Below are 62,909 nucleotides of genomic sequence, written 5' to 3' on the forward strand. Positions count from 1 at the left end.
AGATTTGGGGCAAGTCACATTGGACAAGTCAAATGGCCTCTCTCAGCCTTAGTTCCCACATCTGTAAAACGGGACCAGGAATATCTACCTCCCCAGGGACATTGTAAAGATGAAATGGCATTATATAGGAAAGCACAGTGGCTGTGCCCAGGCCAGGGAGGGGCCAGGAGGGAGGGTCAGGCCATGAGCCGAAGCCCAGGGGCAGGATGAGAGCCAGAGGCCCAGCTCTGTGGTGCACAGTCCTGAGCGCTGGGGCCAAAGACGGCTCAGCTCCGGCTCACCTTTTTCACCTTCTTGCCACCTCACTTGTCTGTGTCCATCAGCGTCAGAGGAATCACAAAGGAGGCTGTGACGTGGGCTTAACAAGTTCTCTCTCAGTGGCACGTGAGTGGTACTCACAAAGGATTCAGAAAAGGGGAGCACTTTGGAATGGATCCGAAGGTGTCGTGGAGGAAGGCACGTTTGTACCAGTCCGTGACAGGCAGACAGGGACGGGCTGGTGGGGCAGGAATCCAGGCAGGTTTGTGGGCTTGGTGCACCTTCTAGGAAGGCTCCCAAAGGCCAGGCTGAGCTTCACACCTTATCATTGAGGCACTGGGGAGCTTTGGGGAGTTCTGGAGCAGGAGAGGGATTACCCAAAAACACTCTGCAGCTTTGTTAAACAATTGGTGATTTGACTACACACACACACACACAAAAGGTGGGGGTTAGTAGTTCAACATTAATGCCAAGAGAAGAAAAGGGAAAGAAAATAGCCAGACATGTAAGGGCACCAGGCCCCCAGGCAAGTCACCTCACTGTGCCAACAGGCCCCAGCTCCTCCTCTGTTTATGGGGCGGCTGGGAGAGGACCGGGTGTGGAGATGCCAGGAAGGCCCCAGCACAGGCCCCACTTGGCAGCAGGAGCGAGCAAGCCTGAGTTGGGTTTTGTGTGTTTGGGTTCAATGGAGAAAGAGCGGGAAACCTAGTGAAATAAATGGTCTTGAAAGGGGGAGACACGGGAGGCCTGCAGCACCTTGACATTCTGGAAGCCAGATGTGGTGTCACCAGTGTGCCCTCAGGGGGACATGCTCTGTGATGTGTCCTGTCAGCCGCTGGCTCTGGGTAGGAGGCTGCTATTCTTTGCCCTCCGGCTTCTCCAAAGGCCCAAGCAGCCGACTGGCTGAAAGGCTGGGGCGGGCTTCTTTCAGCTGGGGACAGGCTGGTGGTTGGAGACTCCGGCTTCCTCTGGGCAAGGGCTGCCCGAATCCCATCTGAGTGAGGGGTTCCTGGAGATGCCTACCCCTCACGACCATTGTGACATCAGGGTCACAAAGTCATTCTTTCTCCCTGAGCAGGCAGGGAGGCGGGACTGAGGACGCAGCCCCGGTGCGGTGGCTGGGATCTGGGGTTGATGACGTAACACATTAGGATGGAATCCTCCGTCCAGAAGGCACACTCTGCAGCCAGCAGCCACTGTCCTCGGCAGCTCTCCAATGTCCCCAGTGTCCACAGCACCAGCTACCTTCCTGCTTAAACAGCCTGGGCCTTTGCAGATCAGAGTGAGGGCTACAAGCCCAGAGTCCACCTGTCCAACCTCAACTCGGCAGGAGGTGCGAAGTCAACAGGTCCAGGCAAGGTTTGCTTAATAAACGCAGTGAGGGAAAAAGTCTAACTCATCACTCGTGGTTTCTCACTGACCCCCTGCAGTGGTCCCTTAGCTGCCATTCCCTCCACCTCCGGACTCAATTTAACCCTATTTCCCTTTCCAGATGCAACTCTGGTCAAGTTGTCTGCTATAACTAAAAAGCACCTGCACACTCCTCACCCTTGCATTCAAGGCCTCCCTGCGTCACGGCCAATCTCAAATGCTGCCTCCTCCAGGAAGCCTCTCCTGGTTTATTTTTTTTATTTCTTTCTTTTTTATTTTTAAATATGTTTTTATTGATTTCAGAGAGAGGAAGGGAAAGCGAGAGAGATAAAAAACATCAATAATGAGAGAGTCATTGATCGGCTGACTCCTGCACGTCCCTTGCTGGGAATCGAGCCCGAAACCCAGGCATGTGCCCTGACCAGGAATCAAACTGCAACCTCCTGGATCCTAGGTCGATGCTCAACCGCTGAGCCATGCTGGCCAGACATGAACTATGTGTGACTGCTCCCTTCACAACCCCCATCAGTCTTTACTGATAGCAGAGCCCACCCCAAGGCCCAGGGTGCGAAACACAGAGCCGAGGAAGAGAAGACTCAAGGAAGAGAAAAGGCAGTCCACCCCAAGGGAAGGCGGATGGCTTCCCAAGGAGCCCACAGCCACGCTGCCATCTGTCACATAAAGAGCAGAATCACAGGGAGAGTTACCCACCAGACCTGAGGCCAGGGGACCAAGTGCTGGGCAGCTGGCCTGGCTGGTGCGTTGGGGGGAGCAGCCCAGGGGCTGAGCATGTCTCGGGTTGACAAATTTAAATCAAATTATAGTGTTTGAACTAAAAGAACACTCTCGTCCAACCCTTTACACACAGGGAGGCTAGAAGAGAGAGTACGGGCTTGATTTCAGTTAGAGATCATGAGTCATTATTTCATTCATCTCATCCAACCAGTTGATCATTTGTTCTTTCAATTATTCAACAACCTCACTAAGCCCCTGTAGATTCCAGACCTTGTGCCAGACTTTGGGCACAGAGAGCTGAAGAAGGAATGACTCAGCCCCCACAAGGCCAAGAGTGTGTGGGGAGTGACAGGTACCAGGCTGGGGGTCAGCCTGAGGTGAGTAGAAGCAGGAGAGGGAGTAGAGGCCCCGTTGGGTCTGATGAGATAGGTGGACAAGAAGTAATCCTGGAAGGCTTCCCAGAGGAAGTGATGTCTGGTGTGGTTGTATAGGAATATATAGGAGTTTTATGGAGAGTCCAAGCAGAGTTAGCAGTGGGATCTCTGCTTGTGGACTTCCTGCCCAGTGCCCTGTCCTACCCTACTCTACAGGATTTTAATATCTCAGTGCTGCCTGAAGGTAATTGGAAGAAATGAGCCCTCTGTCACCCTGGCTTGGACCAGCAACCACAGAGACATAAGCCAGAGGCCGTATAAAGCACTGCAATGCTTATGTGATTGGAAAGGCCCAGTGTGACCTGGGGAAAGGCTGTCCTAGGAAGAGAGGCTTACAGCTACTCTGGGACTGACCTTGTGTTAAACGATCAGCTTCACATGGCAGTGGTGACTCTCGGAGTGGAAAAGATGCTAGGGCTCACTGGGTCATTTTACAGATGAGGAAACTGAGAGCCTCCTGCGGCAGGCTGCCCAACAAGTCAGTGGGAGATCTGGGACTTAAAATGGGCTTTTCAACTCCCAGGCCTGTGTGCAACCCTGGGGCTAGTCAAAGAAAACAGAGTTCATTCCCTATGGAAGCCAGAGGTTATCATAATAAGGTATAAAAACGTTTTCATAAAACACATAGAAACAAACAAAAAAGAGTGAGAGGCTGATTAAAAAAAATAATGTAATTAAGAAGAAGGAGAGGTTAGAAGCTGAGCCAAGACAGTGTGTGAAGATCTGCTCTTCAGCATGTACTGCATGGGGTTGGGTTGAACCCCCTCCTCCAGGATGCCTCCTCTGACTGCTCTCCGTTGCACTGGCTGCTTCCACCAGCAACCCTGGTACTGTGTATGGTGTAATCTCATCCATACTTGAGTTTAGTAGATCTCTTCAGGGCTATAAGCTCCTTGAAGGCAAGGGTGGCATCTCACTTATTGCTGTGTCCCAATTAGCCAGCATATAATAGATGCTCAGTAAACATTTGTTGAGTGAATGACCTCAGGCACAAAAGAGTGGTGCTTCTTCCTGGAGACCAGGCCAAAGGAAAAGAAAGCATGGCGTCCTTTGTGAACTGAACCCCCGTCTGTGCATGCATCCATCACCCTTCCACCCATCATCTCTTCATCTCTCCCTCCTCCCTCCGTCTTCCCCTCCCTTTCTCACTCACCTGTCTCTGCACCACCACAGTGGCCCCTGACTTAAACAGTGGGGGATGGAGCTTGGTCCCCAAAATGAAAATCTCTCTGTTGGCAGGAGCCTTCGCGAAAAACCATCATCGATGTTTTGGAAAAGACAGAGAGTAATTTAGAGATGTGACTTCATCAATATTTCCTGGTCCCTGAAATCCATCTCTGTTAAGTGACCAACAAAAGACTGAGGCCAGGGAAGCACCGCCGACAAGCTGGAGGGGAGAGAACTCAGTGAGCCTTGTGATGGGACTAGAGGCACCTGCTGGGGCGACGGCCGAAGCCACCAGGAGCCTTGCTGATCTTGGTAATCGCTGCACTGGGGCTCCTGACAATGAACACAGTGTCCCCGCTCCTGAGGCTCTGCTGCAAGCAGTGACGACAGGTCTAGGATAATGGCATGACAAATGCTCCTGGCGGGAAGCCTTCGTTCCGGCCTGACTCCAGCCGGCTGCCACGTGGGCCACTCCTGCTGAAGACCCTCCGCCTCGGAGGACCTGACTGAGGGCGGCAGATACTTCCCAGCAGGACAGGCCTTCAGGGTTTCTCCTCTGAGCCCACTGAATATCCTGGGAGAGAAGTAATATCATTCTTCCCCTTTCCCAGATGAGAAGACAGAGGCTCAGGAGGGAGAACCGACTCGGCGGGGTGATAACATTTGCAACTGTCAGCGGGAAGACAAACCCAGTCCTGAGACTGACTGATCCCCTAACGAGGCCTTTGGGGGGCGTGACTCAGTGTCAGGACATAATTAAAATCCTAAGTGGCATCTTCCAGCTTATACGCAGAGTACAAACAGTCCAGCGCCGGCCTGGACGGTAGGAACGGTGTTAGGACTTAGAATGAAGGCCCAGCATGGGGTTCGGGGACTCCAGCTGAGGATGGAGGCGGATGTTCCCCGAGCCGGGCCTGCCTTCCACAGGCTAACAGAGGCCGTTGGTCAGGGCTCCGTACCACCCATTTCAAAGCAAGAAGGATTGCTTGAGGGCTGCCGGCTGTCATTTCTGTAAGGAAATTCGCATTCAAAGCCCGAGGCCGTGCTAATGACAAAATAAAGCAAAGTCAGGCTCAGGCTCAGGCAAGAGAAATGCCAGGAAACGTCCCTTGGGGGCGGAGCTCTGGGAGTCGTGGCTGAGGTGCCCACACTTGTGCCCACACACACACACGTGTACTCACACATGCCACGGGCGCCCGGGAAACCGGGGTATCCACGGGAGCTATCCAACCTGCAACAGACACTTGGAGGGCATTTGAGAACTGTAAATACTTTAAGGGATTGTTGTGTAGGAAAGAAATTCGAATGAATCTGAACAAAAGTTGCTGCTCTTTGAGCACCTACTATGTGCCAAGCCCTGCACTAGAGGTTTTCCTCTCCTTCTTCAATCCCCACAGCGAACTCAGGGAGTCCTACTGATAGCCACGTTAGAGGTGACACAGGGGGGCTCTGACGAGATGCCCTTTGCTTGATGTCTGAGTGCTGATAAGGAAGGGAGCTAGGATTTAAAGGTGTATCTGTCCTAATCTTATCTCTCCACCTCCCTACAGTTAAAAAAATAAAGATAAAATAAAACAAAAGGCCGGTGGCTCCCCAGGGCAGAACTGAATCTGATGGGGAGATGTCACAGAGGGGAAGCCTCTGTCTCATTCCAAGAAAGAACTAAAAGCCAGGACTGGCCCCAAGTGGAACAAGTAGGGAGACTCCTGTCCCAGGAGGTATGCAAGAAGCAGCAGAAACCACTCAGTGGGGACGACCCCAAGGCCAGTTTTCTCCTGTGTCTGAAGCTGAAAGAGTTGTTTTTCAGACCCCCCCAGAGCACACACCAAACCAACGCTGACAAGTCCGCTGCGATGACAGTTCCGTGAGCTCCCAGGAGGAGGCCTCGCCCACAGTCAGGATCCACAGCATTCAGGAAGCAGCCATGTGACAACCCCGCCCCCAAAGACACCCCAACTGGTGGATGGACAGGCCCCCAGGGAGCTCCCACGCAGGACCAAAGTGGCTGAGTCAGGAGCTGCCTGGCTGTCCCCTCAGCCCCACCCATGGCAGGCGCTGCGGGGCGGGGAACTGACACCCGGCCTCTGTGTCACAGTGCCACCGTCACACACTCTGCCACAGGGCTGCCTTTGCCCCCACAATGCTGGCTGGAGCTCCTGCTGCGCACTGGACAGTGGTCAAGAGGCCGGCCTTGGAGCCCGACAGAGCGTTTCCAGCCTGGCTGCCAGCACCGCCCCACGCCACAGTTCCCCCATCAGCGAGACCGAGTGGTCACAGCCATGTCACTGGCTGACGGGAGCACTAGAAGAGCTAGTCATAAAGGTCACAGAAGGGTGACCGGCACACACTGCAACCGTTATGGTTACGACAGCCTCACTCAGGCCCCAACAGCCCAGAGGGATGGCCAAAGTGACCTTGCTTTAATAATTAAGGACACTGAAGCTCAGAGAGGCCGAACCACTCAGTCACGATGGCACAGCTGGCGAGGGGCAGAGCCTGGACTGCAACCGGAGAGGTTCTGACACCAAGTTCAGGCCCCTTATCATCTCTCCTCCCCCTGGGGGGACCAGACTCTGCTCAACCTACTCCCAGACTCGGTCCAGTGAGGGGCCCTTCCTCTGCCCAGGGGCAGGTCATGGTTTTTCTGCTCCCAGTGAATGATTCTAATATTTGTTGAGCACCTACTATGTGCGAGGTTCTCACCAGCTGCCGCATTGCTGCTCTGAGGCTATGAAGATGGGGGAGGCGGGACTCCAGCCTCAGGAGGTGTCTCTGGAGAGCTCAACACGTAAATAGCTCAACACACACCGTGAGCTGCTGCGTGAAAGAGAAGCTCGTGCAGAGCCAGGAACCTGCCGAGGGGGGAAGCCCGTTCTGGCTGCAGGGAGCATGGAAGTGGGGAAGGCGGGGGTCAGGGAAGAAGGCTGGCAGCAGGCTTTGGGGGGTAGGATTTGAGCCACGAGATGGCGAGGGGTTCTCAGTGTGGCGAGCACAGCCTCAGCCAAGGTGTGGCAGCTGGGAGGGCTGACGGAGCCCCAGGAGGGCAGAGGCCGGCCGTCTGTCCTTCTAAGACAAGCCGAGGGATGCCGTGGATGCTGCCCAGGCTGCATGGCCCGTACCCGGGGCCTGGCCTGCACGGGACACGGCACAGAGGTCCGTGGAGTGAGTATGTGTGGCTCCTCTGAGCTTCTTCGGGCTGTTTTCTGTGATACAGCTCAGTGGTTTCGTTTCTGAAAAACTGCTCCAGTCACAGTTCTAGTGATCATCAACTGCTTTGAAAAGTTCCCTACACTCACCACTAACAGTGAAAGTGAGCATTTATGGAGCCCAGTGATGTCAGGGGCTTCCAGGGTTATTAAGTCTTTGTAACAACTATTTAAAGTCAAGGCTATTGTGTGGTTTAATTTACAGATGAAGAGACTGAGGCCCAGAGAAGCTAAGTAATTTAGCCAAGGTCACACAGCTGGTAAGGGCGGAAAGGGACTTGAGCAGGACCACCTGAGAAGTAGGAAGGGCGGAGAGAAGGCGAATCACGGGACCAGCTGTGGCACTTGGTGACCCTTGGCAAAGCGCCGGCGCCAGTGCTTGGTTGGAGCAAGTTGGGGGAAAGGAGGGACTATAAGTGCCAAAGATGGTGAATCTAGACTTTGTAAAAGCTCAGCTGAGCATTTCAAACATTTTTCCCATGAAGAGTGGAAGAAACATGGGGTGGCCCTGGGGTCCGGGCAGGACATTTTAAAGCTTGGGGATACTAGAATATATTTGCGTGCTGCTGAGAATGGCCCAGTGGAGAGGGAGGGATCACCGATTGGAGAGTCGCAAAATCCCTGAGAGGTGAGAGGGAGGGGGACCCAGCAGGAGACAGGGACCCTTTCCTTGTTGTACAGGAGGGAAGGCAGAGTTTGGGCATAGCCTGTCCCCGCTGGCTGTCCTGAGGGTAACACTGAGAGGAATCCCTGTCCACTTGACTCCTGGCAGAGGGAGAGTGTGACACGGTAACTTAGAGAGCAAAGAGGAGTGCGGGGGCTCAGGGACAGGGTTAGGCAGCCAGGGGCTCGGCCTGCGGGCAGCCTGCCGATCCCAGGCCTCGGTGTGGCCAGGGCGCCCCTCTCATAAACAACACTGCGGTGAACATCTTTGCTTATCAAGCCGCCCCGATTTGTGTCCTGCTTTCTCAGAACTGAGTCCTCGAGGTGGATCTGGATTAAGGCCAATGGCCATTTTAAGCACCCGTGGCAGACGTCAGCACTCCGCCGTCGGGTTGCTTTCCCGGTCCCCCCCACCCCCCGCAGCCCCTCAGGACCGTGTCATGGTCTGACTTTAGAAAGTCCTCCTAGTTTGATAGCAAAGAGGAGCGTTTCCTTGTCCTTTGATCCACGCTGGAGAGACACACTTTTTCACGCGCTTATTAGCCGTGTTTTCCCTTATTGCAGACCAGCCCTCCGGGGCATGAAGTGTCCCAGGTAAACCTCAGGGTGACGGCCACACGGCCCACGGCGAGCAAAGCGGAGAGCGAGCCTGCAGAGAGGGGTTTGCGGCTATTTATCTTTCTGACAGTTGCACCGGCATGAAGAAACAAAGCCAGTAAACTGAGTCAGGGCCATGAGCAGCGTATTTCAAAGTTAATTTAAAACACAAGGCTTCGTTTAAACTGCCTCCTCTCTCTCTCCGCCTTCCATGCACACAGACATGCACGGACACACGCCAACGGCAGTAGGGAATTATTTACAGAGCTTATCTCAGCTGAGCTTTTTGTGATGACTTTTATTAATTATTGAATAATTTGATAAATAATTCATGATGCTCCTGAGGGTGAAGGCATCATCAAAAAACTCGGGAGAACAAGTCAAGCCATCCCACGGTTTTCCTGAAGCTGGAACAAACCCTGATCGTATGTCCACATACATGTGGTTGTGCGTGTGTGTATGTGTACATGCTCGTGGGTGTTTGTGTGTGTGCCTGAGTGTGTGCCAGTGAACGTGGAAATCTGTGTTTGAACAAGTATGCAAGGGGTTTTACCACAAGTGTATGTGGAGCAGCTTGTGTGGGCATGTGAGGGGAGGTATATATATATTTGGGTAAGAGTGAGTGGAAAGACCTGGCCAGTGTTGCTCAGTGGTTGAGCATCAACCCAGGAACCAAGAGGTCCCTGGTTCGATTCCCAGTCAGGGCACATGCCCAGGTTTCGGGCTCAGTCCTCAGTAGGGGGTGAGCAGGAGGCAGGTGATCAAAGTTTCTCTCTCATCAATGTTCCTGTCTTTCTATCCCTCTCTCTTCCTCTCTCTAAAGTCAATAAAAACATATTTTAATTTTTAAAAAATAGATGAACAGAAAAGGATTTCTCTGGTGACCTTATATTCTGCATGTTATCATTTCTTTGGTCTCTGGTGGTGGGAGCAAAAGTTCTTTCTTCATTATCACTTTTAATAAAAAGCACCCAGATTTTAGAAAGAGGACATTGAAATGAAGAATATGTGTGTATTGGGGAGCAGTGAGGAGCAGGGCAGGGGCGATGAGAAAAGATAAGGAACATCACTTCCGCCTGGTTTTTCTCTTATTTCCCACGCTGGGCTGCTGAGGGCTTGGCGCATAATGTTCCTCAGCCAAATCACTAAAAATGCAAAAGAGAAGGTGAAGGAGAAGCTCCTTTAAAAAGGGAGACAAGCCAGGCAGGGTACCTCACCATTTTTAAACAGCTTCATTGAGATGGAATTCACATATCATACAGCACATACATTTAAAATGTACAATTCAATGGGTTTTGGTATGTCACATTGTTGGCTTTTTAAAATTGTGATAAATTTTGACATTCTGACCATTTTCGTGTACAATTCAGTGGCATTAGTTACATCCACTATGCTGCCTGAACGTCGCCACTGTTTCTAAAACATTTCCATCACCCCAAACAGAGACTGTAACCGCTGAGCAATAACTTCCAATTACCCCTCTCCCCACCAGCCTCCTTTAATCTGCTCTCAGTCTCTATACATTTGCGTATTCTAGATGCCTCACAGGAGTAGAATCATATAGCATGTGGCCTTTTGTGTCTGCCTTATTTCACTTAGCCTAGGTTTTCCAAGTTCATCCCTGCTGTAGCGTGTGTCGGTACTTTACCCCTCTTAAGGCCAGACGACATTCCATCGTACGGATCTAACACATTCTGCTTATCCAGTCATTTGTCAAGGACAGGGGTTGTTTCCACCTTTTGGCTACTGTAAATATTGCTGCTATGAACATTGGGCACAAGTACCCGTGTCCCTGCTCTCAATTCCTTCGAGTTCAACTCTGTTTTTGAAAGGTATAAAATTCTATGTTGACAGTTTATTTTTTTTTTCTGTGTTTTAAAGTTCTTATTCAATTTTCCCTCAGGTCTCCATTGTTTTGGATGAGAAATTAGCCTTGATTTTTATTGTTTCCTGTTTCCTGTTACTTGTCATTTTTGTCTGGCTGCTTTTAAGATTTTTTGCCTTTGTCTTTGGTTCTCAGAAGTTTGACTCTGATGCTGCTAGCTGTGGTTTTCCAAGGTTTGCTGAGCTTCTTGACCAAAATATGCAATGGCTTGGCTAGTGTGGCTCAGTTGGTTGGGCGTCATCCCCGTGCACCAAAAGGTTGCTGGTTTGATTCCCGGTCCGGGCACATGCTTGGGTGGGGGCTCCATCCCCAGCAGGGGGCATGCAGGAGGCAGCTGATCAATGTTGCACTCTCATATTGATGTTTCTCTCTTCTCCATTTCTGTCTCTCTAAAAAATCAATAAAACTCCTCTTAAAAAAAAAAAAAATATATGCGATGTTCATCATCCAGTTGATGGATGATGAAAACACCCATCAACTGATATTTTTCATCAAGTTTGGGAATTTTTAACCATTATTTCTTCAAAGACTTTCCTGGCCTATTTTTTTCTCTCTGTGCCTTCTGGGACTCTAATAACACTGCTTAATATTGGCTCAGGGTCACTAAGGTACTGTTCACTTTTTAAAAATCTTTTTGGCTCTCTGGTCTTTAGATAGGATGATTTCTGTGCATCTGTCTTCAAGTCCACAGGCTCTCCAATCTGAAGTCAAGCCCATCGGTGACTGTTTTACTTCATGTCACGTGTATTCTTCTGCTCTAAGACATTCACACGGTTTGTTTCCTTCCTCTGCTGATATTCCTCATCTGTTTATTCAGTCAAACCATCTTTTCCTTTAAGTCCTTGAAAATATTTGTAATCGCTTCTTTAATGTTCTTGCCCTCTAATTCCAACATCTGGCTCATCTCTGGGTCTGTTCATATGGACTCCTTTGTCTCCCCAGTGGACATGGGCCTGGTGCCCAGAGCAGCCAACAACAGGCTCGTTATTGCCTTTCTCCTTGCCTGCCTCTCCTTCCTTCTCTCCCCTCCAGAGTAAACCCCCTTCCCCCAGCCCTTTGCCTTGGACTCTATATGACACCGTCAGCTTCACCTTGCTTTCCCTGTGGACCCCACTTTCTCTATTCACACTCTTCTCTCCTGGTTCTCGTAGTCAGCACTCTGAGCGCTTGATCTGAACCAGGCACTGGCACAAGGAAAAGCAGACATGATCTCAGCCCTGAAAGACCTCAGCCTGATGGTTCTAGTCCTAGACAGGTGCTGACGTCAGAGCACTGTGATGAGGGCAGGGACCCAGTGTCCCGGGATGTGACTGGAGCCCAGACAGGACACTAAGAAGTCTTGTCAGATAATTGATGCCTGAGCTGAGAGGTACAAAGGATAAAAAGTCGTTTAAAGCAAAGGAAAAAGTCAGGAAAAAGCAAGGAGTCAGATTGGTTTGGGCCAAGGAAAGTGCTTGAGAGAAATAAAAGGGAACAACCTTGTCAAGGAACTACTGTGAAGGCTCTATGTTGGTCTTTAACACTTGTGGAGAGCTTTTCCCGGTGCCTAGTCCTCCCGTGGGTTATTTCATGGAATTCTCATCATGGCTGTGAAGTAGGCAGAATCAGCCCCTTTCATAGATGAGAAAACAGAGGCGAGATTTAAGTCAATTCCCCATGGTTATCCAGCTGATAAATGGCAGGAATATAACTCAGAGGTCACTCAGATTCCAGATCCCAAGGTCCTAACCCCAGGAATGCACTTGCTTCCACTCTCAGTAGCGCATGCGCAGGGTGCTGGGGACGTGGAGACAGAAGGCAGGGGCCCCATCACAGAAAGCAACGAACTCAGGAGAGTTTAAATAAGGAGTGACAGACTCAAGCTTCGTTTTTTCCAAAGATAACTTGGGGCATTGTTAAAACATTCCCTTCCTTGTGCCAGAGTATGAGAGAAAGGTCCTTGTCCATACTGGACCTAGAAGGGTCAAGGGCAAGCAGCGCCCCCATGAGGCTGGAGGGGGTGGCAACAGTGATGAACATGCTCCCCCTCCGGGCAATGGCCATCTTCTCCAGGAGGCTCAGCAGCCCTCCCCCTTAAGAATTGCCCTCCAGTACCAACTTTCCAGGGTCTGAGATTTTTATTAAGGAAAGCGACATTTTCTTTCAGGTTTATCCCTCTTGGAAAGCGTAATAAACATCGTCTAATGTGCAAGAAGGGCCTCCTGGGATGCAATGATGTACATGATGACTATTTTTTACTCACCCTGCGCTTTTCCAGAACAACCTTAATTAAGTGGAAGGTGCCAGTAGCTCTAGAAGAATCTACTAACTGCCTCTCAAAGTAACTCTGATTAACAGCAGAGACACAAAAGTGTCACCACAACCAGGTCACATGACGTATTACAAATGACCATCTGTTGCTTTTTTTTTGGCAAATTATAAAATGAATAATTCTTTATTGCTAAAGGTTATTTACATAAATGTTTAAGGAGCAAAAAAATATGAATTACAGTACAGAAGCCTTGGCCGGTTTGGCTCAGTTAGAGCATCACTGAGCATAGGTGGACTGAAGGGTCCCGGGTTAGATTCAGGTCCAGGGCACATATCTCGGTTGCAGGCTTCATCCCCAGCCCTGCTTGGGGCATGTTCAGGAGGCAACCAATCGATGTGTCTCACATCAATGTTTCTCCCTCTCTCTCCCTCTCTCTCTCTTTCTCGCTTCCACTCTGAAGGGAGAAAGCAATGGAAAAAATATCCTTGGGTGAAAATTAAAAAAAGAAATAAAAAGAAATAAATTACTGTAAGAAAGTTCTCTTTAGGAAGAAGACACTGAACTACAGAGCCATTATTAACCCTTGAGTATTTAACCGAGACACAGCTACAAGTTTTGCTGGAAAGACATTCCATGAGTTTTTTGTTTTGTTTTTTAAGGTTTTATTGATTTCAGAGAGAGAAAGGGAGAGGAAAAGATTGAAACATCGGTGATGAGAGAGAATCAGCAATCGGCTGCCTCTTGCACACCCCCTACTGGAGATCGAGCCCAAAATCAGTAATCCAACTGGGATTCCAGGTTCATGGGTCAACGCTCAACCACTGAGCTACACTGGCTGGGCTCCATGAGCTTTTAACTTCTTCATTATACTTGTGGAACATCATCCAGAACATTTGTTTGAAGAAACATTCAGTCTTTACACTTTAAATGGTGAATTATGGAGAAAATAGAAAATGTGAATTAAAAGTAATATAGACTTTATTTTTTTTAACTTTAAAAAAATTTAAATCATTATTTATTTATTTATTTATTTTTAAATATATCTTTATTGATTTCAGAGAGAGGAAAGGAGAGGGAGAGAGAGATAGAAACATCAATGATTAGAAAGTCATTGATCGAGCCCGCAACCTGGGCAAGTGCCCTGACCGGGAATCGAACCCTGATCGCCTGGATCCTAGGTCGACGCTCAACCACTGAGTCATGCCCGGCCAGGCCATTTTTTATTTTTTAATTACAGTTGGCATACAATATATTAGTTTCAGGTGTACATTCCAGGGATTAGACACTATAACTTACTAAATAATTATCCTGATAAATCCTGTACCCATCTGACACCATACATGGTTATTAGAATATTATTGACTATGTTCCCTATGCTGTACTTTACATCCCCATGACTATTCTGTAACAACCAATTTGTCCTTCTTAATCCCTTTACCTTTTCTCCCATCTCCCCAACCCACCTCTCATCTGGCAACTATCAAAATGTTCTCTGTATCTATGAGTCTGTTTCTATTCTGCTTGTTTGTTTATTTTGTTTTTTAGATTCAATTGTTGATAGATGTGTATTTATTGCCATTTTGTTGTTCATATTTTTTATCTTTTTTTTCTTCTTCAAGAAGACCCTTCAACATTTCATGTAGTACTGGCTTGGTGGTGATGAACTCCTTTAGCTTTTTCTTATCTGGGAAGCTCTTTATATGTCCTTTGATTCTACATGATAGCTTTGCTGTATAGAGTAATCTTGCTTTTCATCACTTTGAATATTTCTTGCTGCTCCCTTCTGGCCTGCAAGGTTTCTGTTAAGAAATCAGCTGACAGTCTTATGGGAGCTCCCTTATAGGTAACTAACTGCTTTTCTCTTGCTGCTTTTAAGATTCTCTCTTTGTCTTTAACCTTCCGCACTTTATGATGTGTCTTACTGTGGGCCTCTTTGGGTTCATATTGTTTGGGACTCTTTGTACATTCTGGGCTTGTATGTCTATTTCCTTCACCAAGTTAGGGAAGTTTTCTGTCATTATTTTTTCAAATAGGTTTTCAATATTTTGCTCTGTCTCTTCTCCTTCTGGTATCCCCATAATGCAAATGTTGGTAAACTTGAAGTTGTCCCAGAGGCTCCTTACACTATCCTCATCTTTTTAGATTCTTTTATCTTTTTGATGTTCTGATTGGGTGTTTTTTGTTTCTTATATTCCAAATCACTGGTTTCTCAGCTTCATCTACTCTATTGTTGATTCCCTGTAAACTATTCATTTCAGTTAGTGTATCTTTTATTTCTAACTGGTTCTTTTTTATGGTTTCCATATCCATTTTATGCTGTTGAAGTTCTCACTAAGTTCATTGAGCATCCTTATAACCAGTGTTTTGAACTCTGCATCTAGTAGATTGCTTGTCTCCATTTCGTGTTTTTTTTTTTTCTGAAGTTCTTTCATTATGGCAGCCTCCCTGTGTTGTTTCTATGAGTAGGTAGAGCTGCTACATCTCAGGATTGGTAGAGTGGACTTATGTAGTAGGTGTTGTGTAGGGTCCAGTGGCACAGGCTCCCTGATCACTCAAGCTGGGCACTCCAGATGCACCCCTGCTTCCCACATGGGCTGTGTACACCCTCCTGTTGTGAGCCTTGATTGCTGTTGTCATGTCAATGGGAGAAATTTATCCCCAGGCTGATGGGTTACAAGGACTGGCTGTGACCACCATGGAGGGTCAGCTGTGCAGGGGCTCAACCCACAGAGCAGTACTTACTTCAGTGAGTCTCTAGTGCCTGCTGAATCCACCTCTTGAGAGTGTAGCTTGTGGAGGTACTTGGGTGGTGCTTCAACACAGTGTGAAGCTGTCCACTGGGTGCACTGGCTCTGGGACCTCCTGGGAGTTGCAGACCAAGGTCAGCTGCCACCTGTGTTCTGCCCTGGGCCACCCAGCATGAGCTACAAAGCCATCTGCAGATGGCTGCTACTTGTGCTGGGCTTGGAGGTGCCCAAGCAAGGCCAAGCTGCAAACCAAGGCCAGCTACTGCTACTGCTGGGCCTGGGGCACTTAGCGAGAGGTACGGGGTATGCCGAGGCCAGATGCTGCTTGTTTGAGAGATTTTAGGAAAGTCTGAAGCATGAGCCAAGACAGGCCATTCGTATTGTTGCTATTTTTAAGTAATGTTTATTAGAATCCCTTGGCGCGTAATAAATTTAATTCACAGCCGCTTGCAGCCTGACTTACACATGGCCTCCTGTGGCACAGCTCATTAACACACTCGGGGAAGAAATGAGTTTTCTCTTTACTTCTCCCATTCCATTCCTCCTTTCTAATGAGGCCAGATTGTGAAACTCTTCAGGAGAGAATTCCTCCATCGTCTCCAGTAAAAACTGTCTTAAACATTCAAATTTTTTAATTATCACAGCACAGACTCATGTTAGATAGCTCAGGGCAGAGCTGGATAAAGAAACAGTGACTCATCCCTGCTCACGTGAGTAAGTACAAGCCCTCGGAAGGGAGAGCAAGAGGAGGAGGTCTGGAGAGGCCTGTGGGTACCAAGAACATCCCAGTTGGAGATCTGGAGGCCTTTAAACTAATGCAACTATTACTTATTGGCCCCTCTAGAGAGCAGTAGCAGAGCTCTGGGCTAGGACACGAGAAACCTGGGGTCTCATTCTGCTTAAAACCAGTCTTGCTTAAAACCATTCGTTGCTTCCCCACTGCCCCCAGAATGAATTCCAAGGCCCACACGGTCTAGTCTTTCCTCCCACAGCCTGGTCTCTTGTGCTCTCCACGCTCTCCTGCAGCCACGCCCGAGGACACACAGCCAGGGAATAGCGGTACTGAGATTCAAACGCTGCTTCGTTTGAAACCAGAGTTGATACGTTTTGCCCTGAAATCACGACCCCTCCCCCAATTACTTACACAAAAGGGTAAAAAGAACAGCTATACAAGGCCTTGTAATACAGACAGCACAGAGGAGGCCGAGATGAGCCTGGTGGGGTGGTGGGGTAGGGGAGGCGATGTTTCCTGGGCAAAGTGATGTGGGCTGGGATTTGAAGGATAGCTAGGGCTTAGCCGGGAAGACAGAGGGAAAACATCCCAGGTAGAGGAAACTGCGTGTGCAAAGGCAGGGAGGAATAAACAGCAATCGTGTGCAGAAAACCGCAGTCTGGCCCATCTCAAGTAGAAAATACAATTGTGCCAAGATGCTAAAAACACCGGGTTCCTCCTGCAAGTCTGCAGCCTGTGTCACGTCTATCACAGCTCTTCACAGCATATTTATAATCATCTCTTCCCCATCCCCATGCCCAGTCTGTCCCCCCGCCCCCAGTCCTGGAGCACCTGGAGGGAAGCAGGCGGTTCTGGTCTCCCGTCTCATGTTCGGTGCATAGTCTGCATTCTATACATGTTAATTGAGGGCCTAATAAGCATGGATTGCCTCAGCCACGTTTCAGGGGCTATCAGACCAAACTAATCCTTCTACATTATACTCTGAGACAGGTGTGCTTTTTGGAAAGTGATAACAGCCGCTGAGCACTGGACTGGCCAACGCGGGTGTCAGCAAGAGATCGCCAAGCTCCGGGATGCTTCTGACATTTCCGACTAAAGTAAATGGCAAAATCCTCATTCCCTGAAAAATCCGCAAAGCTTAAAACAGACAGGTTTCCAGGCAGAAGTCATTCTGTGAAAATCCTAGTGTAAACAAGAAAAAATGTAGTTCAACAAGTTCTCCTTATGATAAAAAGTCACCCAAACATTTCATCAAAAGGCAAGATGCAAAATGTAAAACTCTGTAAACTGTCTCTCTTTCTGCTCATTCACTCAACAAACAGGTACTGGGCCAGCACAGGTCAGGCACCGTCCTAGGCTCTGGAATACGGTGGCCTCTTCGTTGGGATTCTCCCAAAAGCAGAGCATAAAACAAGGACTCATGCACGTGATCCATTTGGGAGGTGAGCTCAGAGGAGGAGGGAGGAGCTGGTTAAGGCTGTTAAGGAGCCAGTTTCCGCTGTGGCCCAATGGGCCTCATTCCACTGGGAACCCCCAAGGAACTGTAAAGAATTCGCCTCAGAAGTGTCCTCAAAAGAGGAGAGGCTGGGGCGTGTGTCCACAACCCCACCCTATTGTTCAGGTTGCTCTGGAGGCCTCAAGCCCCTCCTCTCCTGGTTTCTGCTTGCTAGGTGGGCTTCCTCAGCTCTCAGGCAGAAGAGCAGAGAGATGCTGCAGCTTGGGAGGGGGGTGGACAGCAGGGGGATCCCAGCAGGCGAAGGAACTGTCCATCACAGCTGTGCTGAAACCGGAGCTGGGCTGAGGGGATGGGGCAGGGGCACAAAGTGCCTGCTCGGGACCATGAACAGGGAGCCCAAGCCCCCGCCCTCATGGAGCTCACATTCTAGTGAGAAGAGACACATACCGACCAAAGGAAACGAGTAAAATAAAGTATTAGAAAGCAATAAATACCAGGGAGCAAAAATAAAACAAAGCAAGGAGGGTGGTCGTGGTGGGTCTTGTTATAAAAGTGGCCTGTGAACCAAGACTTGACATGGGTGAGGGAATGGGCCCTACTGATATCAAGGGAAGGGCATTCAGGCAGAGGGAACAGCCAGGCTGAGGCTCGGGTCTGAGGGTTTGCAAAATAGCAAGGAGGCCAGAGGAGGGTTAGTAGGAGATACTGAGAAGCTGAGGTTCAAGAAGTAAGGGGGATGTTCTTGGGGAAAGAGCTAACTCAGAGTTTGGGGCAAGGCAAATCTGTAAGGAATCCTGTTCAGCTCTTAGAATACTGGACAAGTGGCGTCTTGAACAGAGCCCAGGAGAGGCTTGGGGTTCCCCATGCCCCACACCTGGTCAGTCAGAAAAACATTCTCTCTGGAGAGATTCACAGCTGACCTGTAAGACATCACATTGACAATTACATATTTAATTCAAGCTGCAGTAATGAACAATTTGGATAATACCAATGTCGTTTCAAAACATAATCAGCCTGCATAATTTCATAGGTCGATAATGAATGTTCCTTTACTGGTCAGAAAGCATTCCTTTTGTTTTCCTCAAAAAGATCCCTGAAGCCAATTAGCACTGTTGCAATAGGGCAGCATTTTTGCACCTCTATCCTTCAAAATAACCAGAAACGCCCTTTTCTGAGCAGTCTCTGTGAGCCAGGCTAAGTGTTTATCTGAATTATCTCAGTTAATCCTTTTAAGAATAATTATATCTAAATACTGTTCTAATTCCTGCTAGACCAGGGAAAGAGTTGAGCTTTTACAGGTTGGGAAATTCTCTAAAGATTCTACAGCTAGGGAACCAAGCCGCTGACTCGGGAGCTGCCGTTCTCCACGGGCGCGAGCCCCTCCTACCTGGAACGTGCCTGTTTCTCAGACAAGCGGAGGCCTGAGGAAAGTCCTCTGACGCTCAAGGAGCCCCACTTTGAATCGCTGCAGTCCTACAGATGTTTCTGATGTGAAGTATCCTGGTGGCCATGGCGTCCCACTTCATTCTATGCACATAACCATGAAACCCCTAAGAACTTTCTCTAAGCCTAGGTTGCCCCGAAAAGGGAACCTGAAACGAAGTGTATGTAATAACGCATTTTGGGGGGGCGCAATCCCAGGTCAGGAGGAGTGAGCAGGAAGAGGCAGGGAAGGAAGGAAAGCAAAGGAAATGGGGTACGCTTACTGAGCAGGCCACGCTTTGCCAGGGAGCACAGCCCATCGCTCAGACACACAGACAGATTTGAGTCAGTCATACGGAACCATGGCTGGAGAATGGGAGTTGGGTTACCTACCAGGTCTTTCCAGGACCCTTTTTTCTTATTGATTGTAATTCATACCACAGGGAGTTAACTTCCCCACACTTTCAGGTCAGCCCCTACAGATAGCTGCTGGGGGACTCAGATCCCACTCTCCATAGCGTGGGACTTCCCATTTCTCCTCCCTCCACCGCGGGCCCCTTTAGGGCAGGGACAAGATCTGATTTGTCCACTATCGTGTACCCAGCATCTAATGCTCTGCCTGGCTCTTAGTTGGTGCTCAGAGACACTATGTATGAAATGCAACAGTGAATGAATGAGCAATTGAGTAAGAATCTCCAGGTCTTTGCCCAAGAGGGAGGTTCCCAACACTTGAAATACACACCCACTCCCAGCAGGCCACCTGATCCTAGAAACCTTTAGGGACCCTCTTTCCAGTCTTCATTCTTCCGTCCCCCTTTCAGTGTGGGTCCCTTTCTCACCCCGCATGCCAGGGGACAGCGGAATAGCTGCTTTTATTATCTGTGTCCCAGATCAGACCCCAAGTTGCTGAAGGGAAGGCACCGGGCCTCATTCATGCTTGTCAGAGCATTTCTTGGGGTTCGGATGTGTCTCTGCAGAGCTTAGACGGAGGAGAGCCTTAGGTCAGCTCTCCACAAAAAGGGGGTCACTAGGAAATCGGTCTGAAAGCTGATCTGCAGAGCAAACAGTTTATACTTAGAGTACCTGTTTATGGGGGTGACTGAAGGGTGCCCACAGAGACTGGGCAAAGGAACCAAGAAAACGTTCCTTCCACGAATGAACTATGGTGTCAGACGCTCCACTCTCGGTCCTGAGCCCCCGGTACCTTCACCAAACCTAAGAATCGGATTGCCCAGGCCTCGGGAGCCCTTCTGGGAGGCCAGCCCACCAGCCAAAGCGCCTGCCACCGCCTCCAGGGATGAGCAGAGCGGCGTCGCAGGCCTGCGGGGGGCCGTGGGGCCAGGGCAGCTTCTCTGAAGGAAACGTGCCGGGCTACTTCGCCACGACTTGTTGACAATCTTGCCAGCAACAGAGGAGTTGGCGATGGCCGAGGAGAAGCCGTGGCGGAGAGGTCTCCCCCGGGGCCACAGGCGGCGCCGTCGGAGCGCAGCCCTGCGGGTGGAGAGGTCCGGGGAGCGGGGCTGTGGAAGGAGAGCCAGTCCCGGGCCCCTGCACCCCGGGGAGCTTCCGCCCCCTCCTAATGGGGCAGGGAGCAGAAAGAGTCCTCAAGGCGGGGCGCCAAAAGGGGACCCCACGAATCAGTCCTTACCCCCTTCCAGCCGTCTCGGAGAAACTTGGGGTGGGGTGGGGGGGGGGGAGGCAAGCCAGGAGCAAGCGCGCCTGGAGCTGGGAGTCCTTCCCGCGGGTGGATTAATAAATGATCCAGCGCCCGATACACAACAGCCTCGCTAGATGGAGACGCCGCCTCACTGCAGCGGCGCTGGCGGCGCGAGCGCGGGCGGAGCGCGGCCGGGCGGGAGGCGGGCGAGGCTCTGGCGCGGCTCACGTCTGTTTTCCTTCCTCGTGCATTATTTATTTCGCCTCCGCCCGCGGCCCTGCTGCGCTCCCAGCCGGTGCCTCCCGCGGGCCGGCGTGACCGACCCGGGCAGCTCCGGCATCCCCGCGCCCCGGGCACCCGCGCGGCGCCACCGGGGAGGGCGGCGACCCGGGGAGGGCACTCGCCGCCCGGTCCTGGCGGCCAGGAGGAGACTTTCCCCGCCCCGGCCTCCGCCTAGGCAGGCAGCCCGCCCCGGCCCTGGACACCGGGTGCCGCCCCTCCCGCCCCGCGCGCGGCCAGGCGCAGCCGGGAGCCCCCCGGTGCGAGCGCGCCGCGCCCGGGACCCCAGCTCGGCGGCCCCGGAGGCCCAAGCCGCGCGCAAACTTTTGCTCCAGTGCCCTGCGCTCCTCCCCGGCACGCGAAGCCCCCAGGCGCCCGCGCAGTCGCCCGGGTGAGGACCGAGGCCCCGCCTAGAGGGCGGGGGACTGGGGAGGCGGCCGGCTTTAAATGGGGGCTGTCCGGCGGCTCGGGAGCAGTCTGCCGCGGGGGGAGCGCCACCTCCCTTCGCCGCGCGGAGGACCGGCTGGGGCGGCCCCCAGGCAAGGTGGCTGGAGGCGCGGGAGGGCTGGGGCGCGAGATGGAGAGCTGGGGGGAGGCGCACTCTCCGGGGCGGGAGGCTGGGGCTCGGGAGAGCGCGCCAGGGGAAACGGGGTGCGCACGGGGGTGCCTATGTTGCAGTGTGCGCAGTGAGGGCCGGCGGGGCGAGGAGGGTGCCCGCAGCGTGCTGTGCATGCAGGGTCAGCGGCGTGCCCGCGGGCGCCGGGGGGTGCGCACGGCTCTTTCTGTGGATGTGCGCTCGGGGGGAGCGGTGCCTGCCCGGTTTGAAGTATTTCAACTGTGGGAGTGAGCAGCGCGTGGCCGTTTCTGGGGTGCTGCTCCGGGCGCTGTCGTGTGCTTAGTTGTTTCTGGAAGTGTGCATCGGGCCGAGGTATGCAAGCAGGATTCTGGGGAGGCGCACGGGGGCCACGGGATTCACGCAGGGCTCCGGGGGGTAGGCACCAGGATAGGGTGTGAGTTCTGGGATGCCCGCTTCTGCGAGTGTGCACGAAGGGTCATCGAAAGTGCAAACTAGAGCGCAGGGGCCAAGCTTGATTTACGAGGGTGCCCCAGGGTGCTGGGCGTGCCTGCCCAGGCCGGGCTGTGTTGGGGTGAGCGACCGCGATGGGGCCCGCGCGACGCCCGCCTGACCCAAGCTCTGCTCCCCCGACAGTTCGCCCCGAGAGCCGGTTGCCGCGGGCCGAGATGCTCCTCCGGGACCTGGTGCTGCGCCGCGGCTGCTGCTGGCCCTCGCTGCTGCTGCACTGCGCGCTCCACCCGCTCTGGGGCTTCGTCCAGGTGAGCAGGGGCTGCAGGGGCCTGGAGACCTCCAGGGCAAGACCGGTGGCGGTGGGGTGTCACTTTACTCCCCGACCCCCGCTTTCTGCAGCCGCCCTTCTGATTGGTCCTGGGGAGAGTTTAGGTAAAGAAAAGATGCTAGGGGCCTCCCCATGCTCAGGAACTCCATGGGGAGGCTTCAGTTGTGGCCGGAGACCTGCAGGACAGGGCCTTGGACAGGAAGGGCTTAGGCAATGGCTTCTTAATGCAGAAATGTCAGAAAAAGTAACCCTAGAGCCTTTGCACACTTAAAAACAAAAATGATCCCAAGGATATGCATTTTTTTATTTCCAACTGGCAAACTTCAAAGTAGTCTCCTGAAGCTGGACTTCAACACAGGAGAGGCTGCGTTTCTTATAGGGAGTGGAGCTGTGGATGTGGATGGATCGTACAGGGTGGCCCTCGTGGAGAATGTAAGGAAAAACTGTCCGTCTGTAAGGATTGCCTGAGGATGGAGTCCTCACCCTGGGTCCCCTGGCCCCCAGGGCAGAGGCCAGGCGGCCACCAGCTGGAGTTACCTCTGTTAGGGTCAGAGACAGGGTTAGATGGGATGGTCCCCTAGTACCTCCCAGAATGTACGCGGTCCGTGGTACAGTAGAGTGGAGAAGGTGGTACAGTAGGTGGGCTTTGCTGTCAGCTCTGAATTTTGAGCCCCAGCCCTGCCCCTCGCCAGCTGGGCAACTTTAGGTGGGGCACTTAACCTGTCTGATCTTCGGTTTCTTCTTCCTGACTGTGCTGTTACAAGTACTTGATGAGATAAAGCAAGTAAATACTACTTAGGGCAGTGCCCAGACCTCAATAAACACGCAACTCTAGCTGTTGACATTAGCAATAGCGATGCTGCCCTTCTTTCTGGCTGGCCAGGTACTCTGTTGATCACTGTCACCTGTTTGACCTTTTTGAGTTGTTAGTGGTTCAGCAGGTGCTGGAGGATGTTTTTATTGTTTGGGGGGCATTGAAATACCCCACTCTGGGTATTCGCAGCTTCTCATTCTCCAGGTGGCATTTGGGGGGTTGGGGATAATTCAGATGGTTGTCTGAGTAGGGGCGATAGTCCAAAGAAGAAGGGGTGGGCGAGACTGCTTTCCAATCTGCTGTGGTCCATGAGCTGTCCCAAGTTATGGGGCCCTGCTGGGACCAGCTCAGTCAGTCCTGCTTGGATGGTGGCCCAGCGACCACTGGGAAAGGACCAGGGGCTCTGAAGCTGGACCCAGCATGCTGGCTGTGTGGGTGGGTCCACCAGGGTCCACCTCCACCGCAGCACCAGGCCCGTGTTCTGCGCTTGTCTCTGGCTTGCTCGGCCTCGCTCACAGTTGTTTCCCTTTCGGAAGTGGCAGCTTTGTTTAATGTGTGAAGCAGCAGTTATTAAACTCAGCTCTGCCTCCTCAGGATGCGGGATTTTGTCACTTTTAAACACTCGGGCAGTTGGGGACCAGCTTTCCTTGTTCAACTTTTAGTTGAACCTCAGATGTTAAGTTCACTTAGTTTTTATACTTGTTTGCTTACAGTTTTCTAGAAGATTTTTCAGCTTGTGTGGAGAGTTACACAGTGATGTTGTCTGTCTCCCAGACTAGAATTCTGTCGGGTAGAAACAGAAGACCCCCCCCCCCACCACCACCACCAAAAGAAATAGTGTTGGGAAAGCAGCTTGGCTTTTTTAACAATGTCCTTCAGCCAGGCAGTACTCACACGTGTGTGTGTGTTTCAGATGCTGTTACTCAATACAAATCAATTTTTGTGCAAATCAATTAGAAAAGGAATTCTCTAGACAAGTAGAATGGATACAATCTCGGCTGGAGGCTCTGGAAAAATTAATCTACAAATGATAAGGACTGAGAAGCCAAGGAAAGGGGCCTTGGAACGGATGGGTCCAGTTTTTAAGCAAAAGAGCTGAATCCAGGGGCACAGAGGGAGAAGAGGAAACACGGAGGTGCGTGAAGCCGTGTAGTTCCCTATAAGTGGAGGGATTAAAATCTGTCACATCATAGGAGTTTCTCGAATATAGAGAAAGAACTCAGAGCTTTCTGTGCTTTCATGAGTATTTTGCCAGAAGGGTCCCCGGAAGATGTAAGCATTTGGCTGGGTAGGAGAGACACAACCAAGTCCTCTAATTAACAGGATAATTGGTGAAGTGAGAGACCCATGGTCCCCAAAGCAGCAAGTTCCTACCTTGAAATCAGCCCGGAGCCTCTGGCTGCTGCCTAGATGATAAGAAACTTAATCACTGAAGTCAGATGACATTTAAAGTGCCGCCAGCTTCGTGAGGGGGCATCCGCGAGCCTCCCCCTTTCTTTTTAATGTGTCTGCAATTGAGATCTTGAGCTTTTGTGATTTAGGGTTCTTCTAAGTTCACTTCCAGATGAGTCCTTTTTTTTTTTTTTGCAAGCGAAGAGGATGACAGGCTGGCAAATTTATTAGGTGTGACAGGAGTGTGTCTCATCAAGTTACTGTGGTGCTGGCCTGGCTCCATAAAAGATGCCAGAAGCCATCGTCTTTGTGGGTGTCCTCCTACGGCCATCATCAGGGAGACGGCTCGGATCGGAGCCTGTGGGTCTTTATGCTGACAAGGTGCTGCCCCCGGGCCCGAGCAGTGCTGACCTCCCCCCTATGGCCAGTCACTGCAACTTTGCTTATGTATCCAGCAGCACTTACTGGGCACCTACTGTTTGCCAGGCCCTGTGTTAAGTGCAAGGGATCTAGTGGTGCCGGCCCGCATGGCATCGACAGTCTGGCACTGGAGAGATAATTAAACACGTAATTATAGGCAAGATAGCTCAACAGGAGCGAATAGTTTAGAGACGGAACCTGGCAGAAGTGACAGATGCAGTGCTCAGCTGTGACACGGACAAGGAGAAGTCAGGAGTCAGGGGGCGAGTGTGAGTAAAGTATACAGGTGGAGGGAACAGTCCCCGCAGCCGGAGGAGAGAAGGTGAGGCCCCTGTCGTGAGCCACTAACATCGTATCTTGCAGTTTGGACTTGATCCTGGGGGCTATGGGGACTGTCAGAGGTTTTAAGCAAGAGATGACAATCTCAGATTGGCATGTTAGAAATCTCAGCAGGAAAGATGGACTCGGAGAGGGGGGCGAGGCAAGGGTCAAAGAGGCTGGTGGGGGTAGGGTTGCCAAACTGAGCAAATAAAAATACAGGCCATCCAGTTAAATTTAAATTTCAATTAAACCACAAATTTTCTTTAGCACAGTAAGTATATCCCATACAATATCTGGGACATACTTATACTAAAAAGTTGGTGGTTGTTTATCTAAAATTTAACAGGGTGTCCCATATTTTACCTAGCAACCCTATGTGAGAGGCTAGGGCTGCCCAGCCGAGAGATGGTATCCTGGTTTAGGGTGATAATGGGGACAAGTGGATGGGTTCAAGGACTGTTTGGGAGGCAACATCCAATGGACCAGAAAACTGGACAGATTGGCCAGTAGTGTGGACTGGCAGCCATAGAGCACCTTGTCCCCCAGACCACAGTGACAGGTACCAAACCCAGGTGACGGCAGGACCTCCCTGTGCCTCAGGATTCTGGCCCCAGGAGAATACTGCAGAGCAGGGAAGGGGAGGCAGGTGATAGCAAAAGTGGAATAAAAACTCATCCCTGGAAGTAGTGATACCAGCTTTTGCTCTGTGGGTTTTAGGCAAGTCATTGACCTTTCTGGGTCTCTGCTTCTTCTTGGTCAAGTCCAGTTAAGAGAAGGGTTTCTTCTCCTTGCAGGACTCCCTAAGATATAAACCAACCAAGCCAGGTATTGAGACAAACTCCCAGCACTGAGGTTTCCTCTCTACTTGTCTAAGGCAACACCACCAATCCACAGAACCTCAAAGTGGACCCAGATTGGGGGGTGGGCTAGATCCCATGTTTCCACACTGGTGGGCGGATCATCTCCCAACACATCTTTTCACTGAGCACCAACTGAATGCCGGGCCTTGTGCCACTCTGGTCGATTACTTACCCTCACTCCTGCCGTCCCACCGGCTAAGTGGGGATGGTAACACCTGCCCCTCCCGGTTATCGTCGTGGTGAAATGACAGCTGTCTCCCATGGCTGGCACACAGTAGGGCTCAGGGTTCATAACACACAGACTCATCTACCTGCCAGCTTTACTGGGGGGAGCAGGAGGCCAACATTACAAAACAGTAGGAATGATACCCCAAAGAGAGGGGTTACAAGGTGGAGAAGCAGGTGGGTCTAATTTGGGGGTAACGGGGCTCGGGATGGCTTGCCCGAGAAGGCTGTGCCAGGGCTGGGTTTGAAGGATGAATAGAAGCTGGCAAGTGGATAAAGGGTGTGAGTAACCAACTGTCAGTGTCGAGAGGCTTGCGGCCACTGGTTTGCGCCGGACCAAACTCTAGTGAGGGGCTAAGGGGGGCCCGCCTCTCCGGGAGAAGCACAGCCAGCCAGGCTGATACTTTGGTGCTGACGGCTGGTCAGGCAGTGTTGCAGGCTCCCTTTCCAGTGGACCATTGTCCGAGACACCATGGCTTTCTAAACTGCGCCCTCTCCCTCCAGCCTCGAAACTTGGCCCCGGTTTCCCTGCCTACAATTTCATCGCATTAAACTCTCTTATACATCTGTGCCCTTATTTCCTCTCATAAAAATAGGTCATTGTGTTGGGCCAGGTTAACAAACGTGCTGCTCTTGAACTCTCTCGCGTAAACTGCGCTTTGGAGAGTGGGAAAGTAATTGCTTTGGCAATGGCATTCGTTGCTTGAAGTTCACACACGTGGTAGAGTTCAGCAGAGAAGCGATCTCGGAGGCCAGCCGCTGGGAGCACGGAGCTCTCGAGCAACCCCCACAGTCCTAGAAGGTCGGAATGCAGAGGACAGGCTCCATGGTGGTGGGAGAACTGAGGACCACACTGCGGGGGAGGCCCGGGGATTTGCCGCTGACATGCAAGGAGTTAATCATCTCCGTAAAATACTGAGAAAAGGCTCACCCTCTGAGTATGCTCTCCCCAGTAAGAGACAACATTGCCTTCCAGAGTCTGAATTGCAGTCAGTGGTCCTTTAAAAACGCTAAAAGGTGGTGAGCAGGAGCTTCTTGGCCTCACGGATATTGTCAGGGCTGTAAATCAGTTCACCTCCCGCTGTCCTCCCAGCGGCTATTATCCAGCCCATTCACATCTGCCAAATGTGAAGAGCATCCAGCGCTGCAGGCTGTCTCTGCGGGGCCTGGACGCGGGCAGCGAAGGGTCTGCAGGGGCCTTCAAAGGCAGCGGCAGGTGGCTGGTTGCAGGGAAATTGGGGCTGTAAGTTTCTACTCACTCAAGATGACAGCCAGAGAAATTGACCCTGGGCCTTAGGGAGGTGGGGGTGCCCACCGACTTTTCCCTTCATGCCCTTACATCAGCATGCCCCCTGGGACGGGCACAGAGCGCCGGCCTCGTGGATGGACGGCGCTCCGCCTCGGGGAGGGGCGCAGCGCAGGTGGTCGCTCTGCAGCGTCTGTTAGATGCCGTAACGGTACTGCTGGGAAGCTAAACAAAATACTCACGCCTGGCTGCACCTGCAGAAACTCTGATTTAACTGGCCGTGGTGAGGCTCAGATGTGAGTGTGATTTAAAGCTGCCTGGAGATTCTGATGTGGAGTCGGGGTCGGGAACCGCTGGTGGAGCACAACCCACTCCCGCTACTCTTCTTAGTTTACGGGAGAGGAAACTGCCACTGAGTCAAAAAACGCCAGACCAGGATTCAAGAGGCATGGGTTCTGGCCCGTGTGCTTAATATTCATTTGCTCATTTGTTTGTCCCTTCATTCGCCAAATATTTATTGAGAGCCAGGCATTCCCTTAGCCGGGTTATGATAGTGAGAGAAGAGGTAAGAGGCCTGGCCCCTGCCCCATAGATCTCTAGTTCACGGTGTGGATGGGCAGGAGCCAGGGAATCACCCACATTTCTGCCCCACACACTGGAACCTGGGCCTGAAGAGCCTATGAGAAGGAGACCTGACCAGGTCAGGGAGGCCAGAGACACTTCCCTGAGGTGATAGCCAAGCTGAGTCACAGGCTAGCAGGGAAGGGGTGAGAGAACAGTGCGGGCCACTAGAGCAGTACGTGAAAGGGGACAGGTGTGGCCAGGGCCCGGAGACTGGAAGAGGGCACCGAGAGCAGAGCCGAGGGTAAGAGCACAGGGGGGTGAGGTGGGACTGGAGACGCTGTCTGGGGCCTCCTGGCCACGTGATCCTCTGAGCTGTGGGCAGGCATTTGGGGTTTTTTTGAGGGATATAGGTGGTCTGGGCAGGTATGTTTCACACGAGACCCCTCGGGCTCCCTTTGGTCATGAGGGCCACCAGAGCAGCCGCCTGGCTGAGTGAGGGTCCTCCTTCAAGACAGGACTTTGGCCATCCCAGGAAGGCTGTCAGGAGCTGTGGCCAGAGACAAGGTGAAGGCTTAGCCTTGTACGGTTGTAAGAAAGACTGGGGGACCCTGGGGGGAGGCGGGGTGGGGGCGGGGCAAAAAAAAAAGAAAGACTGGTGAATTAGCTGGGTCTGCTTACTGAGGAGTAAAGTCAATATCCTGTCCCCATCTGGGTGGGAGAACCTCGGGCGGCCACTTCTGCTGGGCCTCATCTGCCTGATGGGGTGATGCTAGGAGTTAACCTTCAAGTTCTTGTCTACCTCTCAATACTATTGAAGTCGCTTGTAACAGTGTCATCGCTGGTCCCTGGCAGAGCTGGAAATAAAACCTGTCTCCAAACCTGCCAGGCCAGCCTCCCACATTGTTTTCTCTGAGTCATCCCCACTTCTGTCTGTTCCTCCTGCCGTGGTCGGGGGAAGACCCCCAAGTTGCAGCCTGGCAGACAGTGGGTTGGGAGGGCCCGTTTCGGCTCCCAGTTGCTTCATTGTCTTCTCTATGGCACGTGTGCCCATTCCTGCAGGTGACACATGGTGAGCCCCAGAAGTCTTGCTCCAAGGTGACTGACAGCTGTCAACACATCTGCCAGTGCCGGCCCCCGCCCCCGCTGCCTCCGCCACCCCCGCCCCCGCCGCCTCCCAGACTCCTCTCTGCCCCAGGTAAGTGAAGGCTGGCCTGTTTCCGGTTTCTCTTTGTGTTTTCTGCGCCCAGAGAGGGCCTGCGAGCATGGCAGAGGGCAGCCTTGCTTCCTTTGTAATTTTCCACTGGCCGAGCAGGAGGGAAGCCAAGGCCCAACTTTTCCCTGCAGTCTGCAAAACGCCTTTCCCACAGAATGTTCCTGCGAGATGGAGAAAGATGTTTCTCCATCAGTTAATCAGATAAAAGTCAATCTCCATTTGATGAGCGACTCGGTCTGGCGGGCCCTGGGCCCTGGTCTTCTATATCCCACCCACGCACACAGTTTCATTTTTCGGCTTTAATTCAGGTTTAAGGAGGCAATTAGTGCAGAACCGAAGTGAAGGCTCTGGGAGCAAAGTAATATGGATGCCTTTCAGGCATTGGCAATGAACTCTGCTCTCCACCCCAGCCCCCTCCCGCCCCCTCACTGGTTTGCCTTGATTTCATCTATGAACAATGTGACTTCCTGGTCATTCAAACAAAGGAGGGTTTCTTTAGCCAGAAATGGCCTCAGTCCTGACCTCTACAGTTAAGTTCCCTGCCTACAATTGCTAGTTGATAAGGTCTCCAACAAGAGATTCTGTATTTTGGATTAATCGCTCCTGTTGAGGCCTATAGAATGCCTATGGTCATGTGTGGATCTCCCCCTGTAAACACATCTCCTTCCAGTTATTGGGGCATATTTTAAATAACCTTGATGACGCTTGCTCTCTGGTCAGCTGTGTCCAGGCTCTCTGGGTTCAGGCAGTGATGCAATGTTCTGGGAGGTCTTTGCAGTTCATGGGCATTTCTGCATTTTGTTGACTAGGCCCCTACCTGTCTCCATTCTTACCTGACACCTGTGGCCGGTGCTTCTCAGAGTGTGATCCTCAATATTGTCTGAAGCACTTTTCTTACAAGTGCAGCTTCCAGGGCCCTATTCAAACCCGCCCACTCAAAGTCGTTGGGGTGGGGCTTGGGAAGTAGCATTATAACAAGTGCTGAGGTGGTTCAAATGCAAGTTAACGTGGGGAACCTTGGCCTACCAGGCCCTCTGCTCGGAGCCTCTGTAGGATTCTTCCATCCCAGGATGCTCACCTTCTCTTCTCTCCTGAAGGAATCCTCGAGGTGTCCTCTGGGGCCTGGCCTCAGGCACCTGTCCTTGAAGATCACTCCTCTCCCTTCCTCTAGAATTTCTCCCCCTGGCACTGTTTGGGCTCCAGGCCTGTGCTATTTTCAGGTGTGCCTGTATCTGATGGACCCACACCCCCCAGTTAGAGTCCCTTCAGTTCATCTCGTGCTAACTGAGCTTCTGTGCCAGACACAGAGGTGAGAGACTGGTCATCTGTGATCTCTCGGCTCAAAGGGAAGGTCCTCCTGTCAACAACCTAAAAAGGTGCGCCGGAAATCCTTGAGTAGCTGAGCCACAGTAAGCAGTAACATTGTCCTGGGTCTTAAAGAATACATGGGTTGTACTAGGTTGCTACTGAGGTTGTGGGGGAAGGGCATCCAGGCAGAAGGAACAGCATGGGCAAAGGCTTGGAGGTCTGACTCTGCGAGACTCACCCTGGGAGTCACAAGCCTTTCAGCAGGTTTAAAGGAGCGGTCAAGTGTGGACCGGAAAGGGCCTTGTGTGTGTGGCTGATTAGATCACATTTCATCCTGTGAATCATTGTTTGCCAAATGTCATTCACTATATCCAAATACTTCCTATTATTTGCCCTTTTTTTCCTTAAATAGACTCACTTTTATGTTTATGCAAATTAATTGCCAAAGAAAACTTGACATAACTACTGTCGAAAAACCAGCATCACTTGCATCAATAAAGGTGACCACAAAAATAAATGTAATGAGACCTGGCCAGTGTGGCTTAGTTGGTTGGAGTGTTGTCTTGTGTACTGAAGGGTTGAAGGTTCGATTCCCGGTCAGGGCACGTGTTCGAGTTGTGAGTTCAGTCCCTAGTCGGGTGTGTAGAGGAGGCAGCCGATTGATGCCACCCCCCCAATCAATTAAAAATAAATAAATAAATGTAATGAAAACAAAGCAAGTGACCATGAGGTGTCAGAGCCGTGGTAGCTCCACGCGGAGTTTCTTCTCTATAAAGAAACCAGAAGGTCTGTAAGAGAATCAAAAGGACCTAATTTCTTGTTCTGTGTTTTGCTGTCTTTGAATTCTGGGTCTCTATGCCATCGAAAACCAGCTCCCTTAGCTGCAGGGACAAGTAGCCCATCCCTTAGGAAACTGCTGGGGACAGTGATCAGCCACGAAGGTGTCGAGCAGGGAGATGACGTGATTCTGTAGCTCTGCTTCAGAAAGATCAACTTTTCTGGCAATATGAAGGGCAGACTTGGGATGAGCTACCAGACTGGAGTCAAATGGGGGACTCTTGAGATAATTCAGTCCCCAGACCACCCACTAGGGCCTGAAAGCCAGGCTGGGACTGCAGAGAAGCAGAGGCGGGCAGAGAGTGCCCGGGAGGAGACAGCGGCCTTAGGTGGAGCTTTGGGCCTGTGGGTGTTTCTGGGTGAGAGAGGGCAGGTGTAGTTTGGTCCTATGGCGGGGCTTTTCTAGTTACACGTAGCAGAAACCCATCTTAAAGTGGCTTAAGCATTGCAAAAACTAGGGAGGGAGATGTTAGTTTTTTGGCTCATGTATCAGGATTTTCGAGCAGCAGGTCTCCTGTGATAGTATTGGATTTCTGTCTCTGTCCCACTCTCTTCTGATTTCTCCTGGGCTGCCTTTTCTTTCGGGCTGGCCCAGCCCCTGTGACTCTAGGCTCCAGGATTCCACCAACCTTACAGTTAGCAATCTCCCTACAATCAGAGCTGCTCTTTCCCAAAAGGTCCACTGAAGTCCTGGGGCTGACTTTCATTGGACCTGCATGGGTGACGTGTCCATCCTTGGACAATCATTGTGGCCTATGGGATGGGATATGCTGACTGATCAGGCCTGGACCATGTCACCACCCTTGGAGCTGGGATGCAGGGCTAAAGGTTAAGGGAGTGGTGGCCTCCCACGGTCATGGACATGAACGCTGGGCAGAGAGGACAGCCGATGTCCCCAGAGCCGTGAAGGGCTTGCAGACTAGACCAGTGGCAGAGCATGTGTTCTGTACATTCTCTTAATCTTCCTTGTGCTCGGCCCAGACCCTGCGCACAAGTAGTGATCAATAAAATATCAGACAGAGCTATGAGCACATCTATGACTTCTGCCTGCTCTATAATTGCCAGAAATTAGCCTCCCTCCCAGAGGGCACAGGCTGTGGTGCTGTGGAAGCTCTCTTGTCATTTAGCAGGTGTGCGTGGGGCTCACCAGGTGCTGTGCTGGGAAGTCAGCAGTGAGCGAGGGAGGGGCCGCTCCCGCCCGCATGCAGCTCCCAGTCCCGGGGACTGTCATTGGCAGAAGCGTTTGCAGGAGAGTCCTTTCCTGCCATCTTTCTGGATACCTTGGCTCCAGGCTCATGTCAGCCTTTGCTCCTTTGTTCGTCGATGTGCCTTGAATCCCTACCTCTTACAAGGGCCTCTCTTTCACCTGGAAGCATTAGCCAAGTGCCTGCTCTGAGTCCAGCCCCATGCTGGGGACACTGGAGGCACACAGAGGCATTCGGGGACTTGTCCCCACTGGCAGGGGCTGGGTAATGAAAAGACTGAAAATGCAGCATCTGAGTCTTCATCTTCGAGCCCAGGTGGGAGTGCTAGCCCAGCCACTCCTGTATGTCTAAGAGGGCCGGGTCACGTAGCCTCAGCCTTGTCTCTATGAACCAGGTGTAGGGATTCCACCCACCGCGAGGGGTTGACTTGAGGAATCCGTAAGTGAAAAGTGCTTCTGAAAACTGAACAGGTGTCCATCCGCTGCTGCCAATCGTCCTGTGAAAACCCTTCTGATACACAGCAGCCCAGTGATGAGGGACTGTGGACATCAAACATGGGCCACGTCACTTTGAACATCTCTTGCTTCGTGGGCGGTGTGAGTGCTGAGCTTGTCCTCACTGTCATGATTGATTGGGGCCTTGGGGTATTGGATCTCACTGTCATGATTGATTGGGGCCTTGGGGTATTGGATCCTCATCATTTGCAGGGTTGGGGCTTCTGTCCTGTCATCTTTGAGCCACTTGCCTGGTCTGGGAGGAGGAGGACCTGGAGGCCAGGCCTGGCTCTGGCTCTTACCAGCTGTGTGCTGGTCACTGAACCTCTCTGAGCTTCCGTGTTCTTGTCTGCAAATGAGTGATGAGACACCATCCTCTGAAGGTGGTTGTGAGTACAAAAAATACATGTGAGGGCTAGCCCAGCACTCGGTACAACCCCACTCTCCTGTGAGCATAACCCTTGCTTAAATAAATCTCTTACCCAAGCTGTTCTCTGCTCCCTTCCATAAAATCGGCTGACCCTGCCTTGAGCTTCTCTCTAGACCGAGCACAGTGCCCTGTAAGCACGACTCTTGACCAGATGCTCCTGGACTTGAGCATCTGACATTGTAAGAATTTTAATAGTTGCTGGCTTTCTTTTAAAAGTGATTTTATTTTTTTTTAAGTACTGACTTTCCCTTTCCCAATTCAATAAATGGAATGGTTCCTCTTCCATTTATATGCTTAAATCTAGCAAATAAAAGATTATGGATTTATGTGGACTTTAATTTACTCAACAAACCTTTACATTGATTTATTGAACAAACTTTGCCAAGAATCTGTGCCTGGGCTGCAGAGATGAACTGTCCATAGCCCTGCCCTCAGGGAACCTGAGCCCTGGACTCACACTGGCATCTCCTGAGAGCTTTGAAAATGACTGATGCCCAGGCACAGTCTGATGCCTAGAGGGGGTGATTCTTGTATGAATCAGGGTTGAGACTCTTGGCTACAACCAGAGACACAAGGCAGGAAGGGATCGGTGCCCAAAAAGAGGAAAAGGCGAGGCTCGAGGGAACTTGGGGCCAAGATCTGGTGAGACTTGCACATGAATGAGTGACCTCCGGTATCGCCACGGCTGCTGGGATGTTCCCAGGTGCGGATCCTGCCCTCCAGGACTTGGGAGCCTTGTGAGGAGTCTGGACTCAATGCTGAGCCTGAAACAGGGAAACACATCCATGCACTGCACTCGCTTTCTTATAATTTTTTATTGAGATAAAATTCACCATTTTAACCATTTTAAAGTATGCATTTCAGCAGTTTTTAGTATATTCACAAGGTTGTGTAGCCATCACTACGATCTAATTCCAGATCATTTTTGTCACCACCCCCCCAAAAGAAGCCCTGTACCTCCCAATACAGGCCCCTTGCCCAGTCCCTGGCGACCACTAATCAGCTTCCAGTCCCTGGACTTGCTATTCTGGAATGTAGCATAAACCTGGATATTCCCTGCTAGTCTGGGCTCAGTTTCTTCATCTCCTAGTGGAGAGGAAGCCTCTTTCCTCAGCACTGAGAAGTGGAATCCTGATGGCATGTGTACGGTGGGCCCAGGGCCTAGCACAGGGCAGGTGTTTGGAGGGTGTGACCCCCATAATGGAAGGGATCCGTGGGCAGGGGGGGCTTGAGATCCTGGCTAAAAGGCCTCACCTGTTTCATTGGGATTAAGAGCTGGTTCTGACAGCCCACAGCTCTGGCCTCACGTGGACCTCATTTCATCATAGGGCTGTTGAAAAGGTCAGATTGGTTCGCAGGTGACAGTGTTGAGACTAGTGCTGGCCCAGGATGGTCACCCTGTCAATGTCAGCTATTCATATTATTAAGGAATTCGTCTAGGATGTCCCACTTGTGTCCAGGACAAAGCAGCCCGCCTGACCTATTAAGTTTCTGATCCGATCCCTGAGGACAGTGAGTCCCCAGACACAGCTCACAGCTTGACACGGGGAAAGTACACACTGAGGGTTTGTGTGAATGAATGCATGTGGCCAGATGAAGAAGACAGAAAATAAATTTTCCAAGATAAATGGGGTAGGGAGGAGACTGACATTTTTAAGATCCTGCCATTTGCCAGGGAGCCTCTGGGACCATGTCTGAGTTTGGGCTGCTCTGGAAACAGACACTGAGACAAGAATTCAAGTGCAGGTGGCTATTTGGGGGACGGGGAAAGGGCGGCAGGCAGCAAAGGGGGTGATACCAAGCTAGTTGCCACTGGGGGCGCTGGAAGGAGCCTGGTCCCACTGGAGAGCTCTGGGAAATGGCAGGGCCACTCGCAGCACCTGAGAGTGACTCACCTGAGGGCTGAGGGAGCTGAGGGGGTGTGTGATCGACTCCCCCAGGCAGAGATGCTGCACTGGCATCGGGAAGCTGAGCCAGGGAGCCCAAAAGGACACCAGAAGCACCGGCTACAGGCTGTTCCCTTCTTCCACTGTGATCGCCATGGGTGCCCTCACCCCTGGTCACACCCAGATGGGTCTATACGTCAAACTGGGAGTCCACACCCCTCTTTCCCACTCAGGAAAGCATATTAGTGGTCAAGTGGTTGTTCTTCTATCAGAGGGACACCTGATTTATGTGTTTAAGGAGCAGTAAATCACTCACAGCCATTTGTGCATTCACAAGTATGTGTAGAGCTCTCCATGTGGCCACAGACTGAGGATGACGCAGTGGGTAGGACAGGGTGAACCACAGGGGACGTTCACGGAGGAAGACCAGGGGAACAAGTCTCAGGAGAAGCCTGGGACGTGGAGGTGGGGAAGGGGCTGTGTTCTGGCAGCAGGAGCAGCAGTGACAAAGGACTGGAGGCAATGAGAGCCTGTCTGTCCCAGGCTGAAGCACACAGGAGGCGTGGGGAGCTGAGCCAGAAGGGTGAGGGCACTGCCCAGCCTGACGGCGCACAGGGATCTCGGCCACATTCCCCAGGCGGCAGAGGGTCTGCGTGGAGAGCTCCCATCTGAGCTGCGTTTAGACGGCCCTGGCGGGGGGGGGGGGGGGGGGGAGTGGCAGGAGGCTGACCGCAACAGGGAGAAGGCAGGGGTCCAGGAGAGAGAGCCGTGGCCTGGGCCAGGCAGTGGCAGTGGGCAAGGGGCCTGGGGCTTGAGAGACCACCACTGTCAGGGAGGAGGGAACAGAGAGATGCCCCTGTGGAGACAGTTCATGGAGGGAGTGTGACGGGCTCAGGAGTTTCAGCTTTTGTCACATGGCGTGGGAGGTGCCGCGGGAGGTGCCATTGGACAGCAGGAAAGGCATCAGCTTGTGGGTGTGGAGTTGAGGGCAGAGGCCTGAGTTGGCCCTAAGGATGAGGGGTGGGGGCCTATAGATCACCCAGGGAGAGCGTGGGGAGGACAGAGCCTGGGCGCAGGCGGAAGGCAGGCGAGGTGACCTGAGAGACGAGGGAAGTAGCTGAAGGCTGGGGAGAGCTCACAGGATCAGCAACGAGGAGCTGGTATCCACCCTCCTATATCCATTTACCTGAAGGAGGGGGAAGCTTTGAGCACTAAAATAAACACGTGCTCCTTGCATAGGGACCATTAGAAGGCAAGTGGTGATATAAAGTGGTCTAATCCAGGAGGCTCCCAGGAGCTCACTGTGCACCTGGAAAGTGGGGAGAGATGTGATGTCCTCAGAGAGGTGACCTGGCCTCCCAGAGTGGGCGGCACATGAGCAAAGTAAGGCAACTGGTGTGTGTGTGGCTGGGAGCAACCCAGGGGCCCCAGTGGACAGTCTGGTCAGTGTTGTCACAGACATGTGCTGATTGGGGTTCAAAGCCAGAGCCCCCAGGACACTGGGAGCTGAGGTGGGGAGAGGCGACTGCAAGGCAGGGAGATCGCTCTTCATGCAAACATTTCTAGAGTGCTCTACATTTTAGCAGCTTGGGATACACCATGGAACAAAACACATGGAGAGCTGACATTCTGGTGGAGAGAAGAGACCAGAAGCAATAAAGCTGATAAACCTGTGAGCTGTAGAACATGCTAGATGGGAAGGGTGCTGGGAGAAATGACAGTGGACTACAGCAAGCTGAGGCTGGGCCAGGAGGCAATCTGAAGAGAAGGTGGCATCGGACAAAGGCCCGCAGGAGGAAGCACACTGGCACCTGGGGAAGGACGGCCAGCCCGGGGCCCAGGACCGAATTCATCTGGGGAGCTTGAGGGGTAGCCAGGGGCAGTGTGGCTGGAGCAGAGTGGGGTTGGGGTAGGCGGTAAGAATGGGGGGAGGCAGACAGGCCCCTGTGACCATGTCATCTGTACGTGGGTGCTGGGAGTGGGAGTGTCTCGGGGTGGATGTCTGAGGAATCTGGATGTGATTCTGGAAGAGCCAAAGGTTTCTGAGCAGCTGAGTTAAGTGAACCACGTGGTGTTTGAGGACTATTAATCTCAGAGATGGGAAGGGGGCCAAGTCCACTGCGCACTTGCTTGTCTGTGTTCAGTCCCTGGCTGCGGCAGCCATCTCTCTCTAAGATGGTGCCAAGACGCTGGCCTTGCTTGTTCCCCTTCAGACGCAGTATGTGGGGACTTGATTTATGCTGCCTCTTGTCCCATTCCTCTCTCTAAATATGGTGAGGTTGCAAATGGGGACGGTGTCCGTTAGTCCTGCAGCGTGGGCCCTCCTTCAGTTTAGCAAGACTGACGTGACCTGGGAGAGGCATTCGTGTGGCCCTTTGCCCTTTGGCCCCTAGAGAAGAAACCCAGTAAAGGGTCAGTGTCTTGGCCCAGCCTGCGTGGGAAGCTTCTAAACTGTGACATTCACACTAGGGTCTCTGCTGACGTCTAGAGTGGGCTGGTGACACCAAGCCCTCTTTCTGGGGTGCTCCTCTTCCAGGAAGGCCTCCCCTCCTCGAGGCCTGGAGGTGGGGATCAGGAACGGATGCTCACGCACAGAGGCGGCACCCACCCTTCACTCCTTCCCTCTCTCCCCTTGAGCTGATTTGTCTCCTACCTGTGGTCCTCAGTCAGGAGTAAAAACACCCCCTAGTGTACATTTGGAAGTGCGGGGGGTGTTCATTTTTAGGTGGTTGTCACAGTGACTTAGGGGGCAGGGTGGAGTGCTACTGGCATTTAGTGGCCAGGGGCCAGGGATGATAAATGTCATGCCAGGGGCAGTTCTCCACAATGGAGTTGTAATACAAAGATGCTGCTGAGAATCTGCTCAGCCCCCAAGCCTCGTTTTGAAGCAGCTAGATTTCAAGTCCTAAGCTGGTGTCCCAAGGAGCGTTGGCTGTTTCTATTTTTGGAACCTCCGTGACCCAGGCCGCTACTGTAGGGGACAGTTCCGTCTCTTTCGATGGTTGTTTCACTCCTGTCTGACTGCTTGGGGCTAGCCCGCATCCCCTTAGCCACCATTTACAAAGCACCTGGCCAACGAGAGACGAACAAAGCACGCACTGGTCCAGGAGCGGGGGGCTGGCGGTTGGTGAGCATCGCGGGCCCACTCGGTGGCCTCCGGTGACCACGCTAACTGCAGGCCCCGGGAGGCAGAGAACGGGCCCACTTCGCCCTGTGTGCAGCCCACAGAGCCTCTCGTGGTCCGTGAATTCAGACGTGCTGACTGGACTCCAGCCGCGCCCGTGTGGACATTCCAGTTGGCCCGGAGGACAGGGCTGTCTGCGTCCGTCACCAGGGCCCTTGTTCTGCTCTACGCTTTGAACGCTGATATATGAACTTGAACTTTCACACATGGTCTCAAGTGCTCAGGTACTTGTACAGACTTCATGCTGTGTTTTTGTTTTCATTTTTCCTTCCTCCTCCTGTCTTAGATCAGGCCCCCGAGAGGCAGAGCCTGCGGCAGGGGCTCGGGTGTGCGTTAGTGTCCTCTCGGGGAAGCTGTAGGGAAGGGAGGGGAATGGGGCAGGGAAGGGGAAGGAGCGGTCAGGGTGCGGTTCCAGCTGGAATCTGGCTTCAGGGGAGCCCACCAGGAGGCCTGGAGTGTGAGCAGCTCTGAGAGGAAGCCTTCAGGCAAGGGGCCAGCTTTCTGTGGCCACATCTGTGAGTCATCAAGCCCTGGCTGCCCTGTGACCTGGGGGCACCAATGTGTCTACCACACAGTCCTCTTAGAAACAGGGCCAGTCTCCGCCAAGCAAGGTAACTGCACAACATGCTCGCAATCTCTTGGCCCAAATATGGCAGAATCTATTGCTGTAAAGACCTACCAAATTTTCTCTCACTGCTTTTGAGATTTGTACACGTTTCTCTCAGTTTCTCCTCTTTTGTCCCTTTCATTCCCCCTTTCCCCCCATTTTCACTGAGCTCATGCCCAGCGCCCTGAAGTGCCCAGCTCACCTGGGAGACTTGCAGAGCTTGAAGGGCTCCGAGCAGAGGAGGACCGGTCCCCAGAGCCTGAGGCCACAGCCTGGGAGCAAAGCCCCCTCCCACGGGCCCACCCGGGCTGGAACCCTGCATCCTTCACACGCAGAAACGCACAAAGGATTTTCATCTCCGAGAACATCCTGGGCCCTGTAACCCGCAAAGCAGTTCATCTCCTTAGCCAACTCTAAGACGCTTTCCGCAGCCACTCGAAGCCCCGTGGGGTTCGGTGGCTCTGATGTCCCCCCCCTTGCTCCGGGAGGGGCTGCAGGAGCGTGAGCCCGAGCCCGTGGCGGCGGCATTTATTAAGTGCTGCTGTCTGCGGTGCAGCCATTGAATCAGACGATAATTCCTTTCCTCCTTGTTTGTTTTTCTTTTTAAACACACATCACACAACTTATCCACCTTCCCCTTGGAAGTTATCCCGCTGGCTCTGGCAGTTCAGTCACTGTCGAGAAAGTTTTTCAGATCCTTCCCTACAAGGGTTGGAACCTGAGTGGTCAAAATGGGCAGCAAACACTGTGGTAAAAAAATTGGGGCTTGCCCTGGCCGGGTTGCTCAGTGGTTAGAGTGTCGGCCCGCAGACTGAAGGGTCCCGGGTTTGATTCTGGCCAAGGGCATGTGCCTCGGTTGCAGGCTCGATCCCCGGCCACTGTCAGAGCGCGAGCGGGAGGCAGCCAATGGATGTGTCTCTCTCACATCAATGTTTCTCTCACCCTCTCCCTCCCTCCCTCCGCCTTCCACGATTTTGGAAAAGCAATGGGAAAAATATCCCCAGGTCGTCCCGTACACCAAAGGGTTGTGGGATTGATTCTTGGTCAGTGCAAATACCTAGGTTGCGGGTTCGATTCCCGGTCAGGATGCCTATGGAGGCGACTGATTGATGTTTCTCTCCCACATCAATGTCCCCCTCCCCCCCACCTCTCTCTGAACATATCCTCAGGTGAGAATTAAAAAGAAATAGAGCTTTAGTCTACATTTGTAAGGAGCCTTTAAAGGGTGTTGAGCAAGAGTGTAACAGGATTCAATTTACATTTTATAAAGAGCCACTGGCCCCCTGTGGAGAGTGGGGGGGGAGGACAGGCCAGTTGGGAGGCTGCTGTCAAGGGTGTGGCTAGTTCCTGAGGTGTCACTCTGTCTGTCTGAGGCAGTCCTCACCTCCAAGGCCCCGTTAACGTCCCTGTCAGAGGAAGATGACGGGAAAGTCGAATATGGTGACCTGCGTGGTCAGCTGTCACAAACAATAAAGAGCAGGTGGCCTTGGCTGGGTCCCTGAGGTGCTCAGCGCCCCTTGGATTTTGGAACAATGTGTCCAGGGAGCTCGTGACTATAGGAATGAAAAGGGGGGACTCTTTCCTGAATGTGATATAGAAGTTACTCCCTAGTTTCCCCTTGCTGAGAATTTTATTCCCTTTTCCACCCCTCCTGGCATCCAGGGTGGATGTGAAGCTAACTTTGCACTCCCAGGTCTTGCTCACATCTCATGGACTCTCCTGCCGAGGAAGTCCTGCCCTCTGCCCTCAAGAGGAATAAATACGAGTCCGGAGAAGGCTAGGCGAATGGCTAGGGACACTCCTCATGGAAACCACTGGTCAAGGTCAGCGGCATCCCCAGGCAGTGTTCAAATCTGTCCTTCCAGATGGACCCAGGCGCCCTGCTGCTAAACCCCACTGACCATGGTCTTTGTCTGATTTACAGTAGGATGTGGTGGAAACAAGACAGACTTGGGCGCATCAGATTGTTCTGAACCCCTGACTGCCATTGACCGCTCCTGCCCGAGCTTGTTCTCACCTCTGTATGTGGGGACAGTGACACCCACGTGTCCTGCTGGATCAGGAGACTTAAATTAGATGACTCAATGAGCACACACCCAACAGTGCTTAAAAAATGCTTAGCAAAGGCGGCTGCTATTATTATCGTTATATTTTCATTAATTGTATTAAATTTTTTTTAAATGTAAAGATATTTCTCCATAAAATTTTCTGAGACCGTAGGCATTTGCCAGAACATGACAAGTAAGAAATGCTAGCAACGGCTCAGAAATGGCCTGCCAGGCCTAGTGCAGATGTTGGGCATTCGGCATGAACATAGGCGTTAGTGGCCATGACTCTGTAGACAGTGATCGTAGAATCTTTGTACAATGGGGAAGATGCTCCTGGTTCATGTTGTGGCACTGAACGCATCCTGGGGTCTGGCACCCTGTACCAGAGCCTGGAGCTGCGCTGCCCGAAACAGGCCAGAGAAGCCCTGCTCGGCTGTGCCTGCCACTTATCAAGGGAACCTGTTCGGAAAGAGGGCGGTGTCGTCGCTCTAGTTAAGTGAGCATCAGTCTCCAGTGGCCTTGAGAAGAAGCTCTATTGTTGGGCCTTCCGCCTGGGAAAGATGACCAACCTCTTCCAGGCGGGTCAGGGAAGAATGTCCCTTGGTTTGTGTCCCTTCTTCTACCAGAGAAAAACAAGGCAGTAGGAGCAGTGCCTGTTCCTAGCTCCCAAGTTTCTGCGTCACCCTTGCCAGCAATCAGAGAAGGCCAAAGGCCACCGTTTCCTGGAAGAGATGCTGGCCTGTCCCCTGCCCCTCCGGGGAGTGAATGGGCTCCTTGTTGTCATATTTAGAATGAACTGGACTGTGGGTGGCAAAGGCACATTGTCTCCTGCGTGGGCAGAGAGAATTATGGATGCCTTGGAAAATAATGCATTCGCCTCTTCTTGGACACTGTTACAGCCAGTTCCGCTCTGCGGCCTCTGAGTAGCCAGGGGTCACCATGGAGGCCATTGGCTTGGAATCTTAGGTTCCAGCTGGAAGGCCTTCAAGCTTGACTCCTTCCATTGGCTGGGGTGGTGTGGTGCACTCTGGGAGGCCAAGCCAGGTCTGAGCTGTTGGCCGTGCCCATGTTGGAGGCCTCTGTCTCTGCACCAAGTGTAGGAGCCAGGGAAGGGCCCTGGAGACCTTTCAGCGTCTGGTTTTCAACCGGGAGATTTTGTTCCCCAGGGAACGTTTGGTCATCACAGTTGGGAAAGGGGTGCTACTGGCATCTAGTGAGTAGATGCTGGGGGTGCCCAGACAGCCCCCCACAGCAAAGATTGACCTTGCCCCAAATGTCAATAGTGCCGAGACTCAGGAAACCTGCTCTAGGCCAAGGTCATGACTTCAGTTTGGCAGAGGGGTGTTTGAGGTCCAGATTGATGAAGTCCTTGCCAAAGTGCAGAGGGTTTCCAATGCAATGCCAGGAGCCGGGTCATGTGGTCTTCATCTCGAGACTGAGCTGCTTGTCCAGAAAGAAAATGAAGTTCCCAGGCTGGAGCTGGTTGCCAAGTCCATTCCTTCTGCCCAGTCTCAGCATGCCTATCCTTTGGACAGAAGTTGTCCATGGGTCGCAGAAGCAGGGTTCTCGTGGGCCACGGGCCGGCCCCATTTCATGGTCATGGCACAACTGCCCATCACGGAGGGTGGAGCCACAGAGCAGCCTTCTGTGCTGTTATTACCTCGAAGGCAAAGTGACCGCTTTTTAGGTCACAAGTGTCCACTCAGGAAGCTGTGTGGCTATTCAAAGAGTGAGTGTGCATGCCAAGGGCAGGCATTAGAAATGCCCCAGTTCATCAGAGACCCAAATTGTTGGGTCACCCCGCTGCATCCTTGCTGTCCTGGACTTCCCAGTGGCCATGGCAGAAGCCTTTAGCTCAGCTCTGACCCTGTCACTCTTCGGGCAGCTCTGTGACTTTGCTTCTTTGGCCCATAGTTTCCTCACCTATAGAATGGTACTAATAATTCCTGCCTTGTCTATCTCAGGGGGAAAGGATATGAGAATAAAAATTTTACATCTAAGAGAAAAAGGTGCTTTGAAAATAGCACTGTCAGCATATGTGTGGCTCTTATTTTGCCGTCTGTGGGCTCTGGGGACTGAAAACTACCCTTGGCTGCCTTTTGGGACAAGAAAGCGGATCATGCCACCTCTCCTGGTTAAAATATAACCATGCAACTGAGGAACTGAATTTTTAGTTTTAAGTATTTTAAATTTAAGAGATCACACGTGGCTAGCGGCTACTCTATCCGAGGGCAGCGACGCACCATCAGTATGGGGTCGGTTGGGTTTTCCGCCTCAGGACTATGGCTTTGCTCCAAAGCCACAGCTATTTCAGGCTTCTTCCCTTTTTTGTTTTTAACAAACTGAGCAGCTGTGATTTCCTCAGCTATGTCCCCGTCCCTTCGTGGCCACCACCTGGACGATGATCGTTCTTAGCTTAACCCCACAGGGACCTTTCACACTGGGTGTAGGCTCTGTCCAGGGGACCGGCAAAGGGCAGCCCGGAAAGAGTCACTGGGTCATAGAAAGCTCCCGCGGGTCTGCTGGGATGTAATATCATCTCCCTGGAAGGCAGGCCAGAATCTTCCAGCACCTCGCGACCTCCTGCCTGAGGTTCCTGACGTGGGACCTGTCCTCAGAGCTGGAGACAGGGTTTTTAAAGGACGTGTTCCCAGGAGGGACACGGGAGGAGAGGAGGCCAGTGGGAGCATCACCTCAGGCCCGGTCTTGCAAAGGCCTGAGCCTGAGCCTGAGCCTGCTCCGGAGGGGACGCTGGAGCTTGGTGATGCTTCTACATGTTGTCCCCAGCCTGTGGCAGGGGCTCAGCTGTCTCACCTGGCACCTGGCAGCCACTGGTTACGATTCTCGGGGTTGTAGGGGAGTCAATTCTCTCCGCTTTGGGCCTGGGCACCCCAACAGCCCTAGGACAGTCTTCCAAAGAAGGGCTGCGGCGCCTGGTGCGAAGCAGCTTCCACCTTGTCATGTGTACGCCCACTGCCACCACTGGGTAGGTGGCTGCAGCAGCTGATGTCTGAGTACCCAGCAAGCGAAAAGACCCCAGATGTACCCAGAGGGAAGAGTGCGAGGGAGGGGGGGCCAGAGGCACTCTTGTGTGCTTGAAACCGGCAGACGTGGAATGGCACGGAGCTGCCCAAACTGAGGGTAAGGCTGTCATCACATTCGGAGCCTGAGTCCTGGAACCTGGCACCAAAGTGGTGGCTGTCCCTGCCTTGGGAACAGCCTGCTCCATTACAGGACAGAGTGTGGGCAGATCCTGGGATGTCAGTCCTAAATCGGCCTGAATCCCATTGCCTCTACTCAAGGGCACTAGACCTGCCTTTGGAAGACGGTTATTGTGGCAATCCCATCCTTTTTTTTTTTTTAAAGTTTTTATTGATTGTTTAGAGTGAGAGGAAGGGAGAGGGAGAGAGAGAAGCATTGACCAACTGCCTCCTGCATGCCCCCCACTGGGGATCGAGCCTGCAACCCGACATGTGCCCTGACCAGGACTTGAAGCGGCGACCTCTCGGTGCATGGGACCACACCCAACCAACTGAGCCACACAGGCCAGAACAACCCATTCTTAACGACTGCCCCTGCGGCAGGGCCCCGGGATGATATTTGACACATTACCATGGTAGATGCTCCCCACCAGCCTTCCAGAGAATGTCATTGCCCTGTGGACTGAGGAGCTTGTCATTTCAGTGCATTGTATGGGGTCCCTTAGCAGGTGTGGTGTGGCTGTGTTAGGATCTACACGTGGGTCTGTCTCACCACGTTGTCACCATCGAAACTCCCAGAGGAGAGCGCCCTGTGCCACTTGCTTAGAGACCTCCCACCAGAGCATTGGCGTGGCTTTGGGAGTAAAGGGCTATTCTAAGACTAAAATGGAAAGTGCGGAGCATTCACTTGCAAAGCAAAAATCTGGGATATAATTTCAAGCACCCTCAGACTACTTGCCTAAGCTTATCTGAGAATCTCAGGTGAAGACCTCCCTCATTAGGTAGAGGTAGACATGCTTTTTCTGTAAAAGGCCAGAAAGTAAATACTTCAGGTTTTGCAGGCCATACAGTCTCCACTGCAGCTACTTACCTCGGCTATGTAGTCAGAAAGCATCCACGACGATATGTAAACACATGGGCATGTCTGTGTTCCATGCTTTCCAATAAAACTTTATTTACAAAAAGAGGTGGTGGGCTGGATTTGGTCTGCAGGCCAGAGTTTGTCAACCACTGGTCTGAGCTGGTGCTAAACTCCTCCTCAAAATGGATACAGCTGTTTAGATAGGGTAGATTCTACCTGACTGGGCACTCACCAGGCCCCACCATCTGTGAAGCACCCCCTGGACAGGAGACAGTGACCCAGTCCACTGAGTCAGCTGGGTGCTGGAGCTCAGCTGGACGCCTAACATCAGGAGCATTTGCCTGTCCCAAGGTCATGAGCCTCTCGCAAAGATGAGCTCACTGTTCTTGGTCAACTCACGTTGGCTCCCCGCATTCAGGGCATTGTTATTTTTTGTTTTATTGTGTCCCATTTTGTACCTAAAGCACATGCACAGGTTAGTGTCTGGCTGAGGCAGGAATCACAGCAGGCATTTATCTAGTGATTACCAAGTCAGTGTCCATGCCCTGCAGTCTGTAAGCATCACGAGGGCAGGGTCCCTGTCCGCCTTGCCAACCGTCATGTTCCTGGAACCTCGCGCAGCACGTGGCACCTAGTGGGCTCTTAACAGATATGTGTTGAGTGGGTAGATGGATTGGAACTTGAGCAATAAGGAGTCAGGGCAATGAAGGAGGGTGCCAGAGCCTTCCCGAAGTGGCACCCTCTTGTCACGTCTCAACAGCGCTGCACGGTTCTAAAGCTGGAGAGCTCGGACCTTCTGGGCAGCAGTGTGTCCTGGGTGGGAACAGAAGACTCGGGAGACTGGGGGAGGGTCCCCAGAGTGAGGAACAGAGACAGGGCTGCTGCAGCCTCTAAGGGAGGGCAGTGCTGTGGAGTAACAAGTGCTGGCCTGAAGGAGCCTCACAGAGGGCTGTCTGGATGGTGAACAAGGGGAGACGTGTTCTGCAGTTGCCACCAGAAGCAGAATTAATTATACCAGGCAGTGGCCTGCTGGTCTCGCCTTCTGCCCCGGCCTCCACCCAGATCTCTCCCTGGCATCGGGCAAAGCTGTGGCTGCCCCTGCCCTAGAGACTTCAACCCAATTCATAAATTTCCTTTCCTAATTAGGCACAGGAGTGATGGAGACAGTTATTAATAATGTATGGGGTGTGTTTTTTTATGCCCCATGTAGGAGCCGAGCCTGAGAACAGTGTCCTTGATAATAAGCAGCCACACTGCCACCACGCTGGGCTCTGTGCCCAGGACGCCAGGCAGAAATAAATAAATCAGAGGAGTGAGTGTCCCATGGAGCTCAGGTACCAGGCTGGGATTCACAGATGGCAGGACCCAGAGCCCCTTCAGCAGGGAGGTCCTGGGCACTAGGTGGGGGAGCAGAGGAGCTTGGGTGCCAGCTGCCCGTGTACCCCCCACCCCCGTTCCTTCCCTTGCTAGCCCAGGCCGACCCAGAAGGGACCTTTCCATAGGCTGGCTCCCTCCCTCCCCCAGCCGGTAGGGCTGAGCCTAAATACCACCTCCTCCCCCAGGCTTCCTCATGCCCAGGGTGACTCTCTGCTCTGTGAGCTCATGGACTGGGCCCCATTTGATCCTGCACAGCCTGTGGAGGAGGTTCTGATGCTTTGCCCCAATTACAGTGTAAGGAATTGAAATTAAATCTCAAAGATGAAATGATTTTCCCAGGGTCAGAATCAGGAATTTCACTCCAGGCCCTTCTGATTCAAGGCCAGTGTGGATACCACTGTGCTGAACTGGGGGAGGTACCAGGGAGGAGGGGCCGGGTGACTGTGATAACTGGGGAGGAACCAGCTCAGGCCTGGAGTCCAGAAAGGGGGCAGGGCGGAGAGAAAGGGCAGGTGGAGACGGGGTCAGAGGTCAGAGGGTGCAGCCACTGGGGCCTGAGCCTGGGAGGAGGGCAGGGCAGGGAGGCAGTAGCTCTCAGACAAAGCTTCCAGCACAGGGGGTGGGTGTCTGAGGGATGCTACACAGGAGTGAGGTAGTGGGGGGGTAGTTGCTGAAAAGAGGCAGAGGGCAGGGCGCATGTTTGGGGGCCACCGGTACAGCAGTGAGTGTGGGCCCAGGGGCCCTGGGCCATTCTCCCCATGAAGCAAATGAGGTGTCCAGCCTGGTCGGCCTTGCTGTTCGGACCCCTCTGGAGCGCTGAGATAGTCATGGTGGCAGACTTTGGTCTGGCTTCTGGCAGGACCCCTCGCCAGACTGTCCAAGGCCTATGTGCTACCATAACCGCCAATTTCCATCCACAGTGGACGAGAGGCTCGACCACGACAGCCCCCACGGCCCCTCTGAGCAGCAGGAAGGGCCTCCTGGGCCGGGTTTAGGAGACAATGCGAGGCTTCCAGGAGGACTGTGGGACGATAGTGCGCAAGAGACCGATGGCCCCCAAAGCTGGACAAGCACAGCCCTGCCTCCTGGCACACAGCTCACCCCCCAGCCAGGCTGAAGACCAGGGACTCCCGTTTAGACTGCAGTGTCTTCAGCCTGCTTCTCTCCTGCAGAGTGGAGAGGGGGTGCCCCTTGCTTTTGGAAAAGGCAAGCACCTCTCTCCACACCCTCACAAGATCTCGGCCCCCCGTCTTTCTGTTCAGTGCAGGCAGGGAATCGTGCCTTCTCCCACTGTTGTTGGGCAGCCAGGGGGCTCCTGCTGCAGGCACCCTGGTCCAGGGAGGAATCAGGGAGACCTGAACAAGGGGGGTGGTCTCTGTGCTGCACCCAAACCCGAGCAGATTCCCATGAGCAGAGAAGCTGAGACGCAGATGCTCACTGTTTTCACCTGATCAGTTCCTAAGGAGAGGACTTCTTTCTCTCCGGAAAGGGAGGCTGGGTCCAGAGGTTTGCCAAAAGTGCCACGTCTGATTGTGTTTGTGATTTTAAAGCCCAGCCACACTGGCACCTCCGGAGTAGGAAACAAGTGAGGGCCCCTCACCCAAGTGGGCCCGCACGGTGGGGCAGGGTGGACGCCCTGGCACAAGCCTCCTCGAGGATGCCCTGGGCCCGTGAATGGACAGCAGTGGCCCTGAGTGGGCCCTTGTGTCGGGAGACAATGGGCCCTGTGTAGGGGTGGGGCGAGAGGGAGAAGGCTGGGGCCCCTCCCCCAACACTGCTGCCTCGTCGGTGGCTTCTGGGGCTGGGGACACCAAGGCAGTGGAAGGGGGCACTCAGCCGGTGGAGGAACCTCAGGAACCCATGTCCTCATAGCACTCTGAGGCAGTATGGAAAGCAGGGCTGAGAGATGGGAGGCCCAGGGTCTCCCCTCCCCGCCTCCGAGCCCCAGTGTCCTCCTTTGTCCGAAGGGCCTATGAAAGAGCTTCTGCCACCAACAAGTGATTTAGCAAAGCTCCGGGGCCGACAGGTGTCTCAGGTGAGCCGCCCGAGGCAGGGTCCGAGCAAGCATGCTTGGAGATGCTCCCCACACTTTCTAGCGCCCCACACTCTCTGGCGCTAGTCAGCTAGGCGTGTGCTGAGTCTGTGCACGAGCTCCCACACGTGCTGGACAGCTTCCCCAATACCCTTCATGTCGCTGAAGGGAGTGGAACCGAAAGGGACCCACACAACATAAGCGCCAACTGTGCCATGAGACTGTCCCTTGGACAGGGGCTACGTGGCTCCCTCGCCCCTGCCTCCAGTGCCCGGCACAGGGCCTGGGACAAGGTCATGGTGACGACCAGGCATTGTCCTGAGGCCGGGACTGGCTTCTGACTTGTTTCCCACAGTAAAGGCCAGATGTGTCCTCTGTGGTTTGAAAAGTACGGTCACAGACATTGTCCCCCTGAAGGAGACTGGCCTCTAAGGCTCAGGGACCGTCAATGATCCATGCTGGGCTGAATTGTCAGTGGCTGGGATCTGTCTGCTTGGCTGGGAGCTGGGCTTGAGAGGCAGAAAGCGGAGAGGGTGACTGTGGGCGGCACCCCCTTATCCACTGATTGAGTCTCCCAGTTGATTCAGCTCCTGGGATCAGGCAGGGAACAGGTCAGGCAACCTGGGCCTGAGTCAACAGAGACTTTGAAAGTTGGGAGAGAAGCGTAATGATGCCCCACAGACCCACAGCATACCTGCAGTGTCACCAGCTGTGCCTGGCGCTGGGGCTGAACTCAAGATCAGGGAGCCATGTGTGCAAGCGCTGGCCTCTGGAGGTGGCCACACAGGGTCAGGAGGCCGAGCCATGAATAAAGCTAGAGCTCCCATCTCAGTGGGTAAGTGCCGTTGAAACGAACATGGCCATCACTCCCCTCTCCAAGAACAGTTGAAAGAAATCATGCACAACGGAGGTTGTTTCCACCCCACTCATTCCTTCGATTCATTTCTGACTCTGTCCCCTCCTGTCACACCTACTGTGCACAGACTCCAGGGTGCGGGTTGACTAGAAAGGGGCCTGGGGAAACTTGCTGGGTGAGGGAAATAGTCTCTATCATGATGGAAGTGTGGCTTTCACTGGTGTACCCATCTGTCAAAGCTGATCAGACCACACACACGGGTGCGATTCACTATATGTAAATTACTTGAGTATAACAACAACAACAACAAAGCCGCCCATGTTGTCACTTGGGAAATCAGTTCTTTATTCCCCACGTACTGGTGGACCCCTCAAGGCGTCTATTATTAAGTGGACGCTGAGTCTAGGGCATAGTTTTGATACTTTCGCAAACATTCACATCTTGAAGGCCTGTGCAAAGCTGCTAGGAGTGCCTGTATGTCTGTCCATCCATCCCCCTCCCTCTGTCCCTCCCTCAACCCCGCCTCTCTCTTTCCCTCCTTCACTCTCACCTCCCCCCTCTCTCCTTTTGCAATTCCTGGCGCTTCCTCCAAGTTGGGTCAGGGCCTACACCCAGGCTGGGGTCCCCCCACACACAGCCTGTGCCAAGGGGGAGGACAGGCTCACCCCGAGCACCTCGTGGAATGACTAATGACAGGGGGCCCTGCAGCACCCAGTGTCAGGGGCTTTGTCAATGACAGACTCTTCCAGATTTTGGCCCCCGTGCAAGCTGAGACAGCTGCAGGTACCCGCCACATGGGCCAAATCCAAGGAGGGGAGCTGGCCCCTCTCAAGAAATTAGCTTAAGAACTGATGCTGACGAGCCTCTCTTTCTCTGCTTCCTCCCCAGTGTCCCCCATGAGCCCTGCTTCCCACCCCCACCGTCAGCGGAAGCGGACTTAATGCCTCAACTGAGAGAATGAGATGTTCTGTTATTTTTCACGGGAAATTAAACCTGACCCTGCTGTCAGTTAGCTCAAGCTGAGGGACGATGGATGGCCGGGCGTGGTGCTTAACCCCTGCTGGGAGCTTGCGGCCTGGCTGCAGGCCAGCCATGATGTCACCTGCTGCCAGAGTGGGGGTGGGGACGGCAGGACAGGTCCGAGGGCCTTCCTCTGGGATGGCAGTGATGCCACCCTTGGAGTCACCCGTGACGGTCCAGCTCCGGTGCAGCCGGGCGGCCCGTCCAGGGAGGCTGGGGACTCAGGCCGCTCCCGTCTCTTTCAGCTCCCAGCTCGACCTCGTGCCCCGCTGAGGACAGCTGGCGGTCGGGGCTGCTCACCGTCATCGCTGTTTGCTGCGCCTCCCTGGTGTTTCTCACTGTGCTTGTCATCATTTGTTACAAAGCCATAAAAAGGTGAGTGTCCGCCGGCCTTGAGCCCAGAGGGGACCCCGGCTGGGCTCAGGGCTCCTCCACCCACCCCGCTGTGTGTTTTTTTCATTATAAAAATCGTTAAGCATCTAAGAAACAGAAAGAATGTACCATGAGCTCGCATCTATCTTCACCCTGATTCAACAGTTGTCAAGATTTGGCTAATATTTGCTACACTGCTTTCCTTTTCCCTTTCAGCTTTTCATTTGCTGAAATATTTTAAAGCTGATCTCAGACCTTATGTATCCACATCATTATTAGGGAGTTCAGCTCAGGGAGCATTTGATGAGCACCAATTATAGCCAGGCCCAGTGCAAGAGAAAGCGACCCTTCCTGTAAGTCAAAGCCTCGGGGTATGGAAATAATCCTCGGAGTATGGAAATAATCCTTGGAGTATGGAAATAATCCTGGCAGGGTTGGCAGCGGAGCCACTGGTGGAAGGCGCCATGCTGGTTTGGAGTAAGGACTGGGTTTTAGTGTCAGAGCTAAATTCAGGCTCTATTTCTGGTCCTCCGTGTCCTTATCTGTAAAATGGGGGGAAAGAGTCACCACCTCATTCTGCTCTGAGGAGCAGTGAGCTGCCTGCTCCAGGTAGTATGCTCAGCATGTGTCCCCTGCGGTGCCTGGTACGCAGGAAGTGCTTACCAAGTGCTGCACAGCTTCCATGGATTCAGTTGTCGCAGACGGAGGGCAAAGGATGACAGAGGAGGGAGCAGTGCTTCTCCTGGGAGAAGAGTGAGGTTGAGATGCTTCAGAGCAGCTTTTCGGTGAATGTGACACCTAAGTTGGGTTTTGAAGGATGTTCCAGTGGGGTCATGAATGATCCAAGCAGCAGACTGTCTTTCAGTAACACTCACTGTCATTTCTGTAACTACCGTCTCATTTTGCCTTTCAAAAGAGGTTTCGGTTGGGGTTTGCTGCACGGTTTGGCTACTGTTGGGGTCTGGAGAGGTTTGGGTTGTGTCCTGGGCCCTAAGTGTGGCAGAGTAGGCCCTGGAGTTACAACACAGCAGCTCTGCCAAGTCCCTTGATAGGACTAGAAAGTCTTTTCAAGCCTCCAAAAAATGTCCTCTCTAGCACAGGGATCTTGGGGGAAGATAGAATCCAAAGACAAAGAGAAAAGTTGCAAAACACCAAAAGGTAATAGGGATGGTCAATACATTTCTAAGAAAGTTTTTAAAAATTCCCTATGGCCCCAAGTTAGAAGATCTACATTAAGAGCAACCATAACACCTAAAATATTTAACTTAACCCTTTTAATCGACTGTTCTATGTGATTTCACTTTAATAATTCAAAGCAATAAGAGTAAAATATCAAGTTAAAGTCTTAAACAAATGCACAATAAGGCACACAAGGTGAAGGGACATGTCAAACCAACAGCCTGGGAGTTAGCTGCAGACCGGACCCAGGTGACACAGCTCCATGAGGGGCAGGCCATGCCCTGGGGATCTTCTGTCCTCAACACTCATGCTTGGAGGCACTCTCCCAAAACAATAAATAAATAAATAACAAGGGAATGACCTCAGCCAAGCGCTGGGCTCCTCCCTTCACCAACATTCTCTCAGTTCTCTCTGCATCTGCATCTTCTCCCAATCAGTTCCATTTTACAGAGGAGGAAGCTGAGGTTCAAAGGTGTTAAGGGAGCTGCTCAAGGTGGCACAACCAGGGAGCAGTGGAGTCAGAATTTGCACCCAGCACCAAGTGATTCCAAGGCCAGGGTTGGGCTGAGAATGGACCTGGCTCTCCCTGTCTGCCTTTCCTCCCGGGAGCCTGGAAAGGGGTGTGGTGGGGTGTGTGTCTGCCTTCTGAAGCCAGAAAAACAGATGAACAGAAAGGGCCCAAGGCCCTATAATTCAGGGACACACCAGGCCTTGGAGATCAAGGTGATGTGTTGGAGTCTCCGGGGGACCCAGTCAGCCAGATTCCCAGTGTTTTGTGGGCACCTGCTGTAAGTACAGGTGCTGTAGGTACAGAGACAAATGAGACCCAGGCTCTTCCAAAAGACACAGTCACTTCTGCCTCCCTCTCTGCCCCGACTTCTGACGAGATGGTGCTGCTTCAACAGGAGGAGGGTAAGGGGAATAAACTCACATTAATATCTGACTGGCAGTGCCAGCCAGCTGTGGCATGCTGGCCTGCGCTTCAGCGGGGCTGGGGGTCTCCCAGGAAGGCGTGTGGGGGCGCCACCCTCACCTCCGCCCAGAACAGCCAGAGAGCTCTCCTTTCCACCCTGTCTTCTTCCACAGGCTCGAAGCTCTTGGTTCCAGGGTCTCTTAGAGGCCTAGAAAGACACACAGCTCACCCCAGACACCTCAGAGGATCCCTTCCAGGGGTGTGGGCGGGGCTCCCTCCAGGGTGTGGGCAGGGCTCCCTCCAGATTGTGGGTGGGACTTGCGAATTGAGGGAGCAAGTGAAGCTGGTGAAGAGGTCCATGACCAGCAGAGGTGGGAGCAGTTAGCACCCCTAGGACAAGGGCAAAGGAAGATGCCATGTGAACCTGGAGAACTGAGAGACTCCTGAGAGGCCCATCATCATGAGCTGTGGTTGGAACTGCCAGAGATGCAGCCCCAAAACAGGAAAGGAGGGAGAGGAAATGCCCTGATCTCCCTCCAGGCTCCGGGGTCTCATGAGGGTGACTCCCATTGGCAAACCCAAGAAAGAGGGGATCCCCTGCACCCCCACCCAGCCCTCCTCCCTACCCCTTGGCCTGGCACATGCTATCAGACAGCCTGGAGGTGTTGAAAGAGCCCAGGACTGGGAGTCTAGATCCCTGAGTTCCATTCCCAGCCCCAGGCCCATCCCCAGGCCCACTCAGTGGGTATGGCTGCTCTCCTGGGGCCTATTTGCCGTATCTGTAAAATGAGGGTCTTCTGTGACTCTCTCCAGCTCCCTGGGTCTTTGTTTCGCGTCTTGAGATAGCAGGAGGGTCACTGCCACTTGCCACGAGGTCAGTCCACTACTCAGCCATATAAATGCCAACCAAAATGCTTGGCTGGGCTCAGTACCAGGGCTACGCTTGGCACAGGGACTTCAGTGGGGGTGCTCCAGGCACAGTCCCTACCCTCGAGGCATACATCCCCTGGAGGGAGAAGCTGTTGTTAATCAGAGACCCTCTCTTCCCCCACGGACCACGTATTACAACAGGAGAGGACAGCTGAAGGGAAAACTAGGGCTCTGTGAGCAGAGATGACAAAAAACCTCTGGTCCAGGGCAGATGTGGACCTCAAACAAGCAACAACCAGTGGGAGTCATCGAGATGAAGCTTCAGGGTGCAGGGTGTCCACTGCCCGGGTAGGAGGGCAGGCCTTAGACACCAGCCCGGGGAAGGGAGGGAACCCCACAGGTCTGTGGACACTGGAGGGTGAGGCCACCAGCCACACCCCTCACCCTTCTCTCCTGTGTTGTGGAGAAATGACACCCACCCCCGCTCCGCCCCCTCCTTTGAGCCACCCCCACACCCCAGCTCAGGAAGAACACCTCGCCTCCTTTGGCCACCCATGGCACAGGTCCTTCACCTTCTGCCATCGATTGGCCATTAAGCCACTTGACAGCCATTTCCTTCTGATTTACAAGGCACTGGCTGAAAGACAAAGGCCCCAGGACAGTTTGGCAATCCTGCGGACCGTTAATTGCGGACAATTAGCACGCGTGCTGCTCCCTGGGAGTGCGTGAGCTCGGTGTGCGTGCCTGGGTGCGCCTCAGCACGTGCGTTATTGTTGGCCCCTGGGGCTCGTCAGCTTTTTGTGATTGAGCCGCTTCTAGTAGGCCGGGCATGTCTGAATGCTCAAGGCTCTTTGATGGTACTTTGGAACCATTGAGTCCCAGGGCTTCTCAGTGAGTCAGTGCTGGGCCACCGATATTCTATGGAGCACCCATGAGACTAGACTAGGTGCCAGGATGTAGAGATTAATGAGACTGGGTTCCTGCCCACTCCCCACCACACCCTGTCCCCAACAGAGAAAGCAGATCACACACACACACACGAGTATATTAATAAAAGAGGCTTTTAAAAACTATGAGTACTATGAAGAAGGGTTGCTTGGCCCACCCAGAGTCAGAAGTGCTGTGCATGCCTCTTGAGGGGCTTTATGGTTCGGGAGTGTGGTTAGGGCTTTGTACACCCACTACCACCTTTTAATTTAACACACCCTTCTGTGGGGTGCAGGAGACAGAAGCGAGCAAGCAGGGCAGCCCGCCCTCCTCAGGCTCCTCAGAGCTGTCCTTTGCCTCCAGCTTCCCCAGCAGAGCAGCAGGCTGAGCGTGGGACCTGTCACAGTGATGTGAGCAGGGCCCTAGAGGAGTGCCTGGGTCCTAGCCCTCCCTGCCCAGCCCAGATATGCTGGCGGAGGCAGCTGCTGCGGAGGCCGGGCGCTGGCACTGGCGGAGCGGTCCGCTCAGCTCTCCAAGCAGACAACGTGGAGCACCTGCTGCCTGCCAGCCCGGGCCGGGAAAGTGGAAGAGCTGCCCTCTGACCTGACATGGCCAAGGAGAAGCTCACTGCCCTTTCTCTTGGTTTTAGGAGCCATGCCGTGTAGGGAGCCGTTTGTGGCCCCTCTGCCTGCACCAGGGTGGAAATGCCTTTCTCTGGTTTATTGGGACCAGCCCTGGCTCGCTCGCAGCACCTCGGAGCCAGGCTGGGTCTAGCAAGTCTCTAGCGTTCCCGCAGCCCCATGGGGCGCACATTAGGTAGGAAATCTGTGCAGACAGGAGACTGCTGGCTGCTCCCTGCCAACAGGAGCAGCAACCCACTGACACCTTTCCAACACAATCCTGAGAGCTAACAAACACTTATGGAGCACTTACTGTGTGCCAGAGGCTCCTCTAAGCGCTTAACACACATTAACGTGTTTAATTCTCCCAACAAGCCTGTGAAACGGACACCATCATTGTGCCCGTTTTATAGACTGGGAAACTGAGGCACAAAGAGGTTGACTGGCTTGCCCATGGAAGGACACAGAGGGGGTTTTGAGGCAGAGCCTTCTCTTGCTGTAGAAACAACTCCAGTGTCCCCTGGGCTCCAGTGAGTCCCAGAAAGACTTCGGGAGCGGGGCAGGCAGCAGCCCAGGGAGCAGGGCGGTGGGGACTGAGCTCTGGTGGGGGGCGCAGACCAAGCCCACCTCTCAGGAGGGCCCTAGGCAGCCACCCTCCCCTCCGCAGGCTCAGGCTCTGGGATGCCCGTGTACCGCTGCTCCAGCCAAACCTGCCCTCTTTGCTGGGTGGAGCCCCTGCCCAGACCCCCTTCACCCTCTCCAGCCTGGGAAGCTGGCTAAGCCATTGCGAAGAGCCTGGGGCTGCCTCCCTGCCCTGTCCCCAGTGTGTCCCCCCTCCAGGCTTGCCTCAGGCCAGGCCCTCTGAGCCACCATTTTCCCCGAGGCCAGGGGAATGCACAGCGGAGTCCAGGCCGCAGCTGGCTTTAGAATCCCCCCTCTTGCCCCGGCAGAGGCAATTCTGCTGATTTCTCGCCTCGTCTAAGGAGGGCAGGAACTGTGTCCCAGGCTTTGCCCACACCCAAGGGAGTTCCACACCTTCTTCTTCTCCAAGGCCCCAAAGCCTTATCTCCCCTGCCGGGACCTGCTGCAGGTTTTTCAGCTCAAGACTGAATATTGTTAGGGAACAAAGCAGCGGGCTTGGGCCCAGAGGTGCTTGCCTGGTGATATTCTCTAGGATCCTGATTCTGATGTCCAGTGTCCCTCTCGTACATTGATGATAAACTTAGAATCTCCCTTCAGTGGCCTCATATTGCAGGCAACACGGGATCTCACTGTAGGAACATGCACCTCCACTTTTTCCAGAAATGCAAACTCACTGAGTCAGAAATCAAGCCCACCAAGCCAAGTCGGAGCTGCGTGAGGCCCCCGGGAAAGGCGTGGGTGACATGAGAGGAGAGATGAAGGGGACAGAGGGGGAAAGGCCCAGGGGCAGAGGTTCACTCAGACTCTGTCATTTCCATGAGCCCATCACCAAACAGGCAATTCTTCTGAGCCCTGCAAACCTGGGGTTCCAGAAAACATCTGTGAGCATCTAGCCACATAAATTGGGGTTCTCAGACTCCAGGACATGAGATGTGCTGGATTAAAGCAAAATGAGACGGGCTCCTTGGAGGCCTCTGAGAACTTCTCCAGGACAAGGGGGAAGAGGCATTCCTAAGTTGACCGAACACAGCCCATTTGGGGGGATGCCTGCTGGGGATGCTGATTTAACAGAAAGACAGCTGGACCAGGACTTGGTAGTAGTGGGTAGTGGTCCAGGCCCCACCGTAAACCAGCTTGGGACCTTGGGCAAGTCACAGCTCTCCCTAAGCCTCAGTTTCCCCATGAAATGAAACTCAACTCTAAGCCTTGCTTCTTCCGGGGACCATTGTGAAAGGGAATGAGAGCCCCTGTGGCTGAGAGTGCTTTGAACAAAGCGTGGCCACCATGGGAGGAAGTGTTGGTTAGCATCTCACTTTCTAGAAGAAGCCACAGTGGCCGGGCCTGACGCCCAGTCTAAGTGCACTTGGGTTTCTTCATGTGTTTTGTGAGCTGATTGTGCTATAAGAGAAAAGAAAGAGTGTATGGATTTGATCTCGGGGTGCTGTCTGAGCAGGCCTGATAACCCCACCCCACGATGACCACCTCCCAGCTCCTCTCCCTGGACTGATCCTTGAGGCTTTACCCCACAGGCATCACACCAGTCCCCTTCTTACCCTAGGTGTGGGGGGGTTCTGGGGACATTTGAGAAGGCGGCTGCAGTCACTGCCTGGGCTCTTGAAGATGACCATAAACATTCCATTTAGCCAGTTCAACAGGAGCCAGTTCAGACCCGGTCCCGGCGTTACTAGGGACACAGGTGTCTGAGCTACAGCCCTGTGGGCCTCAGATCCACCCGAGGCAGCAGTGCTGTAGCCTGGGGTTGGGCTACACAGCACGTATGGCCTAGATCAGGAGCTGTCGCCACTCAGGCCTAAGGGCTGGGGGCCAGAGCCCTCCTGAGCCACTCAAGAGAGGAGATGAGAATTGAACCAGAAAGTACTACTGTAAATCCAGAACCTCAGCGAGGGAGCAAGAGCCTTCTCAAAGTCCCCGCCCCCAAGCCAGCAGCCCAAGGACACTAACCCAGAACAGAGCCTGTGAGCTAAGGGAGGGCGCGGCACCCGCAGGCATCGATGACTAACGCGTGTCCCCCACCAGGAAACCCCTGAGGAAGGAGGAGAACGGCGCGAGCGTGGCCGAGTACCCCATGACGTCGTGTCGGAGCAGCAAGGGCGCAGACGTGAACAGCGCCGTGGTGTGAGTGCAGCCCAGGACCCGCTGGCTTGCTGAGGGGCACCTTGGTGGCACTGGTGGACATGAGCTGACACTGCACTTGTCCTGGACTTCATTGCCTTGCCAGCCTCGAGCCCCTCAAAGGAGAGCGCGTTCTCCCAGCCGTGCGCCCCGTGGGGCAGCGCAGCCCGGGCCCAGCGGAGCTCGCCTGCATGCGGCCCCCGGGGGCGCCACCACCCGAGGCTCCCTGCATCTCGTCCTGTGCTCCACCCGCCCTGTCTCCCAGCTACTGTCTAAAGCACACGCTCTGTCGAAGGCAGAGGGTCTGTCTGCTGAGTGGAGGGAGGCGGCCCCCTTTAGCCAAAAGAAAGGCAATCCAGGGGCCACTCCCCTGCCAGAAAACCTCTCCTCGCCCCCAGGAAGCCTGCCTTCTGCTCTGTTGACTGTACCCTTCCCAACAGAAGCCATCGGCACAGCCATGAGATGTCCCCTTTCTAAGGTGCTTCCCACACAGCTGTCTGTCGCCCCATCTGCTACCTGCCTTCTCCCTCTTGTCCCCATTGACACCCTGGGCCCCTGGATCCTGCCTGACTCCCGACTCCCTGCCATGGAGGGCTGGGAGCCCAGCCTGAAAGTCCCCTCCTGACTGAGCACACCAAGGGGGCTCCTTTACACCCCGGGGTAGCAGCTGGCCTTCCAGAGGCAAAAGGACTCACTGAGCCCTAGGCCAAGGGCCCGGGAAGGACAGAAGCCATGACGCCTGTTCTCAGAAGCATCCTCACACCTGACCCTCATCAGAACTGCCACATCTGTGTGAGCCAGGCCCTGCCTTCATCTGGCAGAGGCCACACTGTGCCAAACCCACCGCGGGCACTCTGGGCTGGGCTGGGACAGCCCGGCCTGGCGCTGGGTCTCCCTGACACTCCCCTGTAGCCCCGATCAGGGACTCAGACCTTCTCCTGAGAACCCCTGGCCCTCCCCTCACCCAGGAGGAGCTGAGTTCCTCCAGTGGCTCCCTTGAATGTCTCTTTCCGAGGTCTTAGGTTCTAAAAGTGCCGAGCACTCCACAGTAGTTGGTGGTTGAAGGGGAGGGAAAGGGATGACAGGTGAGGGACCCTCCAGGCCTGTTGCCCAGGAGACCACCCACCACTCTTGGGCACATCACTAGGCCCATGGCGACAGCGGCCTTGTGGGTTTGCACCCCCTGGTGGATCGGGAGAATGCTCCTGACCCTGTGGTTCCCTTACCACCCACACACTTGCTAGGAAGAAACCAGACAACAAGTGGTTCCACTCTCCAGCCAGATAGGAGCGTAGGCAGGGCACAGTGCCGCCTGTGGCCTCCATTCTTGCCCCCAGCCTGGTGAGCGCTTCCCTTAGCATGGCACAGTGCCGCCTGTGGCCTCCATTCTTGCCCCCAGTCTGGTGAGTGCTTCCCAGCTCTCCTGCTTGACACCACTTCCCCAGGATGCATAGCTGGGTGACAAACAGGCCAGAGGATGTGGGTCCTCAGCAGGACAGACCCCTCCACACTGGCAGGTGGCTGGGCAGGACCCCAGCCCTAAGTACAGGCCACCTTGAGCTCAGAGGTGATGGGAGGGCCCCTTTGGCCAGAGGGGGGCACTCTGGCTAAGGGGTCGTGGGGAGCTGGGCAGCCAGCCTGGAGGGGCATCAAGGGGGGCAGGCAATACCCACCTTTTCACAAACCCACTGGTCGCACCTTCCCTGACCTTGGCTTAAACCTAAGAGGCCCAGATTTTGCAATTAGACTAATCTGCCAACATCTTACCCTAGGGGCACAGCCAGGGCTCTGAAAAGCTAACCTTGGAGAGTAAATCCTCTCAAATTGGGTTTGTAACATCTCTTCTCACCCAAAAGAAGAGCTTTTTTTAAAAAAAGGATTTGCTTGAGAACCCCCCAAACCAAGAGCCAGCCATTCAGAGACAGCTCTCCTGGGTGCAGGGAGAGAGCCCCACCAGATTTTTAGCTTAGGTGACAGAAGCGTCCACCAAACCGCAACAGCCAGGTACTGAGCTTAGAATTTCTACATAAGGAACGTATCTGCGGCCCCTAAACAGACCAGTCCTCAGCCTCACCTGAACTTGAGGCTGGAAATGAAATGCACATTCCTCTCTGCATTTTCTCACACAGCTGTTTTTCAGCGTGTCTCCTGGTGGAGCCCAACCTTAGAATGGCATATAGGATTTCCCAGTTTCAGGCGTTAACTTAGGAGCTTCTAAAGCGAGTTTTGGAAGAAAGACTAATAGCTGTAAAAATATAAACATATATTATATATAGTTATATATATTTAAAGAGATATCAATCTATATACAAAATTACTGTACTCCGACTCCGTGCAAAGTGACTTTCGCAGCCCAGGCAGTGCGTGGTTCCTACTGCATGGACTTAAATACTTGTGACCTGCCTCCCTGGCAGCACCGAGCGCACACGGAAGCCGGCTCCTCTCCAGCCCTGTCTCCATGGACATCTCGGTGCCGATCTGTCCACTGAGGAGCCAGGGACATCGATTTTGTGCTGAGACTTTGCACACAAAGCAGGACCAGGCAGTGTTGGGGGGAACGCTGTATGCTACTTCCGAGGAAGAAAGCACCATGCCTTTTTTATTTTCAATAAAAATATACTTATGAAGATGGCTGCAGTTGTTGGGTGTGGCAGGGGCTCGGCCCTGGGCGGGGTAGGAAAGAGCCAACAGGCCGAGGGCGGGTGTGATCTCCCCAGAGCACCCGCTGGGAACTCAGGGCTGGACTGGGTGTTGCTTGCCTCGCTTTTGTATGCTTTCTATCTAATACCCCAAAGCCGGCATTTATGGGGATTCTTCGGTTCCAGTCCAGCCCCTCATCCCCCCACAAAGCCACCTTGATCCTTGACTCAACTGAGAAGAGGGTGACCAACCGTCCCAGTTTGCCTGGGACTGGGAGGTTTTCCCAAAATGTGGGATTTTCAGGGTTAAAACTGGAAAAGAGCCAGTCACCTAAATTTGACAAGTGCTCACAGGAATCACGGGGGCAAGAATAAGCGGGCCACGCCGGAGCCAGAGGGGAGGCCAGGTAGGCCCGCGCCCAGGCTCGGGCCTCCTGCTGTGCCCATCCCGTCTAGACCTCACGGGGCCCTCAGTGGGCCTGCAGCACCCCTCACCTGACCAGCCGCTTGGAGCATCGTGCTGTGTGGCCTGCGGGCACCCGCAGCGGAGGGAACCCAAAGGGCTCGCTGCTCCCTGGAGGGAGTGGATGAGCCTCCTCCTGGGGCCCCCGCTCCCCTCCCAGCCCGTCAGCACCACCGCCCTTCCCAGCGCTTCCTGCCTGATGGGCCGGGAGGAATGGACGAGAAAACTGAACCATCGTCCCCCCCCGCCCCCCGGGAAGTGAAGACACATCAGAGGTGGAGTGGGACGGCCACAGTCACACGGGTATCAGGAAATGCGCGCGGCTGGGGTTCGAACCAGACTTGGGTGTCTTTAGCACCCAGCCACTGAGCGAGACCCCAACCCAGACTATATCCCCACGGTGGGTGCTGCTGGACCCTGTCACCCCCACCCAGATTCCACATGGCTTCAGTTAGATCGGTGGGGGCTACTGGGAGGACCCTACGCACCCAGAGCGGGGGGCCGTGCACCCGCACTGCACGAGGGCCCCTGAGCAGCCCTCTGCTTCCGCCCCTCCGGCCCCTCGGCCCTTCCCGCAAAAGCCAGGGGGCTGTTGACAAACCGCGAGTCAGATCGGACCTGAGTCAAACACCTGCCCAGCACTGAAAATAAAACCACAGGCCTTACCCTGCTCACAGGCCCTTCCTGCCCCGGCCCCTGCCTCTCCCTCGCCCGTCCCGGCTCCCCCTTCCCCCAGCCTCCGCCCCCCCCCTCCACGTGCCAGGCCCTTCCCATTTTCACTGCTTCCCCCCCCCCCCGCCCCCCGCCTTGGCCTTCTTCGCCCCCAGCCCTTCTCTATTCTAGCGCCTCATTTGTGTTCGCACCGCTCTTCTCTCCACCTGAGAGCACTTGCTGGTAAGTGGACGCATTTTACTTCCCCCTCCGTGGCTGGTACAAGAAGTATTTGTAGGATTAATTAATTAGTGGTGGGTTACACATTTAACACCGCACATGCATCATAAAGAAAAGAACATAGCATTTTATTTGCCATAACTGTTCAGAATCCCCACCTCACTGGGTAAGCGGGGCTGTGGGGGTAAGAAAACTTGACTTTCCAAATTGATGGTATTTGGTTTTCTTCCGACTTGATTCTCTTTTGGATAGGTTCCCAGTCTGTGCGCCATCTTCCGAGGTCTGTCCCCCTCTAGGCGGCACCCAGATGTGCTCCTGAGCAGGTATCTGGCCACAGGGGAAGCAGGGCTTAGATCACATGGTGTCACCAGGTTCCTGGCAGGGCTCAGCTGCTTCCCAGCCAGGTGGCTACAGGGCTGTGCCTGGGCCCTCCTAGCCCCTGAGGGTGACCTGCTGGCCCCCGGGGCTCCAGTTACAAGTGTCCCGGCTGTAGCAGCCTCTCTCTTGTGACCACAGGCTCCGCAATGGGGACTGCGGGGTGTGCGCAGTCACGCAGGCCGGGAAGGGTGGCCAGAGCCGCTGCTGGAGGTGTGTGTCACCGTGTGCTGGGCTCACCTGGGCGTTTCTACAACAAGCTCTCCCC

At 53.4% G+C, this 62,909-nt stretch overlaps 1 protein-coding gene across 1 annotated transcript; it reads left to right on the forward strand.

The window, feature by feature from the left end:
• Window positions 1-22,103: 22,103 nt before the first annotated feature.
• PRIMA1 (proline rich membrane anchor 1) lies at window positions 22,104-59,227 on the forward strand. Its single transcript, XM_087813825.1, has 4 exons — window positions 22,104-22,196; window positions 29,118-29,253; window positions 50,863-50,992; window positions 58,178-59,227. The coding sequence occupies exons 1-4, from the start codon at window positions 22,104-22,106 to the stop codon at window positions 58,278-58,280; spliced, it is 462 nt and encodes a 153-aa protein (XP_087669951.1). The 3' UTR covers window positions 58,281-59,227.
• Window positions 59,228-62,909: the final 3,682 nt, after the last annotated feature.

This window comes from Miniopterus natalensis, chromosome 1 (assembly GCF_054644295.1).
Source record: "Miniopterus natalensis isolate mMinNat1 chromosome 1, mMinNat1.hap1, whole genome shotgun sequence".
Classification (NCBI taxonomy): Eukaryota; Metazoa; Chordata; class Mammalia; order Chiroptera; family Miniopteridae; genus Miniopterus; species Miniopterus natalensis.

Excerpts from the sequence above, each read along its gene's own strand:
- PRIMA1 (XM_087813825.1), top strand. The coding sequence starts at position 22,104 with ATGCTCCTCCGGGACCTGGTGCTGCGCCGCGGCTGCTGCTGGCCCTCG. Across the intron at positions 29,254-50,862 it reads CAGACTCCTCTCTGCCCCAG|CTCCCAGCTCGACCTCGTGC; the intron begins GTAAGTGAAGGC and ends CGTCTCTTTCAG. Across the intron at positions 50,993-58,177 it reads TGTTACAAAGCCATAAAAAG|GAAACCCCTGAGGAAGGAGG; the intron begins GTGAGTGTCCGC and ends GTCCCCCACCAG.